Source organism: Panthera pardus, unplaced genomic scaffold (assembly GCF_024362965.1).
Source record: "Panthera pardus isolate Hobbes unplaced genomic scaffold, ASM2436296v1 HiC_scaffold_1, whole genome shotgun sequence".
NCBI lineage: Eukaryota > Metazoa > Chordata > Mammalia > Carnivora > Felidae > Panthera > Panthera pardus.
This window is the reverse complement of record NW_026526654.1, coordinates 50,562,868-50,634,956: the sequence shown is the minus strand read 5'-3', so window position 1 is coordinate 50,634,956 and position 72,089 is coordinate 50,562,868. Positions and strand designations below refer to the sequence as shown.

The window sequence follows — 72,089 nt, the reverse complement described above, 5'->3', positions numbered from 1 at the left end:
TTACAGAAGAAGAATTAAGCCTAAAGAGGCTAAGTAACATGTCCAGAGACACACATATTGAACATGGTAAAAAAAGGGGTATGACTTCATATATCTTACATGATTCCAAAGCTAACAGGCTTCACTTCTACATGGTTCCATTCTTGTTGGTGAATAATACTGGGTTTTTTTCTAATCATTTTTTGAGATAACTTGTGATGTTGATTCAAAATGTTAATGGAGGCAAAAAAAAAAAAGTATAGCCACGTGCCTCATGAAGAAGAAAACAATTGGACAAAGTTGCATTGATAGCTACCAAGATTTATATGATCTAAAGTAATAAAGTCAGAGTGGTACTGGACACAATAAAGACAAATAGACACTGGGACACACAAAAAGCAGTATTACAGATCACTGTAAAAGGATGGGCTATCTAGCTGGTATTGAAACAACTGTCCACAGGAGAAGAGATTGGATACCTGCTCCATACCATTTACAAATTTTTTCTTAAATTTTTTAAAATTACATTTCTTTATTTTTGAGACACAGTGAGACAGAGAACAAACAGGGGAGGGACAGAGAGAGGGGGAGACACAGAATCCAAAGCAGGCTCCAGGCTCTGAGCTGTCAGCACAGAGCCCAACACGGGGCTCAAACCCATGAACTGTGAGATCATGACCTGAGCCGAAGTTGGACACTTAACCGACTGAGCCACCCAGGCGCCCCTACAAAATTTAATTCCAAAGATAATATAGAGGAAGGAGCACCTGTGTAGCTCTGTCGGTTAAGCCTCCAACTCTTGATTTTGGCTCAGGTCATGATCTCAAGGTTTTTTAGTTCAAGCCCCTGGACAGGCTCTGTGCTGACAGTGCAGAGCCTGCTTGGGATTCTCTCTCTCTCCCTCTGTCTCTCTGTTCCTCCCCCACTTATGCACGCTTTCTCTCTCCCTCTCTCAAAATGAATAAATAAACTTAAAAAGGTATTAAGAAAATATGAAATTAAAAAAATTATTCTCTTCTAATAGTTTCTAAAACTAAAATCTTATAATGAAATCCTACATCTGCTTTTCCCAAACTATGTTGGTCAATTGCTTTCCCTAAACAAGAATTCTTAAAGAAATCACTCTTTTGATGAAGCCTAATCAACCAGAGGCCATCAATATCAAGCCTGTAGTTTAATAGGATCATATTAATTACTTGCTACAAGTGGCATATTTCAAATATACAGTACAATGTTGTTAAATATAGTCACCACTGTATAGTACATCTTCAGAACTTATTTATTTTAACTAATTTAATTTTAAATTCATAAATTAATTCAACAAATATATTTTGAGTATCTAGTAGGTTATATTGAGAGGTTTTCAAATAATGGATAATGTTGTTGACACACAAAAAAACCTTTATCTCTTTATTCCAGTTCAGTTCTTTTTTCAATTAGCTAAGCTACTTACTCTAACGATATGATTGCTTAAAGTACAGTAGGTCAAATTATATGTACCAATTTAGAAAATCCTAAAACTCAAGGAAATTTGGTAGAATTACTTCTAAACATGCATAGCAGATGTGATGTAAATATGGATGTAATCATTCTCAAGTACTAGAACCTTTTTCACAGTCTTTGACTACAAAGTAGAAAACTATCACATACCATATGGTCTGTGTTATATCTATATGGCAGCTTCTCTAATGTAAATTGTTCAAGGTCAGTCTTTCTGAAGCTCCCTAATGTAAAAAATCTAATATAGGCTGAACATTACCATATAAAAGCAGTTAGCATTGTTTGTATAAGACAACTGCAAAACAAAGTTCTAAATTCCAAGTGTGATTTCCATAACATATTCATCATTAGTATTAAAATGAATATTTACAAAAAATTTAAAAATTTCTGAACAGTGAAATTTAATCAAGAATCAGTTTCTGAATGACACTGGATTGGTAATTATAATTTCTTCTATATCTATATTTAAAGCAAACAGATCATTTCTCTTCTGTGCAGCATACTTATGCCAAAGTTGTGGTTAAACAATTCTCTTTTGTGTTTTGGAGATAAGCCTTATACGAAGGAAGGTTTTTACATCAACCTTGACCAGATGTGTTTCATTTCTACTTAGGACTTTAAAGTATATATACACTTGTATTTGGAGATGATTTAAATGTAATATGAGTGAAATTTGAAGTTTACCTTTTTAAAATTTTCCTTGAATCATTGGCCATCTCTTATATTAAATGTGTCTATGGTACAGTAAACAACTGAAAATTTCTATAAAATTATTGATAATATAGAAGTTACTTCTAAGTAAATAAGTAAGCAATCTGCTTAATGTCATGAAGAGAAAATGATGGGTTGACTTAAATGCTCATTTAAGATAAGTAATTGTCTTGTTCTGTTATTGAAATACTACCTTATTTAAATCAGCATATAAAAAGAAAGAAAATGAGTTAAATATTTGTAGTAAAACAGCAATGATGCTGGTGGAATAAGTTATGGGGTAAGAACCAGCATCAAACTTACCAGCACCCCTGGTTGTTAGAAGACAACAAAGTAATGCTTTAAATTTCTGCAGGAAAGGGCTTTTAAACTAGTGTTAACATTCAACTGTTTATCAACCTTGGAATCATAAGAAATCACAAACTTCACCTCTTACAAATATTTTAGGAAATTCTTTAGGCTGTACTTCATCAAAATGAGATACTAAATCAAAGCAGTATAAGATATAGAATCCAAAATATATAATGTTTTTCCCAGTAAAGACAGGAAGTCACATATTGACATCTCTGCAGGGGGAAAGAAGAACATTTGTTTCCAACTGGACTCGGGAAGGGACCCCAATAGATATATAACTCTGATGGGAAAAGAGTTGATATGAAACACTATCCCCTAAATTAGGAACAAATGATTAAGATGACAAGAAGGAAAAAAAAAAAAAACAAAAAGGAAAGCAATCATGGCTAAAGATTACAAACATTTTGGCCAAAATATGAGTTTAAGAAACAAGGTGAACCAAGAGATAAATCAAATTAGAGAATTCAAAAACTTGTAAGTTGTGGGAAAATTTCAGATAATAAATAGTGCTTTTAAAAGCAATTAAGTGTTAAATTTGGGATGAAGGGATTAACAGGTCTTTTCTCCAGGCTCAGGGATGCCTGAGGACTTGCTTTTTATTCTAATCTTCCTTTAATCCTAACTTGGGATATTTATACCAGCATCGAGGGTACTACTCAGATTGCTATACATTGACTTCACACGGTACCTTACTGTGAACATTTTTTTTGCCTAATCTATAACCAATTAATAAATGGTAATTGATGACATGTAGCAGCACCAGAGAATAGGAATCTTTCATATACAGTTTTGGGTCCTACTTGACTAGGAAACTTTTTCAACTGAAGAGATCTCATAGTTGATGGTGTTTCTGTTTTAAGTTAATCATAATTCACCTGCCATTGTGCCAGTGATCACATGTGTCCCGAAAGCTGTGCAATCTGAGAACATCAGCAGCTACATCTGGAATCCATGAGGCTTTTGCTCTACTCTTGCTGTACAGGCAGTATCACTTCTGTCTATTATTTGTTCTCAAAGCCAAGTAAACTTTAAACTCTGTTGGGGGAAACCTGAGGTATCAGTTCTCTTTTTCAAGAAGTAGATGCCCGGGAATGTAAATTGGTACAAACAGTATGGAAAACTATATGACGTTTCCTCAAAAAATTAGAAAAAGAACTGCCATATGATCCAGAAATTTCCACTTTTTGGTATTTATTTGAAGAAAACAAAAACACTAATTTGAAAAGATGTATACTCCCATACTTACTGTGGCATTATTTACAATAGCCAGATATAAAAACAATCTAACTGTCCATCAATGGATGAATGAATAAAGAAGGCATGATAGATAGATAGATAGATAGATAGATGATAGATAGATAGATATACAGATTCAGAGAACAAATTGCTATTTGCTGGAGGCAGGGGATGGGGATCACATACAATGGGTGAAGGGGGTTAAAGGTAAAACCTTTAGTAATAAAAAAAATAAGTCATGGGGATGAACTGTACAGCAGTGTAACCATAGATAATACTATATTGCATATTTGAAAGTTGCTAAGAGAGTAAATCTTAAAAGTCCTCATCACAAGAAGAAATATTTTTGTAACTATGTATGGTGATAGATGTTAAATAGACTTACTGTGGTCACCATTTTGCAATATATACAAATATCACATCATTATTTTGTACATCTGAAGCTAATTTAATGTTATATGTCAATCATACCTCCATAGGAAAAAAAAAAAAGCAAAGTGGCAGGTCAGATGCCAACATGAGATTACACATGCAAGAGATGCACTGGATGAACAAAACAGAAGAGTAATCTAGAGTCAGCCAGGAGCGTCTTCCAATTTCCAACTGTCTGGATCCAGTGGAGAGAATGAAGTAAAAAGGATCAGGTAGAAAGATTCTCAGACTACAACCATGTCTCCTAAGAAAGTTTCAGCCAGGTCATTGGGAGCATCCTAGGGCTAAAATTGCCTATTTAAAGAATTCTGCATCTTGTAGGAATGGTCCTGCATGGTACCACCACTTTGCTCATCATAGTACTTCCTTGTTCAGTGTTTGGTTAGGAGGAACCCATGGAAATGTGGCCTCAGCACAAATGTGGGGATGGATACAGAATAGGAGTATATCAGCCATCCACTACTATGCTTTCTGTAGGAGCTATGAGAGTCTTATTTTCATCATCTTAACAGTCTACCACTTGTTGAGTAGGAGTGGTTGTAGTGACGTACACTACGGTTTCCAGGAGCAGTTCCTCCACGGGTTCCTTGGGCCTCTCCTCCTGAGAGGAAGCTTAGAAAAAGCAGGTCAGGGGAACAAACTATTTTGTTGCTGTTGATGTTAGGGCCATAACTAGTAGTCATCCTCTCCTTTGATTATCCATCTCAAATTTCCTTCACCTTCCTCTATTTCCTTGCATGTGTTGGTATATTACCCACTGATGTGACCCAGATGTATTCCTGTGCAATATTCGTCCTTGGAAATCACGCCTTTTCCAAGTTGAATTACTGTAAGGGTCCACTCAACAATCATGAGGCAAGGAATACTGGAGGTACCCAGTGGATTGCCTGAGTTCCACATATAGATTACCCTGACCTCTTCAGGCAAAAGCAATCCTACCTCCTCCTGCTGATTGTAGTCAATTACACTTAACTGTAATGTTGCCATTTCTACTAGTCTGATGGTCTCTGGACATAAGGAGTTCAAAATGCTCAGGTGGCAGTTGGATTTCAATGGAACGTGTACTGTGTACTGCGTCCTGTGGCAAGAATGGGCCATATTAGGGAAAACACCTTCAACCCTGCAGAGCTCAGAGTTTCAGGAATGGGAAGCACAAAATACTCTTGTGCATCGCTGAGAATAATGTCAAATGGGGCCACTCCTACTTCTATCACTTGGTTTCCAGACCTATTTGGGACACAGAGACTTGTTTTTGAGAGAGAGAGAGAGAGAGAGAGAGAGAGAGAGAGAGAGAGAGAGAGAGAAGGCATATGAGTGGGGAAGGGTCAGAGAGAGAGAGAGAGGGAGAGAGGGTGAGAGAGTATCCAAAGTGGAATCTGTGCTGACAGCAGACAGCCCTATGTGGGGCTTGAATTCACTAACCATGAGATCATGACCTGGGCTGAAGCTGGATGCCTAACCGACTGAGCCACCCAGGCGCCCCTGCGATGCAGAGACTTCTGAGTTAAAGCATATTCTGCATCCTGAAGCATGGCAATTTATCCTTTTAAAGGACTGCCTCTAAGCTAGTGTTTCATCTTTGCTTTTTGAAGGGTGTTCCAGTCCTCTGTGAGACCAGCTATTTCTAAGTAGTACACTGGTGATACAGCAAGTAGATTCCCTGGTTATGCCTCCACACTCACACTTTTGCAATGAAGTGAGTCTCCTAGTTGCATGCATTATTGCCTGGAATCCTGTGGTAAGGATAGTTCTAGAGTGGTCCCCAAGATTCCCATCCCTTGATACGTATACACTGTATAACCCACTATATATCATTCTCTTTTTATGGCTGCCTATAAGCACTGCTGAACTTATAACTTGATAGGTCTGGAAGACTATAGCTCACAATGAGAAATTTCAGATACTTGGTCACTTGTTGTTCTGTGGTCGAGTGTTCTACCTCTACCAAAGCTCAGTGACATACCATGAACTGTTTCTGAAAAGACATATTAATCTCTGCTGGAGATTTTTTGTTCTTACTGGGAATGAGGATGGTTTCAGAGTTTAATTTGGCTTTACCCATTATGAGAGCTCTTTCTCCACAGGCCAAGGAATCAATGTAAGAGTTACTCCAACTGGCAAGTATATCCTCCCCTTTAGTGTGGGTGGCCCTACCTAATCAGATGAGCCTTTTAAAAAGAGGATCCAGAGATTAGAGACAGAATAAATCAGAGATATTTGAAGCTACAGAAGATTCTCTTCTATTGGCCTTACAAAAGAAAATGTCATGTCATTAAGAGGCATGTGGCAAGAAATGGTAAGCAGCCAGTCAGAGCTGAGAGTTGTCCTCTGCTGACAGCCGGAGATCTCCATCCCACAACTACAAGGAACTGAATTGTACCAATGACCACATAGGCTTGACAAAGACCATTAAGTGCTCCACGAAAGAATACAACCAACTTCTTAATTTTTAAGATTCTGAGCAGAGAATCTAGCTAACCTGTAGCTGGATTTCTGATCCACAGAAACTGAGAAATAATAAATGTATTTTGTTTTAATCCACCAAGTTTGTGATAATTTGTAGTGAAGCAATATAAAACCTGTATAGATTCCATACATGTGGGATAGAAATCTGTAAGCCCTCATGCAGTAGTGTTGGCTAAGGCTCTGTAGGTGGGAAAGCCAACCCTATACCTGGAATATGTTTCAGTATAAATTCTGGCTCTTCAAGAAAAGTGAGATTTGGCACCAAGTTGCTTATACTTGAGGAATAGTGTAGTATTGCGGTCTCAGAATAGGTCTGTCTGGCAGGTTGGGCATTGCAAAGAGGTGGTAGCTAGATTAGCCTTGATAAGTACAAGTCCATGTCTCTGAGTCAATTCATAGCCTCAATTTCTGCCACTCACTGCACTAGCAGTCAATGTTAAGCAGGGTTTGATTGCTGAAATAGAGTCACGAAATCCAAGATGAAATACTTACAAATCTAGTTTATCACCACAAACAGACATAATATATCAATGACAGCATTAAAGTAAGCAAATGCATTACAGCCAAAGTCTGTCTCACAGCCAGGGGTCCAGAGACATCAGGTGCAGGCTCCTATTGTAATCCATTTCTAAGGGCCATGGATGGATGCACTTTTTTTTCCTGGATCACGAACCACCAGTGTGTGCATGGAACACCTTGGAATTAGGGAGCTCAAAAAGGGATCTTGGCTGGAGATTTTTATTTTTTATTTTTTGCTGGCCATGTAACATATTTCTGCTACATAACCAGCTTTAACGGCAGAGTCCTCCAGGGTCTCACAGAGACCAGGTGTGAATCATCAATCTCATTGTTATCAATAAACAGTGCTGACGAGCTGGAACAAATGGGCTGGAAACTCTTTAGACCCATGGTTATAAAGCAACACTATTAATCAGAATGTTTCATGCCTAGACTAAGGGTCATTGCCGTGCACAAACTTCAGCAAGACAGTTCAAGCTAATTCCAAGCTTGCTATAATTAACCTTCACAACATAACCATTATTCCATTTGTGTCCCTATCATGGCACTCCCAAAATGGCACATGAAGTTTGGCTAACATCAGATGTCCCAGTCATTTTATCTGCTTGGTTATCCCATACTATTTTCATGGTGGATGCTTTATGATGGGCATCAGCGTGTGACACAAATATCTTCACACTTGGTGTCCACTTCCATGTGCCATCCATCCGTGTGCTGGTTCTGCTACCACACAAAGTAGGTGGCCAGTTTCACTGTCAGCAGCTCTACCCTTTGGGAAATATTTTCTTTCCACTTTCATTTGTAGCCACTCTGAACATGACTGTAATGCTGATGGCACCCATTTTCAGCTTGCACCCACATAGTGAGCCAACTCAATTATAAATGAAGCCTGAGGATTATTCTTTCTCCTTCAATTGAACATACAGGAACACGCATATAAACAAAAATGTGAGCTGTGAAAAGTTTGTGTAACTTAGTGCTGACATGAAAGTCTAGGCTACCCACTCATGCAAGCTTCTCAGTGTCCTCTTAGGCTCCTTAAGCTCAATCTAGGGTACACATTCCCAAATTATGACCACCTATGGGACTCTGTAAAATTATAATGTGGTGGGTTCAGCAAAACACAGCGCATAATGGGAAGTTCCAGATGCATTGTTACTTGTTGCTCCATGGTTAGGTGTTCTGTCTCTATTAGGGTTCAGTGACATGCCAGGAGCTATTTCTCAAAAGGTGTATAAATCTCTGCTTCAGATGTTATGTTTTTTAAGGAGTGGGTAGTTTCAGGGTTTCATTTGGCTTTCCCAATGTGATAGCTCTCACTTCACCAAGGAATCAACATAGAAGTTACTCCAATTGGCCACTGTAGTAGTAGTTGGTGAGTAGAGAAATGGACAATAGGTGGGGCTATGGGCTCATTGAGCCCACCACGAGCTAGCCTAGCCAGGGCCCCAGCCCCATTTACTATCTGTTCTTCCTAAGTCCCCATGCTAGCAAGGTATCTATAACACAATTTGTGTCTCTGAGTAGCAGTGTCAACCAGAACTCATCCCCAATAGTCCTCAAAATACCTATTTTGTGCCTAGTGTAGAATCTACTGAGTAAACGACTATAGCTACTTTTGGTGAGACTGGGAAAATCATTATGGTGTATAATTGCTATGTTGATAGGATTTTTCCTTTTAGGGAGCTAACATCTTCTTATGCCAATGAGTTCTCGATTCAAAATTGGCTCAGATGTGAGTACTGACTAAAGGACTGAATCTTGTCTTCAATTCTTGCCTTCCTACCTTTTACAGTTGGGTAGGTTAAGTAGCACTCCTTTTGCTGCCTATCAGTTTTTGTCTATAGGGACATTATGCTCTATTTAATGTCTTTATAACTTCTTGCCATTCAATATGTTTCAGCATCACTCAGTGTCCCTTTAGCACTGGTCGTGAAATTTGAGCACTGGTAAGTGGGCACTGAACATGAAGTTGAATGATTTAGTCACATAATTTTTCCTTTCTCATATAAAAATACATGGCTGAATCACAATGAACCACTTCTGAACTGGATGGAGATGATTAAGCATCACCCATAGACAGTGGGATGAGAGGAATACTGTAACAAAATGAGACTTGAGTTGAGCTTGCATAAGAGATGGAGATTTTGTTCTTCTGTGTGAAGAAGTATATAGGTTTGGTGACCAGAGTGAGAGACTGACCCACGGTTTGCTCCATTTTCTATATTGTACAGTTACTGCCTAGAAGTGCCTTGCAAGACAGACACGCCATTTCTGAGACTTCCTTGCATCTCACAATGGAAACTTTTTTGCCTGTGTTATGTGAATAACATCGGCAAATATTATTACTTCAGAGCCTGGATATAAGGAATGATTGTGCTTTCTCTATGTTCTCCGATCTCCCCCAGCTGTATGTAAACAGAGACAACACCTCAGGACAGGGATTCTCAAAAGTGTGCAGCAGCATCAGAAGTATCTGGAAACATAGGTGAATCAAGTTCCCAGGCTTACTTCTGACTTTGTAAATAAGAAATACAGGGATAAAAAGGGTCTGAGCAGTCAAAGCAATCTTTGTTTTAGTGTGTCCTCCAGGCAATTCTGGGGTGCAGTACAATTTTATAACACGTTGGATAGATGCAAAGGTTGGAAGGAGACTAGATCCCTAAATTACCATGTAGAACAAAGCCCTTGTTATACGAAAGTACTGCTATGAACTGTGAGTTACAAAAGTTGCCCTTTTATATATGTTAGAAGTTTTCAGTCTGTTTGTTGCTGTGGTTTAACATTATCATAACTAATACAGGTACAAAATAAAAGAATTGGTGATAATGAATTTCAAGTGCACTGTGAAGAATACAACTCAAGAATAAAAGAGGTGGGATGATAATGGAAGTGAGCAGAGATGCAACAAAAGAAGTGCTTTAGTTAGGAGAAATTTTAAAATTTGTATAACCTCACAGGAAAAGAATATCTGTATTTTTAGTTTGACAATTATCTGGTGAAATAAAGGTGGTTTTGAAAGCACTCACCTTTCATGACATGGATAAAACTCTGTCATGGATCTACAGTAAGTCTGTTAATTTTTTTTTTAACTTAGCAGTATGTCTTCAAGATCATTTATGACCATATATGAACAACTAATTTGTTGCTTCCGATAAATAATATTTTATGGTATGCATACATTCTATTTTACTTGTCTCTCTTCCCAGTAAAGGAATACAGATGGGCTACAAGATCCAAACATTGAAATACAGCAGAAATGAGAGGAAATATAATAATATGTGAGAAAGGTGATAGTTATAGGAAGGGAGAAGTACAAGTTTTAATCCTTTAACACTACAGATTTTGTGGGGGTGCCTGGGTGGCTCACTTGGTTAATCAGCCGACTCCTGATTTCAGCTCAGGTCATGGTCTGTAGGTTTGTGATTTCGAGCTCCACATTGGGCTCTGTGCTGACAGCATGGAGCCTGCTTGGGATTGTCTGTCTCCCTCTCTCTACCCCTCTCCCTGCTTGTGCTCTCTCTCTCTCTCAAAATAAATAAGTATTAAAATTTTTTTAATATAAATAAACAAAACTATAGATTTTGTTTTGTTGCATTTGATCTGCATAATTGATTGAACTATAAAATTTTATAAACCTATTGTATAGTAGATAACATATAAACCATAGCATCATCATTTCACTTTGTAACTGGAGACCACATTATTATTTTGTGGGTGAACACTATTTCTAAGGTTTGGACCAATTCTAATTGAAAGCCAGAAATGTTTATCTAAATACCAGCTGACCAGTTCATGGTATTCTCTTATTTGCCTATAAAATAAATTTTTCTTTTTCTTTCTTTCCTATCAGCTAATACTTAAAATTTGGAAGGTTGCATGTGCAAGTTAGGTAGCATTTATTTTATTTCATGGAAAATATTTTAAAAGATTTATACCACTATATATACATATTATATGACAAAAATGTAGGATTTCCCCTAAAATCCTAGGTAAAATGGGGAATTCTGAGATAAAGTTCATGCTTGTTGAAAGTGCCTTTAGGCTATAGGCCAAGAGTGAAGCAAACTTTTCGTCAGATTTAGAGATACTACCTTGATAAAATTTAAGATGCTCTGCCCTAGAGCATTCTGTCCTGCTATCCCCAGACTCTTCCTTCAAAGAAAACAGCTAACTGTAGTCTAATCCTTCTGGCAACAGATGGTGAAGTGGTTTTAAGTATACCATTCATTTTTATTAAAAATGTGAATTCTAAATATTGTGAATAAGAAAACAAAGCAAAATATATTTTACATGGTGTTTTTGATGAATTATTAATGTCAACTATTGTCTTTCAGAATTCTGCTATTGTGTTTAAAAGCACATCACAGGGAATTTATATTTCTGAAGAAACTCTTTATCTAGGGCTCACACTAATAGAAAACTGTATCTACCTCTCTTCTTCAGTTGTTTAGCAACTGACATTTATATTCATTCAGAGATTTTTTTGTGTATTAGATATCAAGTGGAAGAGTTTTCAAACATATTGTGGGCTTTAATGTATTTTGTCCTCCATTTGAAAATTTTCATGGTATTTTTTACCAAATTAGAAGTAAAAAATTACTTTGTTATTTTGCTTGCTATTTCATTAAAATAATACATTAATTTGTGTGGTATTGGCATTAATGTTACACTAGGTAATTGCCTCTAATTTCATGGGAAATCTCTCATGTCTTTTTTTTTAATTGATAGATTTCAGTGTGTGTGTGTGTGTGTGTGCATGTAATTTTAGGATATTAACATCGTATAATTATTCCCAATTTATTTCTAAATTTTGAGTAATTTAGATTACACTATGCTTGAAGAAATGATTTTTTTCTATATTTTGTATTTTGATTTTTTTTGGTAAATATGTCACTCACACAAAACAGTGACCATGCCTATTTGTCTATTTTAGATAATAATAATTCACTCCCAAATACAAATACCCACATTTAATCAAATAGAACAATACTTTGAATCATCTTATTTTCTTTCTGTCTCAACCATGCATTTGAATAAAAGGCTTTCCAACAGTATTAAGTAGTTATCATTTTAGTTAACCATGTTAGGTAGTTTTTTTCTGAACATACAATCTGTTATATAGCTAAAAATAAAATACATTTTCAAACATAGTTATTGCAGAGAAGCATATTTAAATTTAATCATATTCAGCATGTATCTTAATAAAGTGTCTTATCATCTCTAATGGCTTTGCAGTTGATTGTCTTTGATATTTTTGGTAGAAAGTCCTATTCATTTGCAAATAATTATCATTGTGTCACCAAATTTATATTATTTCCTATTTTAATATCCTATTTTATTGTTTTACTTTTCTAAGAGCAATGTTAAAATATTGATGACAGGTATCTTACTGCCTCTTTATATTATGAATAATGTTAAAAACGAGTGTAAGGGATAAAAGATGGAGAAAGAAAGCAAAAGAGACAGAGAGAGAAGTGTTTGTGAAACAGACTTTTCAACACATATCAAAATATATGTTCTCTTTTTTTATTTAGCATAGTGAAATGTATGAACAACAGTCTTAGTGTTAACAAATCTATTATCCATGAGTGAACCCACTTCTTAATAGAATGGCCATAACTCCTTTAGCATGCGATAGCCTCTATGAGGTAATATGCGTAGAACTTTTGCATCAATATGTAAAATGAAATTAATGTGTGTAATACCACTGTGTGCTATCTCCATTTTGTTACTGTTTCAGGTAACGCTAACTCAGTAAGTGCCATTGGCAAGTTTCCTTCTCCTTATTACTTTGGAAAAGTTAAAATGGCATAGGTACTACCTATCCCTGAAAGTATTTTTGGAAGCTTTCTTAATGTTTATAGTTATTAGTGTTCTTGGATACTTACAGTTTGTTCTTGAATTATTTCTCTATTTATATTTTCTCAAATAACTAAGATAATTAGAATGAAACCTTCAAATTTTTTGAAGTGAATTATTTTGAAGTAAATTATCTCTTGAAGTTATTAAATTAATCTTATAAATGTGGTTATATGTCTTTTTCATTTTAATTTTTTGTCTATTTGTGGATATTTTCTTCATTAAATTTTTATATATTTTATCATTACAAGCCAATAACTTTTAAAAGGACTTTTTTTAATGTTTATTTATTATTGAGAGAGAATGACAGAGCATGTTGGGGGAGGGGCAGAGAGAGAGGGAGACACAGAATCCAAAGAAGGCTCCAAGCTCCAAGCTGTCAGCACAGAGCCTGATGCGGGGCTTGAGCTCACGAACCGTGAGATCATGACCTGAGCCAAAGTTGGACGCTTAACTGACTGAGCCACCCAGGTGCCCCACAAACCAATAACTTTTAAATTATTTTGTCAAAATAACAGTTTTCTAGTTAATCATTTTTGTGTTTATATTTAATAATTCCCTATTCCTATGATATTTGGTTTCCATTAGAGTTATTTTTACTACTTAAATTTAAGTTTAATTCATTTTTATTATATTGGTGCTACAAATTAATTAAAACAGTTGATTATTATATCTTTTATTATAAGCATATCTGAACTTATCCAAGTGTTTATGATGTGCTTTGCTTTCTATAATAAAACAATTCCAGTTTTATTGAGATATAATTGACATGTAACACTTATTGTTTGAAGGTGTATAACAATGATTTGATATATATATGTCTATTACACAATGATCACCACAATGAATTTAGTTTATCTATCACCTCATATAGTTATAATATTTTTGTGTGTAATGAGAACTTTCAGATCCACTCTCTTCACAGTTTTTCAGTATACAATACAGCATTGTCACCATGCTATACATTACATCCAAAGAATTTATTTGTCTTTTAACTAGAGTTTATACCTTTTGATCATCTTCACCCATTTTCCTCACCTTCTGCTTCTGATAACCATCAATTGTTCTGTTTCTATGAGTTTGTTCTTCTTTGATTCTACATATGAGATCACATGGCATTTGTCTTTCTCTGTCTGACTTATTTCACTTAACATAATGCCCTCAAGGTCCATCCATGAATGTAGAATAACCAAAGATTTTGCTTACCTACCACAATTTACACAGGCAAATTTTATTTATTGCATTTTATTCATGGGTATAGTTCTTTATTAAATTTCCTATAATCAGCTATTATGAGAAGTAATAATAAATACATATTTAACTGTATTGTGAATTATGTATTTCTTCTTAAACAGTCAAATGTTTCTGAAATATTGTGGGAAATGTTATTTTGCAAAGATGTACACAATAACATTAGCCATCCCATAGGCTCTAATTTTACTGCGTGGTCTTGTCATTCTCCTATTAAGAAATGAAGTCTAATTCTCTTAATCCTCTTAAGTGTTGGTTGGCCTTTGTAACTTACTCCTAACCAAGAGAATAGAACTTAACATGTAAATTCTGAACCTAAGTCAGAAAAGTCCATGCATTGTTCCATCACAACCCTTGGTATTTGGTTGCTGCCTCTTGGGATGTTCTATCTGGACTCTAGTACTATGCTTAGAGAAGTACAAACCAAATATAAAACCTGCATATAGAATGCCTTTTGAAAGAGCTATTTGATTCTAGCCTTGGAGTCATCACAACTGGTACCATGCAAAGGAGAGTAAAGATGCCTCCAGTCTAATGCATCCCCTAGCTTCTTTTTAATTTATTTTTTTATTTTCAAGTTTTTATTTAAATTCTGGTGAGTTAACATGTATGGTAAAATTGATTTCAAGTGTAAAATTTAGTGATTCGTTGCTTATATGTAACATCCAGTGCTCATTACAAGTACCCTCCTTAATACCCAGCACCCATTTAACACTTCTCCCATCCACCTGCCTCTATCAACCCTCAATTTATTCGCTGTAGTTAAGAGTCTCTTATGGTTTGCTTCCCTCTCTCTTTTTTTTTCCTTCCTCTATGTTCATCTGTTTTTGTCTCTTAATTTCCACATATGAGTGAAATCATATAGTATTTGTCTCTGACTTATTTCACTTAGCATAATACACTCTAGCTCTATTCATGTTACAAATGACAAGGTTCCATTCTTTTTGATAGCTGAGTAGTATTCTATTGTGTATATATATGCCACCTCTTCCTTATCCATTCATCAGTTGATGGACATTTGGGCTCTTTCCAAGTTTTGCTAGTGTTGATAATGCTGCTATATACATTGGGGTGTATGTACCCCTTCAAATCTGTATTTTTGTATCCTTTGGGTAAATACCTAGTGGTGCAATTGCTGCCTGTAGGGTAGTTCTATTTTTAACTTTTTGAGAACCTCCATACTGCTCTCTAGCATGGTTGCATCAGTTTGTACTCCCATCAACTGTATAAGAGACTTCCCCTTTCTCCATCCCCTAGCTTCTTGAAGTACCTCCTGTCATTCAAGTCTTATCAGCTGAAGCTCCAGATATCATGGAGCAGAGAAGACATCACCAATATGCCTTATCAAAATTCTTCATGCACGGAATCTTGGAGCATAATGAAATTTGCATTTTGATTTTTTATGCCACTAAAATGCAGGTTATTGGTGACACAGCAGTATTTGTATTTAAGACAGTTCTTCTTGACAGTTATTTTTACCTGTAACTAGGCAACAAAATCCAGCCATGAAACTTTTTAACATATAAAGACATTTATGTTCTTCTTTGAGCTATTTTTGATTGGTAGTTGCATAGTGTTTCTTTGTTGAAAAGACCCCCAAATAAACCTCCTGAACAGCTAGGAGTAAGATCATTGTGTTAACATCAAACAATGCATATTAGCTCCAGCAGCATAGCAGTATAGGAGATATTTTCAGGATACCTTTTACCAAAAACATATTTTCTGATTTTTTTATGAGACTACCAGTGAAAGGTAACTACTATCAGTTTATGTTTCCTAGAATTTTAATATTATTGATAGTATTGAGTCCATCAAAACACTTATAAATAATGATAAGATCCTTGATAGAATTTGGAAGTAGATACTGTTTCGCTTTGTTACTTAAGTACCCCTTTTTGTGTTATCCTTGTAGTTTATATAAAATTGAACTTTTTTACTCCAGATAGCAAATACCTTTCTTCTACCTCTTAGACTCAACCATTTAACATTGCTTTTACTTCAATCTGTATATTTTAACCCTAATTTATTGAGAAATAGTATCATTATTATTGATCAGAAATAAAGAAAAAAGTGCTACATACTTACTACATAAAGACTACTTGTTTTTATTAACTCAATTCTTCTTTATTGAGTATGAGTATAAAATAAAATTAATAAATCATATAAGGATAATCAAAAGAAATAAATTTTGGGTAAAGATGTTATTATCATACAAAAACACACTACAGCTCCATTTCTTTAGGGAAAGAAAGGAAAGGAGGAAGGAAGGATGGAAGGAAGGAAGGGAGAAAGGGAGAAAGGGAGGAAGGGAGGAAAGAAATCAAAGAATGACAAAAATAAACTTATAGAAAGTGAACACTGGGTAAATGAGGGAATGAAGGAGTAGAATAGCATTCATAAATAATAAATGTATATACTGGAATTTGAGAAGTCATTTAGTCCTTCCAACACACACATGCACACATTTCACATAAGAACCAAATATCATGAAACAACACCACTATCTGAGAATAACAAAACTATTTATGATTAAAAATTTTGCCATTAAGATGGCAATAGGATGTAAGTTGTAGGGCTGGAAAGTTAAGCTGAGGCAATAACCACCAAAAAGGAAAAGAGAAAGAGAGAGAGAAGTAGAGACAAAGACAGAGAGACAGAGAGATAGGGCAGGGAGAGAAAAGGGAGAGGAGAAGGAAGAAGAAGAAAGAGGAGGAGAAGGAAGAGGAAGAGTAAAAGAAGGAGGAAGGAAGGAAGGAAGCAAGGAAGGAAGGAAGGAAAAAAATAGAAAAGGGGTATAATGACTTTGGAAAATAGTCTGTTTCTTAAAAAGTTAACATATCTACTTTAGTTATTTTCTCAAGACTAAATAAATCATGTCTGTATGAAAACATATGCATGAATATTCAGAAAAGCTGTATCTGTAATTGTTAAAACTGGAAACAACCCAGATGGAAATTGACAGCTATATATATGAACAATTTGTGGAATCTTATTCAGTGGGATGATATTAGCAAAAAAGTCAAATGACTACTGATTGCAGGACTACATGAATGAAAGTCAAAATAATTATGTTGAGGAAAGTAGCCAGACAATAAAAGAACATATACAATGTAACTAATTATATAATAATATAGAAAAGGGAAACTAGTTTATAATGACAGAAAGGAGAATTTTGTAGGTCATAGATATATTCATTACTTTGCGGTGATATTCCATGGACACACACAGAAACATACATGTTGTACAACTTGTACAACCTGTGTGAATTTGGGTGAATTTGGGTGTCAATTGCACCTCAGTAAAATGTCAAAAATTAATGTCAGAGAAGTTAATGTTAATAATAGTTTTGAAAGAAAAAGAGTTGACTAAACAGTGGGAAAAGCAATTTTGAATTGATAACAGTAGATAACACTCTAGCATTGCAATTAGGCATAAGTGTCCGAACGAAAATAGCTCATAGAATGTCAAGCTGCTTATATTTAAAAGGCCCATAGAAAAGCATATTCTCATGGAGATTTCAAAACTATAAGAATAAAATTATAAGCTTTAAAGATTTGTAGAAGAATATATTTAACCACACAAAATGCAAATCAGATTGTCTACACGTTTTTCTATAACTAAATGGAGAAATGCCTCAACTTTCTAATACAGAATGATTTAGAATTTTTATTTTTTTATTTTATTATTTTTTAAGATTTTATTTTTAACTAAACTCCACACTTAATGTGGGACTTGAACTCACAACCCCTAGATCAAGAGTCACATGCTCTACCAACTGATCCAGCGGGTGTCCCTGATTTGGAAATTTTAATTCAACACAACTAAAATAGGAATCAATTGTGAAGGCAAATAAAGCAAAATGTGAAGACAATCAAGAAAATTAAGGCATACGATGCATATATAAATCAAATACTGACCTATGACTGAAGTGCAATGAATAAACTCCCAGGATTTAGCTGTAACACAGTCCTAGAAAGCAGCTGTAGCAGAGAAAAGCAGGAGGGTAAAAGTCTCTGGTGATTATAGTTTAATATAGAAGAATGCCAGTGTGTTTAGGATAAAGACATTTGTTCATTGTATATGCAAAAACAAAAGAAAGAATACTAGTAATATCAAATGAGAATATTTAAAAGGAGTATGGCCCATTTATGAAGCAAATTGGGACCTGATTTTGAATAAGGGAAAATTTAAAAATAATGTATTTAAAATTATGATTTTAGATGTTTTGTCTTCAACTCAGCAGGAATGAAGGCAATGAAGCCATGATGAAGATAATGTAATTCTAACTCCCAATTTTGTTTGTGTATTCAACATTGTTAGCATAGCCATAATACTGTAAACATAATATTTTCAAAGGTTTTCAGTTTTGAGGGTCAATTTATCTGGAAAGCATGGAGGATCTAATTATGTCTATAGAAATAAATATTAAATTACTATACTTTGATAATTGAAAAAGTTATTTTATCCTTGAATGTAACTGGAAACCATCTTGTCTGACACAGAGATTAGGTGGAAAAGGCAAAAGATGTTAGCAATGGCTTATCATACTGTCTAACATATATGTAACAAAAGGTGGGAATGTACCTATCATGGAAATATTTGTATACTTCTATAGGTTTAATGGCAAAATGATTACAATGTTAGATAATTTTATTACGTAGTTAAAAGTGCCAGGTGTTATTCTAACTAATTTATATGCATTCTCTCACATAATCACATAACTGCCTCCAATATGGCCAGTTGTCTTGACATTATAGATTATAAAGCTAAGAAACATAAAAGTCATGTAACTTTCTCAAAATGAATATATGCTAATATATGTATATATTTTTTGAGAGAGTTTTAGTCAGGATTTGAAACCAGGCAATATAAAAGTATGCTAATTTAAACTAACTAACTGACTTGAATTAGTTTCTACCTAAATAAAGTTAATAATATGAATATAGAAAGTGAGCCATAAGGGCGCCTGGGTGGTTCAGTTGGTTAAGTGTCCAACCCTTGATTTTCTCTCAGGAAATGATCTCACAGTTCTTGGGTTCAAGCCCCACATCAGGCTCTGTGCTGACAGTGCAGAACCTGCTTGAGATTCTCTCTGTCCCTCTCTCTCTGTATCTTTCCCTTGCTCTCTTCTCTCTCTCTCTCTCTTCTCTCAAAAATGAATAAAAAATAAACATTAAAAAGAAAGTGAGCAATAGTAAAATGAGCATGAGTGAGTTAAACTTTTAATTTCCAAAATGGAAAGACATTAGAGAGTAAAAAAAACATTTATATGAAAAGTAGATATAAATTCATATAATGTATATTATGGAGTGATCACTTAAAGAAGTGAATACTCCAATCAGAAAAGAGTTTTCCTTTAGGAAGAGATCTAGGAGTCACAGGATCATTTCAGAGACTTGTTTTTTATTTTGGTAGAGTACCATTTTATATTTTTTTACGTTTGTATATATTTTTCCATAATAGGTAAAAAAGTGTCTGAATTCTTATTATGCCCAAGCATATAACAAGGTTTCCTTGCAAATTTGGTCTTAATAACAGGTCTCTGTGCAGATACTTAACAGACAAATATGTGCACTCTTGGAGTATCTACCTACAATACGAGCAAACTTTGTTTTTACGTCCTCTAAAGTGCCTCTCATTCTATGAAAATTAGCATATATTCAAAGAAATATTTCAGTCGGGAAATTTTTGAGCTGCCAGAATATTACAGAAAAGGTAGATTTAGTACAATTGCCTTGCTCGCTAGCCTGGTTTTGGCTCCTCCATTTTAACTTTTCATAGTTATGTGGTGCTTATGTATTCATTAGGCCATCTGCAGAAATAGAGGCTGAGTTGAGAAGAAGCAAAACAGTAAATATTCTAAGCTCAGAAATAGAGAGAAGAAGAGAAAGCAAGTAAGGAGAAGATAAAACTGTCTTTAGGTTGAAATTTCTTAAGTGGCTCCACAAATTTACCGGCAGTAAGTCTTTTAAGATATGGAAATTTATTAACATTAGTGCTTTTACCACAAATTACTTTGAGCTGCTTATACAAATACACAAAACTGTTAATGGTTTGCAGAGTTCCTACCATAAATACAAGTCCTTTTTACACCAGATTTAGGTTTGACACTGTTATGAGAATTTGCTAAGTGACAGACATATGCCTGTACTTTCATCCCTCTCCTTGATCAGGGCTATGGAGATACTTCATTGCATTTACTCTAAATTCAAAACACCTTTAAAAAGATGTTAAAAATGACTTTTCCTTTTGCATTTTTGCAAAGATAAGATTTTAAAAAGACATTTATCCTTGCAAGGAACGTCCAGTTTCAAAGATGCATACTTTATGTTCCCAACATAATATTGTCATAGAAAGTCCTATACCTTTCCGTCTATTAAGAACAAATAAAGGCATATATAAGAGTTTTCTAGTTAGATCTAGCTAATTAGCTGGATTAATCTATGTAAATAAAACACAAATATAAGACAGATGCTTTGATTTCAAGATGTAGATCTTTTATGGGCACAGATACAGATTCTAATGGGCAGGTCTCCAGATTTTATAGTATATAGGAATGTTCTCTAAACCATTAGTCCTCTTCAAATTTCTCCCATCTGTGACAAAGGAAAATAAAATCTCTCCAACATTCTCTTATGCATTAGGTCTCTCAGGTTTAACTCTTTTCTTCTTGTCAGTCACTCTTTGCTGACATACAGTTTTATACCTGCAAAATTTGAAAGGAGAGTCATTAAAAAAACATTTCAAGGATGTTTTGAATTAAGAGTAAATACATGTAGTATTATTATATCATTGATGAAGAATGAGATAAAATTATAATTGTATCTCTGTCACGTAAATTCTCACAGTAATGTTAAAACTATCATTTTTGTTTACATCCTCATTATCAAGTACTTATCACACTGACATCTTTAGCTTCAAGTGGAGAAAGCATGTCTTGCCTACCTTGGTCACCATACGCCTTCCCTACACAGCCAGGGACCATGGGAACAGGCCCCTAAGGAAAAACATTATATACCTGGGACACTTCCTCTTGGCTGTTTTTGCTGAACCGCTTCTCTTACCAAGCAAAACCAGGATGTGGCCAATATATAAGCAAGACTTACAAACAACAGCCACAGCCATATTTTGTTCATGGAAGAAACAGAGGCTCCACAAACCTCAAAGACCTTAGCTTTAAAAAACAATGAGCTCCCTGAGTTCACCTGCCAATATCAACCAATCAGAACAAGTCACTTTTCTGTGCCTTATTAGCATTGTGCTAGGGTGGAAACTGAGTGGGGACTTCCTCTATATAAGCAGGACCTCTTCTTTGTTTGGGGAGGCCTGCTTTCTGTTGGTGTTGTGTCTCCCTTCAGCTAGTGCTGTTGCCCCAATAAAGCCTTGACTGTGCTTTGACGTTCAGGTCTGGCCTTGGTTCTGTCGTGGTTGGGCCCAAAAATCTGACTCCCAAAAACCTGACCTCAGTAACATACCTAAAACTCAGAGAGGCTTCTGCATCTGTACTCTGAAAAAGAGGACATTACATGTGGCATAGCAATGCTCAGACTTGCCTCTAGCAGTAACACAAACTCCAACTTCCCTGAAATGAAGCAACTCAAGCCTAATAATTATCACATCCATATCCAGGTCTACAATTTCTAAGTGTGGTGTAGACTTTATCATCCATATCCAGGTCTACAATTTCTAAGTGTGGTGTAGACTTTATCATTTTGGATGTAGCATTTTGTGGTCTGGTGACCTATAATCTAACAAAAAAAATATCTTAACAATTCACAGCCAGTATCCATTGGTGCTGTATGAGCAGCATAAAAGCCTATATATATATACATATATATATATGTATATATATATATAGGCTTTTAAATTAGTGTTTTGTTTTCTTTAGGTAAATACCCAGTAGTGGAATTATTGGATAAATACCATATGAATTTACTCATATGTGGAATCTAAGAAACAAAACAAATGAATAAACAGCAAAACAAAAGCATAATCAGACCTGTCAGCACAGAGAACAAATGGTCGCCAGAGGGGTGGGGGATGGGGAGATGGTCAAGATAAGTAAAGGCAAGTAGGAGATACAGGCTTCCAGTTAAGGAATGAATTAGTCTTGGGGATAAAAAGCACAACATAAGGAATATAGTCAATGTATTGCAATAGCATTGTACGGTGACAGATGGTAGCTACACTTGTGGTGAGCATAGCATCATGTTTAAACTTGTCAAATCACTATGTTGTACACCCAAAATTAATGTAGCATTGTGTGTCAACTACACTACAATAAAAAAAAAAAAGAAGAAGAAGAAGAAGAAAAGAAAACAAAAGAATCAGAGATTCCAGGCAGTCCCTGATCCACAGGAGTTATAAAATATTGTTAAGCAAGAATTTTGAAAAATGCCTATGTTGGCAGTGTTGTAAATTACTTGTAGAAACACTAGTTTTACTCTCTGGGTTGACTCCTGTCTCATTGTGTTCTGTAGACTCTGGCTCTGCTCACTGGGAATAGTCTCCCTGCTCAATGTCTACTGTGACTGTATGGCTTTCACGGCCAGCTTCCATCTGGTACAGGTTTGAAGCCCAGAGTTTGCCTTAGGAATCAAACAGCCACTGTGCTTTTCAGGCCAGGCTTGTGGTATCTTTGGCAATATAAATCACTAGAAACTGATTTGGCTTTGGATCTGTTTTCTTTCAGTAAGTTATACGGGCAAGGGAACACATGGAAAACCTTGTCTAGACAAAGCACTGAATCTGACTTTGTCTATTATCAATGCCTTTTTGCTGAGCCCTTTCCTCTCTCTTAGATTTATGGTAGCAAACTTGAGGGCATCAAAATTACAGGCTGTGGTGGAAAGGTAGCATCTGATATCTGATAGTTGGCTGTTTGATTTGGCAGGCTTCTACTGAGTCTCTTGGGAAAATTTTTTCAGTCTTACTTCCTGCTAAGGCTGCGTCTTCACAACCACCTGTTCTAATGAGTCTCAGTTCTTACAATAATTTGGTAAAAGTCAAAAGCAGCATCCAACACACAGTTACATTTTGAGATTTACGGGATGGTTCTAGTAATGCTCAGGTTCTTGGCAACATGAGCCGCCACTGAGAATAACACAGGTTACAGTTTTGTGAAATATTTTGCCACAGATTAACAAATAACTAGAGTTCTTTGCCTTCTGCCGCTGACAACTAGTCAGTTCCATACATTTTAACTCACTTTTGATATCATCTACTGTATGAGTTCTAAATTCAGAACAATAAATGCAACTAATTTTAGTTGTTGTAAATTAGAATATATTTAGTTATAAAATATTGTGTATTTACAATGTTGTTGAAAAGGATAGAGGATCAGGCTCTGTTTAGGGACGCCACAGTGAATGGTATAAAACATAAGTACCCATCAAGGAAGATGCCACCTGTCAGGCCAACATAAGAACTATTGCTTAAAGAAAATTATCGAGGGGTGCCTGGGTGGCTCGGTCAGTTAAGCGTCCAACTTCAGCTGGAGTCATGATCTGGTGGTTGATGGGTTCGAGCCCCACATGGGGTTCTGTGTTGACAGCTCAGAGCCTGCAGCCTGCTTTAGATTCTGTGTCTCTCCCTCTCTCTGCTCCTCCCCACTCACTCACTCTCTGTTGCTCTCTCACTCTCAAAAATAAACATTGTTAAAAAGTAAAAAAAAAATTATCTGACCCCTTAATCTTGTTTTCTCATATGCATTGTTTTATTTTTGTTATCTCCTGTTTTACTAGAGGTAACCTATACTTAAGTATCCTCAACCTTATTCAATATTGCCCACAGTTTTAAATTTTCAGCATTCACACAGCCATCACTGGACCAGGCCGGGTCCATGAATGACTAAAAGAAGGAACCTAGGGTCAGTGACAGAAACACAGCCTCTGCTGAGTCTGTCATATCTGCAGTGAGATGCCCTTCTATCTTAATAACCTACACTTCATGTTTTCTAGCACATTCACATAAAGAGTTGACTCCTATAGCTTTTTCCTAAAGCAGAAATTAGTTGAGGACTGGGCTACTGTCTTTCCAGGTACTAAATATAGGGGAGAAGAAGAATAGATGGAAAACAAATTAATTGCCTTGGACTTTTCCTATAACGGTGGGGGCAGCAGGATCAGACATAAGACACATTATCCTACCCATCGTATTTCTATTATTAATTGTATCGGTATGTTTACTGGATCTGTTAAAACTTATTAAATCGTACAACTGTGCTCCTGAAGAAAAACTCTTTTTGCAGTGAGAGAAATAAAGACTTGATGCCATGTAATATACCTGTCTTATCATAACGCTGTATCAGCCAGAAAATATAGCCTTCTATTTTATTGAAATGCTAGAAGACTACAGTTCAGAAGAGTAAAGGTGCTATTCCTTAGGATATTGTATACTTTTTGACCTAATAAACTAGATTACTGTTCTTCCCATTTTCAAATTTCATAGATTTGAGACCAAATATTAGAAGTGGGGTTGACACTAATATACACTAATATTTGCTAGGTAATTTTTACCATTTTCCCCTGTGATTATGAAATCTGATATCATGCTATGAGAACTCCAAAGAGAAGTACTTTCATTATGAATCACAATATCCTTTCATTATGAATGAAGTGCTCTCATTATGAATCAACATGCTTCCACTATTGTTGGAAGGTCAGCCTGCCTCCTGTGTATTTGAAGATCCTCGTGCCTGAGTCCTACGCAAGATATGCAGTTACCTGACTCTCTGAGATGACTAATTCTGGTGGTGAGAGAGGAGTTACAATTTCTGTCATGCACTGAGCTTGTGGAGACAGAAGAATGGACGATAGGGATTCCTGAGGTTCTACTCGTATCACATTAAGTGATAAAAGGTGGGGCAATTCTTGGTATTTGGGGTAGCTTTCCAAGTTTCATAATGTTAGTGTGATGCTTTGTTGCATCATACCTGTAGGATCATGAGAGGACTTTTTCTTCTCATCAGCCACTAATAGTTAAGGTATAAGCGTCAGAAGAAGCATCAGTCAAATACATTGTTTTTCCTAAAGCACTGAAGCTGGGGAGACAGAGACAGAGACAGAGATTGAGAGAGAGATTGAAGGTGAGATGACAGAGAAGCTGGAACTCCCTGTTCATGTCTGCCCTCAGCAAGGGCAGCACCCAGTAGTGGTAACAGTAGTTTCCTGACCAAATTATCTCTGCAGTGTAAGCTGTGAAATGTCTTCATTTATTTTTTTAATTTCTGAACCTACTCATCTATACTGATATTAGTTATATGATCCACTTGTAACAGCTCTCCAATCAATCCCCTATTTGTTTAAGAAAGCCAGTGTTAGCCTCTATAGCTTGCAAAAAATAACTCGAAATTGATACTGTCTTTTTGTGTCCAGAGTTGCTTTTGAAAATTTTGATGCCAACTGGACTCTTTTTTCCTTTGTGGATAACTATTTTCCTCTTCCTATAAACATTTCTATACTTGTTGCTGTTTTCGATTTTTATTTTAATTGATTTATTTTCTTCTGCTTTGGAACATTTTCAGTTACAATTTTATTTTATTTTTATAGCATCTCAGGTATCTCATTTTTCTCTGTGAAATGCCTGTAAAGAAGGATAAGAGAAATTTTGAATCATCAAGCATTTTACGTTTTCATTAACACTTTCCGTTTTGGCTCATATCACCTGCATTTTGGAAGAATATTCAGTTTCTGTCCTCAGATTCAAATTTCTATTGTTATCTATGTTCATAGTATTACTCAGTCCATTAGTTGAATTTTTCTTCCAAATTTAGAAAAATATATTAAAATTTCACAAATCTGTTTATTCCTACCACATAATGTCTTTTTTCTTATTTTATGGATATTAGAGACACTATAATTTTTTAAGTGTTTAATTTCTCAGTTGAGACTATTAATTTTTCTATTTAGTTTTTGTACCAAATTCTATTTAGTATTTTGGTTTTTCAAAACGCCTAATTTCCTGTTCTCTCATTCTCTCTCTCTCTCTTCTCTCCTTCTCTTTTTGCATTTGAAAATTTGTGTTTTCTTATTCTGAAATGTAAGATTTTATTGCAGTAGTATATTTAATAGTATATTTATATGCTAGTTATGGTATACATAGTAAAGTATTTAGGATCCCAATTTACAAATTAATTTTGGGTCCTAGACCTCCAAATCAAATGCTATTCGACAGTGAGATTTTCTCTTTGGTCAGTTGTTAGTTGGAACCTGAAGATTTTAAAGTAAAAATATGGTAGTACAACTTATTTGTAATGTGCTACATGTATATACCTGGGTATAAATTCTGTGTTTGAAAACTAAGAGTGTATTTGGTTTAATTAACTTATTTTAATAGGATTGGTAAATTGTTTTTACAATGAGTAATCTAGCTCCTAATTCCACAGATTTCTACAACAGTTCTTTTCAAATTTTGATGTATCTACAGACTGTCTCTGAATATGCTTAAAATGCAGTTGCTGATTCAATAGTTCTGTAAAGGGATCATTATTTCTAAAAAATCCCCAGGTGATACCAATGCTGGGACCGTAGATCACACTTTGAATCCAAAGTATGTACCTGGAAATTATGACAACTACAGTTACTTGGACCTTTAAGAACGTCAGCTTATATATGTGCATTAACTTGGTGGGGGGAATCCTTTGACACTATATATGTCAAACCATCACATTCTACACTTTAAATATCTTACAGTTTTGTCAATTATACCTCAAGGAACTTGAAAACAAAACAATAAAATATACTGCTTTAAACAGAAAAAATAACATCACCATATATATTTCTGAAGCAGTTTGAACTGACATTTAGTATCTCTAGTAAGTGAAGTTGTTGTTACACCTGCATGTTTGGGAATCCCATTGTAGAGTTGTAATACCCCCCTCACTAGAAGATGTCAACTCAAGTCCTCTGGGACCTACAGGATCCACACCTGGTCACCATCTCCTGCTCAACACCTTGCCTGGAGTATTGGAAGTATCTCCCTTTATTGTCTCTTGATCTGATGGACCTTGAATCCTTCTTTAATTGTGTCAAGGGTAGCTGGAAAGGATTTTTAATTCTTGGTATTGTTTTACTTCTATTGTTAGCTTGTTTAAATGCTATGAAAAATAAATCTTCACTTGATTTCATCTTTGGAGAAACATGGTCCACCTAAGACTAGGAGAAGTAGTCTTCCTCTGCTGACTATGGAGGGTGAATGGATGCATGGCAGTTGGTCTGTATCTCCACTTTTCTGGATCTCAAAGCCTTTAGATTCCAAGTTCCTATTAGACGTTATCGTTCAACTAGTGTCATTGTCATGAATCTTGTCCCAGATACGCTATTTCTTCTCTCATAGTTCCAATTTCTGTGACCTATACTTAGGAATTTATCCTGAGGCTTACACTGGAGTTGATGCTTTCCATTTACAATTTTGTCTTCCTCTGGTCTCCTGGGGTTATCTGGAGATACTTCAGGATCTATTCTGCAGCACCTGGATCCTGGTAAGAGAACTATCCAGACAGCAGCTTTATACTTTTCCAACCTGTTGGAAATTATCATTGTTACTTCTTCTCAGCATAGGAAGTCCAGTGGGCAGCTGGTTGTATTGCATTAATAAAATTTCCTTTTATCTTGCTCCAGACTTTGTTATTGCTATTTTTTATTGGTTGAATGTAAGCTTTAGGATTCCTGGCATTGATCTTATTCTGTATTTGTTTTCTCCAAAGCTTAATTTGAATAGTGACTCTTTGTTCTATTTTCTCTGCCAGCCTATTTTTTTCTTTTTTTAGCCATTCATCTATTTATTCACTGCTTTTAATTTCTTATCTATGAAATATTACAAACATGCAAGACTAGAGAGAAGGTTATGAACTTCTAAAGACTCATCACCCAAACTGATCAACTCATATCAGTAATTTGGTGCTTTAGAACCAAATTTAGCTACTTTTTTTTTTTTTTTGGTGTTTGTTAGCTTTTTTGCTGCTGAAATATTTTAGAGCAAATCTCCTGCATGTCATTGCCCTTCTATATTAGTTGACATCTCTTAAAAAATGGCCATTACATAGCACCAGTGATATCACCATAACAAAATTAAAAATAACTCCTTAGCATCATTTGATATTTACTTTATGTAAATTTCCCAATGGTTACAAAATACAAAATGGTTACAAATGTCATATTTTGATTTGTTTGTGTGAGAATTTCAATTGTTTATCTGACACTTTGAGGTGTTAACTTGCAATTCTATTCACCCTATCCACCTGAGTAAGAATTAAAAGTTACTTCTAATTGTTGAATTAAATTTTGGTTCAAATGTTGTTGCTAAGAACACTTTAGAAGTTGTGGCATGTACTGATATTTTGTCATATCCCAGATAATAATAGATTATTTCACTTTTAGTGATGTTGTTTGATTATTGGAATTATAAAGTTTTTATAAGCATTTTATAAAATAGTTGCACATTAAGAAAACTTGGTTGAATTAGTTTTTCATTAGGGATTCCAAAATTATGATTTTCTATTTCTTTCCACAATTATTAGGTGGACTTCTGTAGAAAGGAATTTCTCTCATCAGAGAGGGCTATGTTGTTACCAGTAATAATTATTTCAGAAAATACAAGATTAACTTTTAATTATTTCCCTTTGCTTGGCATTTTAAATGATATTGGTGACCTAGTTGCTGACCCTGGTAGAACTGGATTTTTACATATTCAATCAGTTTGAATCAATGTTAGTCATTTTTTTTAATGCCCCAATTACCTCTTCTTTGGCCAAGTGAACACTTCAATCTGTCTTTGAAAGCTTATTTGCTTTTGTGGCATAAGACATTACAGTTTCATTTCATACATCTCGACAAGACCCAGGGTTTGTTATTTCATTAAGAAGCCTTGTGTCCTTTAAGTGGAGAATATATGTAGACACTAGGTCTAGGCATTAGTCACGCTTGTTTCTGCCGAACTATTACTGGTATTTGGTCTTTACATGGGCAAAAGTAAACATTTATTTTTTAAAAGAAAATGAGTCTCTAATGATATTTAAAGTTTTAAATGTAAGGGATTTAGTGAAATTATGGTTTTATACTTTAGTTTTTTCTTCTGTTACACTCATTTCTTGGTTCTGAAGAGCATTAATAAAATTATTAATTTGCTTTATCTGTATATACATTTAAATATATGAAGGATATATATTTTTAAATACAAATACAACTTTTAACAATAAAACTATGGACTGAGGTTCACACTTTTCTTGCCTTATCTGCTTGGTAATTGTATTTCCTATTATGTAACTAAATTCTGTTATTATTTACAGTAATTTCCTCATGTACTTTTTGCATTTCCCCAAAGTTCAATTTATTCATTGCCACCAAGCTTTATAACTTTTCCGTTCTGATTATTATCTCTCCAATTGCCTTGTCTACTTGCACTGGCTAAAACTCCCAGTACCATTTCAAATAGTAGTTGCAAAAGCATTTATATAGTGCAGCAGCTGCTGTAGATTTCATGGGTATCAGTAGCAGCCAAATCCTTGTATTGCCTCTTTTCTTTTTTGTAAATTATCCAGCCTACTTTCAACTCCTTTATCTTTTAAACTTAAAAACGGGTTTATATACAACTCAAATGTTCACACAGTCTCTTCAACACACAGTCAGTCTCTGTGTGTTTTGCCTTTTAGTATGCCTTGTAATTCTGTTGTTGTTGTTGTTGTTGAAAGTGGGACAGAATGTACTGGGCTAAACACTTAGATAAAAAGGTTTTAGTGTGCGGTTTTACATTTATCTGGCTCAGAGTTATGCTGTGTTTATTGTTTGCTGCAACTGTGGTATAAGAGGGTAAAATTTGCTCTTGCGGTTTCTGTCTCTCTTGTTATCTTTGGGTGTCCCTAGAGAACTCATGTTTTGTTTTGCTTTCTTTTTTTTTTCTTTTTAATTTTGGGTTGATATTTATTTTTTATAAATAATTTAGATTTAGAGAAGAGCTGGAAATATAACTGAGTTCTTGTATACTCTCTACCTAGCTACCACTAATGTTAACATTTTAAATAACCATGTACATTTATCAAAACTAAGAAATCAACATTGGTATAATATGGTTAAATAAGCTAAAGACTATATTAGGATTGCATCAGTTTCCGCACAGTAGATTTTAAAATTTTTTTCCAGTTTTATTGAAATATAATTGACATATAACATTGTGTAATGTTAAGGTATATAATGTGATGATTTTATACACATATATAATGCAAAATGCTTAGCGCAATATAGTTCATCAACACATCCTTCACCTAACATAATTACAATTTTGTTGTTGTTATGGTGAGAAAATTAAAGCTCTATTCTCATCCTTTCACGTATACAATACAGTATTGTCAGCAATACTCACTATGCTGCACTTTAGAACCATGGAACTTATTTATCTTATGACTGAATGTTTATACCCTTTGACCAACATTTCCTCATTTCCTTCACCCATCAGCCCCTAGGAGCTATCATTTTACTTTTCGTTTCTATGAGTTTGATGTTTGTAGATCCACATGTAATTGAGATCAGGCAGTATTTGTGTTTCCCTGTTTAACTTATTTCACTTAGCATAATGCCTTTGAGATGTATCCGTGTTGTCACAAATGGCAATTTATTCCCCATTTTAATGGCATCATATCCCACTATATATATTCACCACATTGACAACTGCTCAATCCTTTGTGACTTCTTTGGGAGACCCACAGTGGCTTCAAGGGCTGTTGGGGTGTTCAGTGGCATCTTTAGGATGAGGCGCTAGGGATAAGGACAGGCAGTGGTGGTGGCAGGAGCTGGTGGTGTGCATATATTCAGCTGTGAGAGGCCAGCTGCAGGTGCCTGTGTAGTGTTAGAGACTGTTTGCAGACACACACAAAGTGGTGAAGGCCAGGGCCGGCAGTGGAGCTAGGATCAGTTATGGGTGTGCTGGCAGCTGCGGGGTCCCTTGCTGTGTTTGTGCACTTTTGTGGCTGCAGGGTCTCCCCATGAACACACATATGGCAGTGGAGGCCAGTGAAAGGGGTCAGGCTGGTGATGTACAGATGCATATTTGGAGGGGCTAATTGGGAGGAAGCCTAATGATGCAGGCCAGTGAGAGGAGATAGGGCTGTCTCTGAGCCCACAGGCAGCTGTGGAAACCCTGGATGTCTGTACATTCCTGTGGCAGCATAGTCTTCCCATAGGAACATTGTAGTGTGTATGTAAGTGATGGGGGTCTGACTGTGCTGGATGCACAGCTGGGAGACGAGCTGGAGGGGAGCTTAGTGGTACAGCAGTCACAAGGGCCAAGGCCAGATCCAGGCCACAATCAGATTGGGGGCCCTAGCAGTCAGTGTGTACTCTTGTGGCTGCAGGGTCTCCCCTTGGGTTTGTGTTCAGCAGTAGAGGCTGGTGTTGGGAGCTGGGCTGGACTGTGCAAGATGCACAGCTAAAGGGCTAGCTGTAGGTTAGCCCAGTGGTGCAGGCCAGTAAATGGACATAGGACTGAATCTGAACCCGTACACAGCTGTAGGGGCTTAGACTGCAGGTTCACACTTCAGTGGCTGCAGTATCTCACATGGTCATGCCCATGGTAGTAGAAGCTAGTGATAGGAGCCATGCCAGTAATATTCAAGTACACAGCTAGAAGAGTTAACCTCAAGCACGTACATGGCAGTGGGGTCAGCCCTGGGGGTTTATGGGCTGGTGTCTTCCATTTGAGCAGCCACAGGGGCCTGGGCTGGCTGCCAGTACAAATGCCTCTTTAAAACTGGGACTTTTAGGAGACTTTGATTCTCAAACGTGTCCACACTGAGCCTCTAGCAATTCACCAATTATAGTTTAGGTGTTCTTTCCCTGGTCCTAGTTCCCATGAAACAGAAAACCTCCATAAGGAAGCCTCTTCTTTCTTTTTGTCTGTCTCTTCAACTCTGGGGACAGAAGTTTTCCCTGATCTCAATTCTCTTACAGATCAAAGAAGAGTTGCATATTTTCAGTTTGTTCATCCCTTTTTTTCTTGTTGTGTGCATGGATGACAACTACTAAGCACCTCATATGTTGGACCCCAAACCACAAGTGCCCCTCCAATTCTGTATACTTAATTCCCTCCTTGAAATATCTAGAGTGATATCTGTTTTCCAATCAGGACTAAATCATACATCACAAAAATTGATAGAGGTTAACCATATTACCTAAAATTATGGTAATACCCATCTGACAAATATTAATATAAATAGTTGAATGTTTTATTTCCATTGTGTCCAAGTATTATGTTTCCAAATTTAAGGAAGGTCACTCAAGAAAGAAATAAATGGAGAGAAGGAAGAGAATGAGATAATGAAGAAGAGGGAGAGGAGGAACAAGAAAGGAAAGAGAATGGAAAGAAGAAATAAAAAAATGGATAGAAACTTTTGATGCTGGTTATTAAGAGGTTAATAGTAGCTTTCAAAAGAGATTTCACATTCAACCTAGAAGACCATTTCAATACAAGACATCAAGAAATAAGAGTGATAAACATATATAGTGTATACTTCAACTACATGTTCATTTCCTTTTTGGAACGGTAGGAAGAAGTAATGCTATATATAAAGGCTAACTGGATCAAAGGGAAGTTTTAGTAGTTATTTTGTTTAGAATGGAACATTGTTTGTTTAAAATGGGATCAAAGGCCGAGGGTCAGAAGAGTGATTGATGGCAGGAGAGAGAGATTAGACATTTGATAATGTATTCTCCTGGAGGATATGGAGAAGGTTGGATTTGAAAGCTCCAGTATTTTAAAAAATGATGCTATTAAAGTGTTTCCCCTCCTGGGAAAAGTTTAGGTGTCTGTTATAAAAGGACACCTTTTCCTTTGGGCAAAATAACTAAAGCAAAGCTAAGAGATAGGATTGCTATACCAGGCATCTGAAGGTATGGGGGATGGTCCCTGCACCATTTTTATACATATAACCTTGGAAAAGTCCTTTAGTGCTCTCTGTGTTACTTACCTCATCAGTAATATAAATATAATAGGGATTTGGGGGAAGCTTAGTGAGATAATGTCTCTAATGTGGATTTAGAAATAAATTTTAAAAATTAGTTTCTTGCGTGTACAGCCACTGGCAAGAGTGATAAAGTGAACATTTGCGGCAGGTGCTATGTTAGAGGATCCTTCAGGAAAAGACATTCACACCTTTAAACTTGTGAATAAGCCAACATAAAACACTGCTTACGGCTTTTAAATGAACTCTAAATTGCTGTTTAGACATTGTTAGCACACTCAAAATACCTACTTGGAAATAATCTGGGATTAATTTATATTTATTAATACAAATCTCAAGTTCCATCTTTAAACCAGGCCAAATAATGAGAGCTTTTGCAGTTTCCATACTTATCATTCTGAAATCACATTTAATTTGGAAATACGTGATTCAAAAGGAGTTTTTAAAAAGAGAATAGTGTTTTAAAGTAAAAATCTTTATCGTAGGAAACATTCTGGCACAAGATAACTTGTGTTTTACAACTCAAAAAATCCTTGTCCGAGAATAAATTTCTCCATAGTCTCTTTTGTAATCCTTTCACTTTGAAATGTCTTTTAATTAGAACTGTATATGTTCAATGATGTATATGTAAAATGTATATTTTATTTTGTCTTAATCAGGAAAGTCTCCCACCTATGACATCAGTATTCAAATCTAATTTTTTTGTGTGTTTCCATTTCCCTTAGTTTCCCTCAAAGCCTCAGCACAACCCATTCGTATGGCAAAGCATGTCCCTTGTAAGAGAACATTTTTAGACAGAAGGGAGAATCAGAAAATAAAGGATTTGATAACAATAGCTTTGATGGGTAGTAGAGAAAAATATGGTGAAACCAGGTAACAGCTGTATAGAAGAGACAATGCTGTGTTCAGTAAACTATTTCATTTTTCTCCCAGGGCTCAAAGGAGGATATATATCCCTGGTACTTGGTGTCTATGTGGGGTCATGAGATAACTTCCAGCCAATGGAAATTGAGTGATAGTGTTGAGCCACTTCCAGGCCAGATGCATGCAGAAAACATCTCCAATTTATGAATCTCCTTTTTCTTCCTCTTCCATGGCTAATTTGATGGTTTTTTGTTGAGAATAGTAAGCCCAAGATTCAGGGAGACTGTGTCTATGAGAATTTGAATATAGTAGAGTAAATTTAAACTGTAGTCCTCTTGTCCCACTAAGTTGGACTCTGATGTTATTGAGCATTGAATTTTGATCTCAGTTACTTGTTACCATAGTACTTGTTTAGTTACTTGGTACAAACATCATTTTCCATGTATAGCTTACCTAGACTTTTGACTTTGAGTCCCCTATTTAAATCTAATTTTTCAAAACTTTTTATTTGGTCACTTTTAGAAAAGGAATCATTTAACTCCACAGAAGCCATACTTGAAGATCCCATTTTATTTATTTATTTATTTATTTATTTATTTATTTATTTATTCATTCAAGAGAGAGCTTGAGTTGGGGAGGAGAGGGGCAGGGGCAGAGAGAGAGAGATTGACAATCTTAATCAGGCTCCAAGCTCTGCACAGAGCCTGACATGGAGCTTGATCCCATGACCCTAGGATCATGACCCGAGCCAAAATCAAGAGTCAGACACTTAACCAGCTAAGCCACCCAGGCCACCCTTCACTGCCCATACTTTTTGTTAAAATGTTACAGATTTACCTTATGTATAATCACGGAAAAGGAAGGGGCACAAATTTAAATTTGGTCGTTTTTAGGACAAGATTCTCTAAGGCTACATGGTGATGAGAGTAGCAATTATGATGGGAGTTTTAAGGAAGTGAATCTCACAAGGTACAGGACCCAGTCAGTTCTTCTAAAAAAAAAAAAAAAAATACTACCTCTCACTTCAATCTAGAAAACCAGAATCTGAATTTATGTATTTTATTAACATGTAATATGTGGCCCCTTAGTATTTGATAAGACATGTCTAATAATAATTTAGCATTTTTAAAAATTTTTTTTAAAGTTTATTTATTTTTGAGACAGAGAGAGACAGAGCATGAACAGGGGAGGGGCAGAGAGAGAGGGAGTCACAGAATCTGAAACAGGCTTCAGGTTCTGAGTGGTCAGCACAGAGCCCGACGTGGGGCTCGAACTCACGGACCATGAGATCGTGACCTGAGCTGAAGTCGGACCCTTAACCGACTGAGCCACCCAGGCGCCCCAATAATTTAGCATTTTGAAGACCATGTAATCAGAGTGTTTAGATCCCAAGAATAAAGTACCTGGTATTGTTCTTACTGTGTTGCAGATGAAAGCAAACTTCAAAATTCTAATTTTCAAAGAATGCTAAACAGTTATGGATACAAAAATGCTCCACTGTTTTCCTACTCACAAGCAGTAGAGTTAAGACTGAAACTGCATGAGTGTTAGGTATATGTCAGTGTAAGTGATTTACTATATAGAGAATATATAATGAGAAAAACTCCAGTCTGTATTTATAAGAGGGGGCACATTGTAATTATGTAGAAGTCTAAGAGTGACTTCAACATACAAAATTTAGTGTATATAGAAACAAAAATTTAGATTCTGAGTTGTACACATATAGAAGATATAATTATATGGAGTTAATGTGATGTCAATGAATAGTAAAAACAAGGAAAGAAAAGGAAAGAAAAAGAGCTTGTTGAAATATAAGTTTGAGGGGCGCCGGGGTGGCTTGGTCGGTTAAGCGTCCGACTTTGGCTCAGGTCATGATCTCACGGTCTGTGAGTTCGAGCCCCGCGTCGGGCTCTGTGTTGACAGCTCAGAGCCTGGAGCCTGTTTCAGATTCTGTGTCTCCCTCTCTCTCTGCTCCTCCCCTGTTCGTGCTCTGTCTCTCTCTCAAAAATAAATAAACGTTAAAAGAAAAAAAAGAAATATAAGTTTGAAAATGTTTTGGAAGAAAATTATCATTAGTTAACATTGTAAACTCATTGTATTTGGAATACTACCTTACCTTACAAGAGTTTTTGACCTTCCATAATACTCAAAATTATTGGATGATAATTGATTGCAAAATACTCCCTGAAAACATTCCAGTGGGACTGCCAAGTGGCAAACCAAGACCTATATAGGTGTTAATATTACCAAATGATTGTTGAATGAAAAACCAAAAATGTTATTCTTAAAAGGTGTATTCAGCATCCTATGAAACTATAAAATATACAATACAAAATTTGGAAACAGTTCTGAAAAAGAAAACTGATATATTTAAAATGTGTTGAAAGACATTATTTCCTGTATGAGCACAGTTACTCAATTAAAAGTTAGGTTAGGAAAGGTGAAGTCTTAGAGAATGTGTAATATGAGAAGACCATATAATCATTAATATTTATATAATCATGAAAGATATGTATGAAAAAGGTATTTTAACATATTCTCTTCTCATTTTCCATACCTCTGTCAAGAGTCATAATGAGTAAAATCCTTAGGAGCTATAGCTGGCTACCCCAACCCATTATCTCTTTTTAACTGATATACAATTTGTAACTACTATATCAATGCTTCAGGTAATCACTTATTTTAAAGTTGAAGGGGAAGGAAATTAAATATGGTAATGAAACATCTGGTCACCTTCTAAAATATTATTAGTAACATGGCCCTTTTCTTTCTTGGGTTATGTCATACACTTGCTTCAGGTAACTGTGAGTTACAACTTTACGGTTCATACAATTTTATAGTCATTTATTTGTCTTTTTTTTTGGCTAAAATAATCCATCAGGCAAATGGAATCTAATTTTATTTTTAAAATATGAGAAACAGAAACAAGCATTTACAATATGGAATAAGATAGGATAGATTATTTGCAATAAATATATTGTAGAATGATATAAAATATCTTCACATGTTTTATTGGATAATACATACTGAAATAGAAAGAAACTAGGTAATGTCTTAAATAGTTTTAGCCAAAGTTGTGGGTGTGTATGCACATACATACTACCAATTCAAATATATGTCAAACATATATCGAATACATATATACATATATTTTAAATACATATGTAAGGTATATACATATAATATATATGTAATGCATATATTACATATATGTACACATATATGTGTGTGTTGTATATATATGTATATATCTCAAAACTAAATTGGTAGTTTTGAAAAACACTACTGTTAGATTTAAACAATCAGCGTATCTTAACAATACTGAGTTGGTTGCTCAAGGTTGCTTAAGAATGACTGAGAATAATTCCTCATGTTTAACATGTGGAAAATAAAACACATTTGGGCATTCTATATGGTATTAATATGTATTTTCTTTTCTCTCCTGAGACTTTCTTATGAGTGAGGCAATTTTTTTGCAACTTTCAAAAAATGAAAGAAGTTATGTAAATATGTTGCTATGGAGAAATCCTTGCCTACATAATCTTTTCTAAGTGACCTGATCAATATGCCTTGTTGCCCAAAGGAGTGTTTAAAGTTTTATATAAGCACACATATACATATATATACATGTTTTCAGTACATAATTTCAGTGTACACGCAAATATACGTGTGTATATATATATATATTTGTGTATACACACACACACACACATATATATAATCATCTATATTCGTACATATTGTATGTCCTCAATGTTCTGTTACTGCTACCATAGTTTCTACTCAGAGTGAGGTCCTTGCCTTCTGGACTTGAATATTTACTGCTAATTTCTGGCTTCTGATACTCTGACCCCCAAATCTTATTACATAAACCTTCTAGATTGTTCGGGCACTTCATACCAGTTCTGCTTGTTTTGTCTGTTTGTAAGTATTTGCACATAGTTTGAAATAAGCCAGATTTCTCAGACATTTTCATATGTGATACATTTAATTCAGTTTTGATGCTGTTTTCTCTCCCATATGATTTCCAAGACTTATAGCAAAATAATTTAGACTAAGTTCCCACCATACCTGTACTAAATTATGCAGGGTGAATGACTGATAGAGCAAATAGAGGGAATGGAACCTGAGAAGATTAGGATCTAGAATATTCAAGCCCTTAAAACTATTCCTACATAGTCATATCTATTGTAATGGTTCTGCGTATTCCAAGGTATACGTTCATGTGTTTAAAGATAATTTCCTTAAAATAGAGGTATACCTGGTGAGTCTGTGAGAGTAGGGAGAGATAAAACTGGAGAAAACAAGTCATGAGAAAGCAGAATTAAGGAAAAGTAGGGGAACTCAAAGATAGAAAAGTGAATCATGATTATTATGAAATGGCTAAATACTAGTGGTTAATAGATATTTAACTTATTCAAGTTCACTTCTATTTGGTAGGTATCATTATCTTCTTTTTTACCTATGAGAATTAGAAAGGTTAAGTAACATTTCCAAGTTCATTGGGCTACAAATTGAACTACAAGCCCAAGTTCATTGGGCTACAAATTCAAACATAGTTGACTCAGGAGCCGAAGCTCTTACTTCTGGGTGACAATGTAATGTGGGAAACCAGGCACTCTTAACTTGGGAGGAGGGGGTCAGAAGCAGACTGCTAATGCTGCTGTCATAGGGTCTTCACAGGGACTCCAAGGTGACTGGATCTACTGAAGTACCTTGAACAGTTTTCCAATTACTGTAAGTGTGGTGGTGCTACTAATACCCTTGTTCTTCACACTGCCGTATATATTCTTAAAATAAAGTTTTGTTAACACAATAAACCTGAATGAGTTTCTATTTCTTATGACCTGAGATTCTAACTAAAAATATATAGCAGTAGTCTTTAAAATAGCATCTTAAAATGCAGGTACTTATCTTTGTTAAAGTACAAATTCCTTATATTAAGGTCCACTCTCATTTTCTGAGTCTAGTTTTGTTTTGTTTTCTTTTACTCTGGGAGTGGCTCCTTTGCCTAATTTAAAATCCTAGTTAGGGGCACCTGGGTGGCTGAGTCTGCTATGCATCCAACTTCGGCTAAGATCATGATCTCGTGGTTCCTGAGTTTGAGCCCTGCATTGGGCTCTGTGCTGACAGCTGGGAGCCTGGAGCCTGCTTCAGAGTCTGTGTCTCCCTCTCTCTCAGCCCTTCCCTCGCTCATGCTCTGTCTCTCTCAAAAATAAAGAAACATTAGGAAAAAAATTAAAATCCTAGTTAAATGAACCAAATCTTCATTAGGTATAACTATTTAAAATAATTCCATTTTAACACTTTTTTTGATTTTAATTTTTTTTTGTTTTTAAATCCTTTTAGTCAAAAAATTTTTGATGAGAAATGTCTTTCACTTATTTTTATTTTCTACTATCTGCATATTTATAAATATCCATTCTTTTAAATTTTTTTCTTTTGATTTGAGTGTAGTTGACAATGTTACATTAGTTTCAGGTGTACAACATAGTGATTCAACTTCCTTACACACGATGCTGTGTTCACTCATTAAGAAGAGCTGACCTCAGTAATAGGTATACTATATGAGCATTCTCATCTTATTCTGAATTTCAGATCATTTTTCTCTCTCTGGCCTCTTGTTTCAGTTATGTGAAATGCTTGAAATATGTGTATTAAAAACATGTTTCCCTCACTATCTATCTTGTTGTGCATTCATGTGATGTAAATGTTTAATGAGAGATTCATCTTCCGGTTAGAATGTAAAATGTCTCTGTTCAGTCACTCAGTCTATCAATAACACAGATCATCATATCTATTTTTAAAGTATCATCATAAACTCTACTCCTGCTTAAAGAGCTACATGCCTCAGATACTTGCCATTTTCCAGAACTGAATTAAGAAAATGATTCAGCAAACTTACCCACTTCTAGTATACAATGATCTTAAATAAATGTCATATATTTATATACACATACATATGTATATATATATATGACTATAGATATGTATTTTCCTATAGAGAGAGATATATAGAGATATATAGTGTATCTATAGTGTATCTATCTATCTATCTATCTATCTATCTATATGTATGTATAGGGTACTTTTTCTATAAGAATTTTAGCCCACTGCATGCCTCATATTTAATATACTCTATATATGTCTTTTAACCCTGCTGAAGCTTTGTGAATATTGATTACAGAAAGACTGAAAAAAATCTTTCCAAAATTCGTGGAGATATAAAAAAAGCAAACCCTGGAGTTTAAAGCTAGAAATGGAAGCTAGACTTTCTTTTGTGTATCTCCAGTGTCTATCTAGCTGAAGATCTAGGTATCCATTTCATATCCCACCAGTATTCTCAGAGGTCTACACAAAAGACTCAATGTATCTTCTGGACAAAAATTGACATGATTGGCACCCTCTGGTATCTGAACTAAGGCAGCAGGGATGAAAATATCCTGATCCGCATAGGTGGTTCCTCAAGCTCAGGCCTGAGGCATTGTTTCAGAATGGAGTAGATAATGCTACAGTTATTATGTATAAAAATAGAAGACTTCTCAACTTGGCATTTTCCATGAATGCTGAATTCATTTTTTAAATGGGGAGAACTATATAGAGTGGACAGATAAATAACTCTAGAAGATTATTTTCTATATGCTCAATGCTCATGATAGGCTTGGAAATTTTTCTTTTCACATGTTCCGTGTTTAGTCACACAGCAAATGACTATTTACTTTCCCAGTTAAGTTTGTGCTCAAGCTATTTGTGCAGCTCAAAGGATGCAAGACACAAGAGAGATTTGAGTTTAGTCAAAGGACAAAAAACAAGATATGTAAGAAAGGATGATTTGTCTCTAATTCCTAGCACTGGAGTTGTTCCAAGGCTACAAGACAAACAAAAGTGAATTTAGGACAGCTGGAACAGAGAACCCCCTTAAGGTCCCCTGCCTTAGTCTAAGTTTTCCAATTCTGGTAAAAAATTCTAGAAACACATTGTAGAGAAGCAAATGCTTGCCATAAACTTTGCATCTCCATAGTGGTCCATTTATTGTTAAGTATATTGGAGTATGTGAAGAATTGAAAATGATATCTTAATAAAGCTGTTTCTAAATGATACAGAAAGAACAGAATCTAAAACCAGCCATCCCAACTGCATTCTGACCCCATTGAATGGTTCGGATCACAACCTTTTGAGCAACAAGCTCAGAATCAGTGAAAAACTCATGTTAGATTCTGCTTTTGACTTTGCTTTCCCACCACTGTGGCAGATGGTACGTTTACAGGTGTATTTTTATAGCTGTCACTTACTTAAAATTCTGCATATAAGAAGCCAATTTTCTAATTTGCTCTTTTTAAAAGTTGATAGAGTATTTGAAGTAATTATAAGTAATTATTCCAACATTTATCAAAATAAATACATCAATTATAAGAGACAATTAATTAACAACCCCATAATTCATTCCTTTTTTATGAGTGTAGCACATTATTCAAAGGAAGGGTATCAGGAACAAATGACAGAAAGATTTTCATTAATTTATTAAACCTCAAATGTTTACCATGTTTTATCAAAATGTGACTCAGAAAAAATTTATAGTATAGAGGTTAAATTCTAACAGAGCCTGGTGGGTGAAATATACTAACAACAGAATGAGTACTAAAGCAGGAATAGGATTTTCAAGAACCAGTTGACAACTTCACCACAGTTATATAAAAACACTTTATAATGTAAAATCACTGTGATGTCGTCTCTAAAGCCATGTAAAGTACACTATATGCTGAGGTTGTTGCAAATGTATTTTATTATGTTATGGAATGTGACCCATGCTTGAACAAAAACATTCAGCATCTTAAGTAATCAACATTAAGAGTATTTATCTTGAATGTTTCCACTCTTTTATGTACTCTGACCTTGCACTTTGATACAATTGCTGGTTTTATATTTCTCTACATGGCATTTATAGATGAAATGGAATCATTAATCACTCTAAACACTTTCTTACATGGTCTTTGCAACAAACTTACTTTGAGTTTACACAACATAGCTTTTTAAATGCAAATAAAGCTTCCTAGTTTCCTAAAATGTCTTTTCTCTCAATGGAGGGGATTAGATATTGGTATTCTCAGCTGCAGACTCCTGACAAACCCATTATATTACCACTCTGTCCTTGCAACAGTCACAGCCTGTTAAAGGAAGAGGTTGTAAATTCTAGCCACTCATTTTCCCATTTCACTATCCATAGGAGCTAGTGAAAAGATGGAACTCTTCAGTTCTACCCTTTTATGTCAGTTAAAATAATAGCCAAATTCATTTCTCCCCCACAGAATATAATTGAGATATAGGCAATGATTCCAAGCAACACAGAGCATTTTTGTAGAAGAGTCAAATCAGTCTCTCGCTCTGCACAACTGCCAAATAAAAGGCTTTATGATTTTGTTACTTGCATGGGAAATGTTCAGAGAGCACTGCCAAGTGCAAGGGTGCTCTTCTGTTTCCCACTAGTCCTCTGTCACAATCTATCCATGTGCTACAGTGTTACCATGACAGCTTCCTTTATCATACTTTATTCAAGGACACATAAACTGAAAGGAAAAAGATCAAACACATAACATTTTTCTCAAAGATGTTTATCATAATATGTACATAAAAAGCAAAATATATGTAAAAGCAGAGCTTTCAAATACAAGTAAAAAAAATACGTCAAGTGTCTTCACTTTTAGTATTTCAACTATTGAAGACATTTTATTTCTTCTGTGACTGAACAGAATACCAGCCCCCATATTTGAGAGACTTAACATAATGTTTGAATTGAACACGGCACTTTAATTAAGATATATGTGGTGAAGACAGTATGTACTTATAAAAATATCAGAGATGATTGTGCTAAGCACTTTTTAAAACTTTTTTAGTTTTTGTATATTTAAAGTTTTACGTTGTTATAAAGGATATGATTCCTATTTCCTAGAGGAAAACAAATAAGAAGGCGGGTTTCTGGGACACATTTACTGGTTGCGTATCATTTAGGAACCCATAAATACCAAATAAGCAGAAAGTCAGATTTCACTAAGGGAAGCATTCAGTATTCTTTACTGTATTCTCTTGGGTCTACAAAGACATTCCTACAATTAACACTTAACAAAACAAATTTATTCAGAAAACTGAAGCTCCCCAGGAAACATTTGGTCATCAACAGATTATACTGACTATAATAATGTTTAGGGAGAGATAAATATAGCCTGCGAAGAGGAACATGAGCATTGCCTAAACCCACTGGGAGTAGATCTTGAGATTTTTCACAGTGGTAGGTGTTTATCATTCTCAGTTAAGTTTAATATGAAATTTGAAAGGACTACATGAATTTTCAGAATTTTTGATTCAAAAATCACATTACTTAATTAGATCACATTAATGTGTATCATATTTGCAGAAGTTGTTGAAAAGTGTAATGGAGAAAATTAGCTAAATATTTTTAAGGAAAAATCATCCAATACATATCCCGTTTCAGTTTAAAAGGAATAATTGGTTTTTTGTTTTTTTGTTTTTTTGTTTTTTTTAATTTAGAATCTAGGCTCATGTGTAATAACATTAGACAAACTCAACAGGCATTTGGTCTACCTTTGTATCTCATCAGGAATCTTTGTTTTTTACAATATTTCATACATTAAGTTGTATAATCTTGCACTTCAAACTTCTGGTAAAAGATAGCCAAATTATTTTATAACCTGTTACTTCTTTTTTTAATATGAAATCTTACTGGCTGACTTAACATTAGTTTGATATATCCACTAATATCTAATGTTTGATATAAACATTAAATTTATATATCCACTCAGTTTTTTACTAAAAATTATATCGCTGTAAATAATCAATATGAATTTATAATCTGGGGGTGCCTGGGTGGCTTCAGTGGTTAAGTGTCTGCCTCTTGATTTCAGCTCAGGTCATGATCTCAGCTTGTGGGATCGAGCTCCATGCCAGGCTCTGTGCTCACAGTGCAGAGCCTGCTTGGGATTCTCTCTCCCTCTTTCTCCGCCTGTCCCCCACTCTCGCACGCTCTCTTACTCAAAATAAATAAACTTTTAAAATAAAATAAGATAAAATAAGATAAAATAAAATAAAATAAAATAAAATAAAATAATAAAATAAACTTATACTCTGGATCCCACATCTTCTCTTCTCAAATCAAATATCAAATATTCTTCCCACAGCATACCAATTCAATTATTTCATAATTCTGTTTGTCTCCTCTTATATTTGTCTAGCTTATAAATTTTACTCTTCAAGTATTCTCCTTAAAAAAATGGCAGAATGCAGTAGAAATTTTACTACTTTTGCTATAAAAAATAGTAGTTGAGTGTTTCTCAAAAACTGTTCCACAGGGTTATGTTCCACAAGTGATATTTAGATATGTTTATGAGACATCAGTTCTGTTATAAAATATATATGAGAGGTACTGTGTTAACAGGTTTCTAGAAAACAGAACTTATAAAATGTTAATTACCGACGGAGTATCTAAGTAGTCAATATCATACAAACAGAAGGCAGAATAGTGGTTACCAAGAGAAGAGAAAATGAGAGTTGTCATTTCATGGGTACAGAGTTTCAGTTTGCAGGATGAAAAAGTTCTGGAGATCTGTGTCACAACAATGTAAATATACTTAACACTACTGAGCTATACACTTAAAAATGGTAAATTTTATATTAAATTTCTGTACCACAATAAAAAATTGTTAATATTCTATTGTTGTATCTTACAAATCTCTATATATGGCTTGAATTGTTGCTCAAACCAATTTGATCATACCTATTTTTTAGTTTTGTTTGGTTTTGTTTTGTTTTTGAGGTACATATATTAACACCTTAGAGAAATATATATGCAGTATATTTTGATGAACTATTGGAGCTTTGTTATTGAAGATTCAGATTATAAGACTTTAGATTTATCCTTATGAGAGCCAAATTTCTATTTTTCTAACCTATCACTTCCTCATGGAAAGATGATTTTTAACTTAATTATTTACCTAAGAACCCATTTAGGTTGGTGCTGTCTGGAAGATATGAGAACTTGTCTACTGTATCTTCATCCAAATATTTAATAATATATGCTTTATAGGATCTAGATAAAAACAGAATTCTGTGCATCTTGCTTAAGACTTCCTCCTTGACTGCTTTTGTTTTATAAAATAACATTATGTTATTTTCCTTATTCAAAAAGATACTTAAGTCCACTTTCATTCAGATAATATTAGTCCATATATAGTTTCAGGTCATGAAAATGACTATGTCAATGACACCTGGGTGGTTCAGTCGATTAAGCATCCAGCTTCAGCTCAGGGCATAATCTCACAGTTGGTGAGTTCAAGCCCCCCATCAGGCTCTGTGCTGACAGCTCAGAGCCTGGAGCCTGCTTTGGATTCTGTGTCTCCCTCTCTCTCTGCCCCTCCCCTGCTCACACTCTTGTCTGTCTCTCAAAAATAAATAAACATTAAAAAAATTTTTTTAAATATGACTATGTCAAATAGAACGTTAAAATCACAGCGTGCCATATCCAAGCTACCTTTTGCTCTATTGGCCAATTATAAAATATTTATAATTCACTTTGTCGGTATTTTCCTAATAATCTCGGTTCAAGCCTAAATGTGTCCATGGGGCGCCTGGGTAGCTCAGTTGTTTAAGTGTCCTACTTAGGCTCAGGTCATGATCTCACCATTCCTGAATTTGAGGCCCACATCGGGCTCTGGGCTGACAGCACAGAGCCTGCTTCAGACCCTCTTCTCTCTCTCTCTCTCTCTCTCTCTCTCTCTGCCCCTTCCTGGTTCTCTCTCTCTCAAAAATAAATAAACATTATTTTTTTTAAATCCTAATTATGTCCAAATCTTTGTGAATTCTTTAAAAATGAAGAAACAATTCAATAATTTTATTATAATGTTTATAAATAAAACCTCAATTTCTTGGGGAGGAAAATTATAAAAAAAAAATAAATACAAATGAATGGAAAATAAATACATATATCTAATTGAATATCACAAAACAAGATTGACATATTCAGTAAATTTAATTACATACAAAGCCATAGCATTACTATGGAAGGTAGAGAAAATTTTTTTATCATTTTGTCAACATAAGCTGGAGGTCCATTATTAACCCCTGAAACAGAAACAGATTTAAATCTATTACCTTATTACAAACCTCCCTATGTTTCATGCATTTCCTGTCCCCAAATGTAATTTAAATATTATGCCAACACAATAAGATTAAAAACATTACACAGAACCAATTTATTCAGAAAATATTTTGAAGTTTTACTTTTAATGTAAATACTTTACCATTTATTTCACCTGCATGAACATTGAGTTCACATTGTCTTTGTAGACCTAAACCACCCTGTATTTAAATAGACTTATGAATGCTAGGAAATACATCAATTCATGATCTTTCAAAGGCATTAAAATCTATAAAAGGGTCTCATTTATGTATAAAATCCTATCTTTTATTTTTTGCTTTTTTATGTATTGTGATAAAAAATTAAATTCCATTTTGGTCTTGTTTTTTTTTTTCCTCTAAGAACAGAGAGTTGTTAAAAAGTCTATTAGAATCCATTACAATAGTGTTTATTTACTTGTACAGACTTTTCTCTCCATAGTTTCTCCTTAGAATATACCCAGCTTCTATAATTCTGATTTGGTTATTTCTGGTTTTTAGTGAAGGGCACAATGCTCTATTTATAGGGAAGATTGTATTTGTATCTGTCCTAATGAAAAATGTTATTTTCCTCATTATATTAGCTTCCAATTGGAATAGGGAAAATTGTAAACTTATCTGGGCTGATTTCTTATTATGACTCCTGCTAGTTTTTAAATGTTGTGTTTATTCTTACGAACCTCAACAAACAGAACAATCACAATAAGTAAATAAGACTGTATCTGCAATCTTGTGGTCCATTCAATTTATGAGACATAGAAACATCAATATTTGAAAAGTGAAGAAAACTGTCATTTTGCAAATGTCCATTTAAAAATAGGCCCAGCTCATGTAGGCAAGTGAATGTGGAAGTCTGTTATAAAACAGCAAACCAATGTTTCTCTCTCCTCTTACAAAAGTTTGAAATGGAATACTATAAAAAGTACAATTATATAATACTTTCTGTAAATATTAATTATATATTCAGAGTCATGCAATGTGGTAGGAAATAGTGAATTTAAAACATCTTAATTAATCATTTTGACATGTAAGGGACAAGATTTTCAGCTGTTGTGCTTTGCTGATAGAAATGATATTGTCTCCCTCTTACTGTTCACCTGTAATGACAGAGATTTCATAAACCAAATACCTCCCACTTCCACCCACCAAAGCTTGACACCATTCCCCAATTTTTCTTAGTTTCTTTTATTAAATAAGGCTGGAGTTCCTTTCTGTTTTTGCTCCATGTGTTTGAAGTATTGCTGACCTTCACTTTTATAGATTGTAAGAAGCAACTGCATTAAGATACCTATAAAAATCAATCCATCAATCTGAATGATTATTCTGCTTTTAGAACTCTGCTTGAAATATAATTTAAAAAACGCTGCTGTACCAGTCATTATCAGGAATAATCATTATGTACAAGACACAGTTAAGCACTTTTTGTTACCAATGAGCATGTCCCAAAACATAACACAGAAAATTGTTGTTTGCATTTTTTGAGATCTTTGCAAAAAAACAAAAAAAAACCCCAAAAAACCCAACACCTAGTTTTTCCTTCACCCAACACCTAAATTGAAATTAATAATTGTAGCAAGATAGAGTTAAGGTGATTAACTGTTTAACTGAATAAAGTAAAATCAGAGGTTAAATGAGAATTAAATCCAGGTAGATTCTATTATATATACACTATTAATAATTGAGCATAGAACAGGGCAATGTTTAGGATTGTTATGGTTATTTACTGTGGTGAAACAAATCAACTAATCTTCATTGGCTTAAAAAATACTTATTTTTCTCATGAATCTGCAATTTGGATAGGACTCATCTGTGTCAGCTAAAACAGCTCAACTGGGGCTAAAGAATGCACTTCCAAGATGGTTCACTCACATGGGTAGCAAGTTGTTGGATGGTTGTTTCTTTTCACATGGGCTTGTCTATGGGGTCACTTGTTCTTCCTCATTGCTGGGGTTCAGGAGCAAGAATCCTAAGGGACAGAACATGGACGATGTCAGTTCCTTAAGGTCTGAACTCATAATCTGGCCTAAAGTCACAAATACTTTATTCTATTGGTCAAGCAGTTACAAAGACCAGATACAAGGGGAGGGAACATAAATCTCATTCTGGCTGAATGGGTATGGGGGAAAAAATGGGGCCATGCTAAAACTTTCCTTTAATTTCATTATCAACAAACACTCTGGACAGCCTCGTTTAAATTCTAGTATAGTGGTGTTAATCGTTTATCAGCTGATGGGGTTTTGGGAGTGATGGTGGGGGTTCAGAGCTGATGGCCAAGAAATTTTTCAGGAATTCTTGAAGATGTCTTTGGTGCAAAAAGGTGATTTTATTAATGCTCAGGGACAGGACCCATGGGCAGAGAGAGCTGACCTGGGTTTGTGACACGTAACACATTATATACCTTCAGGTTAGGAGGAGGTTAGGGATAGATTAAGTCCCCAAGGTATTTTGGAAGCAAGCTCTCTAGGATCTTGAGGGGCTAGCTGCTGTTAGGAAAATGTCATTTATTACTGTTTAGTAAAACCTCAATCATGAGACCCTTAAGATGTATATCAGGGGGCCATAAACTTGGAGTATGATTGCCAGCATATACCTTGGGGGAGTTAAGATAAAGCAAGTTTTCAAAAAATTTTACATGTTAAAGTAGACTTACAGGATCCTGAAGGGTCAAGATAATGTTAAGTCAAGATTCCCTTTTGCCCCTAGCAAAGAGTCAACTTTGAGGCAGCTGGACTCCTTAGAAGGCCTGTTTCAAAGACTTGTCAATGGGCTGTAGACATTAAGGAAATTTAATTTTTCATTTGCCTTAGTTTTCCACATCACCATGGCAAGCACTTAAACCCCTTTCCTTTGTTCTTGGATAGCCAGGAGTGTCAGAGGAGTATCACACTTATCCCACCCTGGGGGTGAGGAGATGCTGTTAGCCTGTACTTTGCCCTCTGCTTGCCCAACGCTCCCTCATCATCAACAAATGTAAAATATATTGCTGAGACATTCTGTAATCCAATAGGGATAGATTTCCCCAATAATTAGGTTGCTAACACTTGGTTTTATTTATTTGGCCGGCTCTGTGGATGAATACTGACCCAAAATAAGTTCATCAGATTCTCTCCTCTTGGAGTTTGAAATTGGGTCTGAGATATAGTCAATCATCTTTGAAAGTGGATTGAAAGTTTATATAAACTCAGGAATTTTGCAGACTATTTCAGGCTATGTGCACACAGAGGAAGTGAAGGCTATGTGCACACAGAGGAAGTGAAATCAACTTAAAGAGAAAGAAAGCTGAGAATCCAATAGGATGTAAGAAAGAAAGAGTAAATGAGAAACAGAAGTTGTCTAGATACTTGATTCCTGACTTTCCAGATTCTCTTCCCTCGGTCATTTATGCATTAATTCATATTTACTTAATGTGTCTATTGGGCCTGGTCTTGAGGATATCATGATAAACAAAAAAGACAGTGGCCCTGCCTCCAGGGAATCTGCCTGACTATGAGGGAGACAGTAAACAGACAACAAGATGCATATATAAGGAAACAAGATACTTGCAGATCAGTACAAGCCTTTGGGTAGAAGGTGGGTTTTTCTTAGGTAGTGTGCTCAGGAATGGTCATTAATTTCATGGTTAGCAACATACTCTGCATGGATGTCCTGTTCGCTAAATAATTGTGATTTTTGTTATAAGTTCTAGATACAATTGGCCATAATTCTGTGCAATGCAGATCCGAAGTAATTACTTATTCAGTTATAATTTTCAAACAAAGAACTGGTAAGATTGTAATGGGGCTTTAATCCCAAAGATCTTTTACTATGTATGTTATAGGAATGTAATTTTTCCTTTTCTCTTTCTTTTCATTAACAAAATATTGTCACAGCAAAAAAATCAGTTTTTAAGAGCTAAGGCTTGTGGTTCAAAGGCCTTCTGTGTTTGCTAATTGGCTTTACCCAAAAGTAAAGCAACCTTTCTCATAACTTGTTGACAGAATATAGTTTCACAATTTGGAGAAAGGTGACTGAAATCCAGCTCCTACTCTCCTACAGATACTGCAAGAAAAAGGCGCTGTCTTCCTTGATGATTACATTTCAAAGCTGTGCCTCCCAGGTCCCTGAGAAAAACATTTCTGCCTGGTAAAACTGGCAAGAAGCTTTTAAAAAGATTTACATCTCAAAGGAAAGAGAAAGAATTTGCAGTTACAAGTTTTCTGAAGTAAATGATGCTTAAAGCAAAGGGAGGTCAGAGGCCTTTGTGTTTAGGGGTAGATTCTGTAAAGGTGAAGGATTGGAGAAAGGTCAGAGGCTTACTGGCAGAAAGAAGCTTATCTAAAGTTTGATCAAGCTGAGGGAAATGTTAAGGCCATTTTGGTCAATACTTTATCATAAAATTATAATAGGGCTTCATAAATGGGATAGATAGATAAATAGATATAGTTAATAGTATGGATATTTATTATAGATACTATACACATGTAATATATTTTTATACATAGAACAAATAGTATGTAGAATGTAGTATCACCTATGTAATCTAATACATACATGAGCATAGTTGACTGGATATACTTATATATATAATAATATTAAAACGGGCTTTTATTCCAAAGAGCCCTTAATGTGTATAACATAGGAATATAATTTTTAACAGGTGTATATACATATTCATAATACTAATCAAAGCTTCACTTTTGAAGTGTTCACACCCTTTACCAGCTATTGTTTTAAGTATTTTAAAGAGCTTAATTATTTTAATACCCTAACATCACAAAATAAATATTATTACATTCATTTTAAAAAGAAAAAACTGAAGTGTCTGGCTGGTTCAGTAGGTGGAGCATGGGACTCTTGATCTTGGGGTTGTGAGTTCAAGCCCTGCATTGGGTATAGAGATTACTTAAAAAAATAAATAAAATCTTTAAATAAATAAATGAATAAATAAATAAATAATAAATACATAGAAAAAAATTGTGGAATAGAGTCGTTAATGTAATATCTGTGGATAGGTAACAAAAATGATAAAAACAGATTTTTGTTAACAGAATTATTTTACTCTGAAGTGGGTGAACATAAACAGGTATCACAACAAATGAATTTTACTCATATTAAATATAGGAATAGAAGAACAACTTCAGATAATTGAAAATAAAAATCTAAGAATTGCACTTATTTGAAAAAATAATCTAATTTAAATATAGCTAACAGAGCTTTATTACAGTACGTTTGCTGACTAAATCCTAAATTTGTGTGTGATAGTGATGAGGAGTACATGCTTGTCTGTGAGAAAATCACCTGTGTTGACAGAAAAATAAATTACAAAAAAAATTTCATTCATAAAAGTGCTTCAATAAAAACAGTAAAAATAAAATCTATTAAAAAAACTTTATCTATTAAGCTGTTCCAGTTTTAAACTAATAAATGGCAAATACCTTAAAACTTGAAAGGATTATCACGCAGTTATGAGTTAGATGTTTTTGCTTTTATTTCATTAAAGGCAGCACTTCACCCCATTAGAGAATCACTGATGGCAGTGTTCATACAATATGCTCTTCGTGTTAAACAAAGAAAAGAAAAGAACAACTAGATGTAATTTGACAAAGTCATATGGTTTTGAAATATAATTAGAAATAGTATAGATTAATACAACTTAAAGAAAGCAGTTCTTTACAGAACCACTGATGTCACTAATTTACTTAATCCAAAAGGTTGCCGTTTGCTGCATCTCTTGAAAACATCATTAAAATACACTGCATTGAATCAGTAAGGAAGTATTTTCATCCTTATAATTCACAGTGAATATATTCTATATAATCTATATCTATATCTATAATTCACATTGAATATATTCTATATTGTAGTCACACTAACTGCTTCATAGACAAAATTTTACTTAATCCTTACAACAACTTTCAGTGATTTCTGTGAAGCTTTGGGGTGATGGGGGGGGGGGGGTTGGAGCCGACGGCCAAGAAAGAATTCTTGAAGATGTCTTGGGTGCAAAAAGGCGATTTTATTAAAGCACGGGGACAGGGCCCGTGGGCAGAAAGAGCTGCACTGAGGTTGTGACGGGTAACTTATTATATACCTTCAGGTTGGGAGAGGGTCAGAGATAGAGTAAGTCTCTAAGAAATTTTGAAAGCAAGGTTTCCAGGACCTTGAGGGGCTAGCTGTTGCTAGGGAAATGCCATTTATTAGCGTTTAATAAAACTCCAGTCATAAGACCCTTCAGATGTATATCGCGGAGCCATAAGCTTGGAGTCTGATTGCCAGCATATATCTTGGGGCAGTTGAGATAAAGGAAGTAGACTTACAGGATAACGTTGGGATAATGTTAAGCTGAGATTCTCTTTTGCCCTAGCAAAGTGTCATCATCCAGGCAGCTAAGGTCCTCGAGGGAGGTCACATTGCCTGTCTCAAGGACTCGTCAATGGGCTATAGGCAGTAAGAGAATATAATTTTTTATTGCCTCATTTGCCCACATCACCATGGCAAGCACTTAAACCCCTTTTCTTTGTTTTTGGGTAGCCAGGAGTGTCCGAGGAATATCACACATATTCCATCTGGGTGTGGGGGTGTGCCAGCCCTCAGTTTGCCCCATGCTCCCTCATCAATTTCTATATGAGGAACCAGTTCCCTGAAAATGGTTAAATGACTATCCCAGAGTAGTAAGTGGTAAGCTAGAGTTTAAAAGAAGGTCTAATTTTATTTTCTTTATCTTATTTTCCTTATTATTTTTTTTGAGTTTATTATTGATTTTGAGAGAGACAGAGAGAGCATTAGCAGGGGAGGGGCAGATGGAGGAAAGACAGAATCCCAAGCAGGCTCCATCGAACTCACAAACCATGAGATCATGACCTCATGTGCCCAGATCAACGGTCAGATGCTCAACCGACTGAGCCACCTAGGTGCCTCCAAAAGAAGGTCTTATTTTAAAACACATATTGTGTTTGGGACAAGAAAGCACATTGTGGAATAGTGATTGTTTATTAATACAAATGACGATTGCTAGAACTGCTTATTAAAACAAGTAGAGTTAATGTGGATAAAGCAGATTAAGATATTTTTATTACCTATGTTTGTTGAATACCTGATTATTCACCATGACCTTTTGATGTTGTAGTCCTTTCAATACTGTTGTATATGTATCAACTAGATTAATTACTACCTATGTGAAAATATTGTGTCTCAACTATTGTTGTATAACAAATCACACCAAAATTTAGTATCTCAAATTATGATTTTATTTTGCCCCACGCTTCCCTAATGACTCAACTGGGCAATGGTAACTTGAAGTATTTTACACAGTTGCAGTCAGATGTTGATTGGGACGGCAGGCATCCAAAAATGGCTCACTCACTTGTCTGGGGGTTAATAGTGACTGTCTGCTGAGAGCTCATTTGGGGCTGTCGATGTGAGTGCCAAAATATGGCCTTCCCAGCTTGACAATCTCAAGGTGGCCAGACTTCTTACATAATGGCTGCTGCCTCCAGAGTAAGCATCCTAAGGGACATGTTCAGAAGTCACAGATTGTAACTTCTGCTGCTTTCTACTAGGTACAAGGAAGTCACTAAATTCAAAAAGAAGGGGTACAGACTTCATTTCTTAATGAATGTTATATCAAGGAATTTACAAATATGTTTTAGCACTTCCACTATTATGTTGGAGATATGCAGATAACATGAAATGGGTATTTCCAAATACAATGGGAAAGATCTATAGCTAAAGTATATAATTTATTTTATAACATATAAATGATTTTTCTTATATTTCATTTTGCTTATTTTCCTGTTTGAATGTAAGATATGCTTATTTGCCAACATTTGAAAAATATTTGGAAGAATAATGAGTCTTTAAAGGATCTAAAGTTTGTCCTTGCTTCGGCAGCACATATAGTAAAGGTATCTAAAGTCTCCGATCCAAAATAGCTATGTTTTTTTATGTTTCTTTCTAATTCTAATACGAAAAAAAGTCTTACTGAGATTAAATTATATAAAATATCATTTAATATGTTTCTCATTTTATGAGTATGCTGCTCAGTTTTTTTTTTTCTTTTATTCTCAGTGGCCCCCAGGTATCCAGAGTATGCTGGGCCTCATCTGCACCCCAAGTCAGGCTGCATGGAAACCAATTCCTCAGGAATCCCCTCAGAAAGTGGGAGCATTGAATACATGCTCTGCTCATGTCTTTCTCCCTCATGGGAGGGCTTATGGGCTGTATCAGTGTCTGTGTGCAGCATTATGGTGCCCACCTCTTTTTTGTTCTCGGTCTCCATGTATCTAGGGAATTCCTGATCTCCTGGTACTTTTGATGAGGGAGCATAAGGCAAGCTAACAACACCCCTCTCCCCCCCAACACACACACACACACACACACACACACACACACACACACACACACACCCCAGGTGGGATATGTGACATTTCTCAGGTGCTCCTGGCTGCCCAAGAACAAAGGAAAGGGGAATAACCAATGGCTAACCAATGGAGATCATAGTCATGTAGGATGTGAGTCTCTATCAGTTTACAAATGTCTTAGTAAATTACAGGAAAAAAGCAATCTTATCAATAGCCTAACCTCCAGAAACCCATAGACTCAATTTCCTGGAGCCCTAACATCACCTTCCCCTCCATGGTGATGTGGGAAACAAAGGCAAGACAAAATATATATAAAATCAAAATTTTTTTATAACCTGTGGCCCATCGGCAACTATTTGAGACAGGCAGAGTACAACAATCCTTCAGTAAACTGCCAACTGTCTTGTCTTAATGCCTTACTAGAGAGAAAACAACCTTAGCCTCATAAGAGCAAGGCCTCTGGTATCTTATGAGTCCTCTTTAGCATATGAAAGTCCTTTTGGAAACTTTCCTTTTGCCTTTATCTCCCCCAACTCCACAGTATGTAATCAGTCAACCATCACAACCCCAGTGCAGCTCTTTCTGGTTATGGGCCCTGTCCCCATGCTTTAATAGAATCACCAAAGACATCTTTGCACCAAGACATATTAAGAATTCTTTCTTGGCCATCAGCGCCAGACCCCTCTGTCTCACTCCAAAACCACATCACTGTGAGCCATGAGACAAGCTAGTGCTTCAGATAGCCCCCTAAAAATGTCAGAACATTGGATATACAGTCCAAACTTCTCTTTTCCTCCCCAGGAAGAAGACAGAGTTGTTTTTCTCTTCATCACATGGCACTGTGCCAGAGGGAGGGACTATGGTGAGAGTGTGCCACAGATTTTCCTACCAGATTCAGTATAACTGGTTTCAAATTCATCCCAGATGCAAGAACCTTTTAACTCTATTCTAGATTTCTCACAAAAGAAATAGGTCTCTCTGTTATTGAATTGGTATCTCCATGGTAGGGAAGAGGGTTTGTGACTTCTTTTTCCACCATCTTGCTGATGTCACTCTCTCATTCTTCAGACTTTAAATTAACCATTCAAAAGATTTTACTGATGATTTTTTGAATTTTTATTCATTTTTAACATGACTGATGTGTTATTTGAGGTGTTTATATTATATTGGATATATTTATTACAAAACTATTCACTCAATATCTCCTCTTAATTGATCTATAGTTCTTTATTTAATGTAATTCTTGAAAGTGATATGAACTATTATTGTGTTTTTAAGTCTGTTTCATCATTTGATCTTTTCTTATGCTAGTACCTCTAGCATTTTGTAGTGGTATAATACATCTAATATTAGGTAGAGGTAGTGCTAATCTCTTGTCTTATTTATTTTCCATTACATTTTCTTTTTTTTATCTGCCTTTCTACATGAACTGACCTGAGATAACCAAATATTCAACTGTTTTCTTTTACATTTTTTCACAAAATCTCGGTGCTGCTAATTCACAAACACAAATGCTTCTCAGATTAGTATAGCTTTATCTTATCTGAGTTTGAAGTTATCTGTGGGAATCAGCCAAGAACACCTCTTACTTCTTTCCCAGTCAGATTATCTCTATTGAAGCAGAAAGTTTCCATTCATGGAAGGTATTTCTTTATCCAGATCCCTTAGTATTTTATTTAAGAGACTATTCCTCTGAAGTTTTAGTATATGATAGATTTTGTGTGTGTGTGCGTGTGCTTGAATTCTAGTGATATAGTTCCTTTTTCTCTTTGTGTCTGTGTGTATATACATATATGTGAAGTGTTGAAGATTTTTTTTAAAACTTTGTTTGAGTAAGTATAAAAATGATTAGAAGTTGAAGCATAGAGCAGTTGAAAAATAAATGCAAATAAGATATGATCTCTTCTCTCAGAGGACTCATTCTCTACTGACAGTCCTGACCGTGCAAGGAAACAAAGTATTATTGGCTGATAGAACTGAATATACAAAGTTTATATAAATGGCTAATGTTAGATAGTCATTTTGGTATTTTGGACTAAGTCGGTTGTACCGCTGACCCAGTAATGTTGCAATTAGAACACACCACAAATTATGAAGCCAGAAAAGCTGAGTACAAGAGTAAGATGTCTAGAGGTCCTAGGGTGGTGACAACTGATGAAAATCCCTGAATATAGTGACATGACTGCCCATTTAAGTGTAAGCTATATTTAAGGTAGTTTTGCAATGACACAAAAATGAAAGAACATTTTTGTAAAGAATAGAATTTACAAAACAAAATGGAAAATTAAAAATTCACTCTTCCCAGGCTAAAGGAGTTACAAATAAGAGCAGTTTTGTTATCACTTTTTAAAAGATCTTTTACTGTTGTAACACAGTGTTTAAAAAACAATTTGACTTGTAAGTTTTGTGACTTAATTGCCCTTGCCTTAAAAAATATCCTGGAAATTATCCTGGCACACAGTAATTACATACAAGCAAGATAAATCAGCTAGAAATCAGATGGCCATCTCTAAGTGCAATGATTATAGAAAGATTATTATTCTGATGTAGGAAAATTAAAATATCATATTTAGGGAAGACAAGCAAATGGGAAAGCTTTATTTTGAGTATAATTTGAAATGGTGAGCCAAAAATTTTTTTTTATTTAAAACATCTTTTTAATGCTTATTTATTTTTGAAAGAGAGACAGAGCGTGAGTGGGAGAGGAGCAGAGAGAGGGAGACACAGACTCCAAAGCAGGCTCCAGGCTCCCAGCTGTGAGCACAGAGCCTGAGGCAGGGATCGATCTCAAGAACTATGAGATCATGACCTGAGCTGAAGTCTGAGGCTTAACCAAGTGAGCCACCCAGGCACCCCAATGAGCCAAAAAATATTTTTAATGGTGCCTATAATTTAACTGAGTGCTATCTAAGTACAGTTAAGTGGATATTGTTATATGTGTAAGCTATCTGAGGAGTCTGTATAGGGTTGTCATGGGCAAAAATACAGTGGTGACTTATTATTTCATATGCTTTCTAAGCATATAAAGCCAAGATATTCTAGTAGGGAAGAGAATAATCTTTAAAGCTAAAATATGTAGGTTTGACATATAGCCTCTAATACTGTCTACCTACATGACTTAGTTCCCTCTTCTATAAAATAAGGGAAATAGGCACCTAATATATACAGTTATCTTGAGTGTTTAGCCTTATAAATAAAATGCTATTAATATTAACTACAATTAATGTTAAAACTGGACAATCTCCTTCTAACCAAGCTTTTAATTACTTAGTTTCTTTTATTTTTTCATTTTAGTTTACTTTAAGAGTTGTGGGCACTATCTAAATGGAGTCCAGAATTCATGGACCATAGGACACTTGGTGACTCACCTGTTTTGGAGAACTCCAAAGACAACCTTTAGTTTCCATTGCCAAATGCAAAGTATGAAAATCATTTGATATACACACATGTGTCTGTGTTCAAATTGATTATTTAAATGGGTTTATACTAATTTTTATGATACAAATGTATATAAATGCATACACAAAAGATGTTTTTAGAACAAACAAGGTACTAGATAGAGTTTTAGTTTGGTAAATCAACTTATTGGGGAAATTTTTATATGTGCCATATGGTCAAAATGGAGAGAGAAATCTTGCTAACAATAAATAATTCAAACTCCAAACTCATATAATATGGAATAAAAATCAGGAGTTTTCTAGCTAGCTCTGTTATTTTTCTTATAGAAAACCATCAGAGAGTCTATGGATTTTTCAAATTTTTAGACCAAAAGTTACCACCTGGGTAATCTAAACCAATGCTGTTCTCATAGAACAAAAAAAATAAAAAAATAAATTAAAATTAAAAAAAAAAGCCTGGCTGATAAAAGCAAATTAAATAAGGGCCTAACATGTCCCTGGCCCTAGACATAAAAATGCTGAAATCCCATTCCTATAAGTTCAAGACCAAGAACTTCATAAAATTCATTAACTGCACCCTTCACCACATGCATTAGTTGACTTCTTGATTCTTAATTTCATATGACTATTATTTAACTAGAACCCATCTTGTTAAACATATTATATATTTAAAAATTGGAACAAACTTTACTTACTGCTGTTCAATTTACAAACATGTGTCAGTCCATAACTTTGGTAAGATGTTTCAAACAATAATTTTTTTAAATGCAAACCAAATAAAATTTTGTTGAGGTAATTTACCTTAAGTAAAACTTAAAAAAAATTATATTAAGCAAAGACAAAGTTCAGGGATTAACAGATATTCTACTGCCTAGTAATAAAAGAAGTATTTCACCTCCTCTCACCAAAATGGAAGAACAAAACAGGGCATACAAAATGCCTATAACGAACACAGTAGTAGAATAATTGCTGCATTTAAGGTCAGTGCATTCTACAACCAAATATTGAAATTCAGTAAACATCATTGTTGAAAAAAAGATGGTGCTTTTCTCTTCACCTGCTTTATCTATTTTATTTTCTTGATTGTTTCCAACAGCTTTTGCACTGCATGAACTATTGTAATGTCACCAACCACACATTTTCGATTTTCCTTAGGCTGTCATTTTATTGGAATGTTTCCTCAAATAGGAGAATGACCCCTACAATGATAACTTACATTGACATGTTGCTATTCATTCTGCAAAATGTGGCACAGTGCTAGTGAATTGTGGGTCCTCAGTTAGTGTTTGTATTACTTAAATAGATGGGGACTAATATTAAGTTATATTCATATAGTAATAATGATATGCACAAGCCAGATATAACCACGCATATTATGTACTATATGAAGAACTGCATCTCATTAATTCCAAGATAGATTTTTTTTCACACATCTTAAAACCTTAACTTTAAATCTCACAGTTGATATGATTAGGAGGTATTGGGTAGTATTTTAATTGACATATTTTTGATTGGAAGCTTTTTAACATGATATAAAATAAGGGTGCATTTTACAATTCATGCCATCTTTCATTTCTGGCAGGTTCTCCTTTATTAGATAATAAAACATTGTTTATATTTCAGATGTGTGTTTACTTTATAGTGGCAGTAATAAACAGGAATATGGGTGCTTCATGAGAGCAAAGCCAGCTAGACTCCCTCTGTCTGAGTGCACAAAGAGAGTGACAGGTGGTTGCTGGGACCATATTGTGCCTGCAAGGTCCACGTTGATATCAATCATGGAATGTTTCATAGAATATGGAGGAAGGAACTCTGGATGCCAGTGACTCTAATTTTTGTCATTTTTTACTGTCCTAGATGAAATTCTGTTCTTTTTCAGAATTGTCCTGAAATGAAAGATCAAAGTGAGCAAAGATCTCTGTTAATTGGGTAAATATTTTAAAGGTAATAATTATAATCATGAGATGATAATGATTATGAAATCTATTTCTTCATCAATCTATCTAACATGTGATTAATGGAAAGAAGACACTATGCCTCTTTGCTTATGAAGGTGTCTTGGTCTATCTAAGTAAAGAAATCTTTCCCTATGCAGAGAATATTAGGAAGGAAGCTGTCATCTCCTTCCTCTCTTATCTTCACCTCTATAAAGGAATGAAAGGTCTAGAGTCTGATTCCACTGATTTATTAGAGGATCCGCATTTTTAGACATCAATTAGCATTAAAACACAACACTTCTTTCCTCTCCTTCATTCTTTTTGCTCTTTTCGCTTCATGAATTAATAAAAATCAGGATCTTTCCTTTACAAGACAGAGTCATACCTCTCTGTTCATTCTTCTCTCAAAAGAGAATAGGCACAGACTGTTTCCCCAGTCATAATCTAGGTAAGCAAGGCCAGACAGGAGCTAAGTATTTGGGATCAATCATTTATCTCCATCTGTACCAAACCTGAGTGAGAGAGTCAAGTATCTCCATCAGGCCAAACCTCAGTGAGAGAGTCAAGCCCACAGACTCATTCTAGGTCCATGTGAACAGGCTTGGAATTTGTTCTGAAGACCCAGTTATCTTGCTCTGTTTTTCTGTATACACATCAGAGATTGCAGATCCCATGCCTGAGATTTGCATGGCATCATGAAAATACATTTTTAGCCTTGGTCCTAAATCATATTCTCCACTATAGTTGGCTACTTATAGTTTTCTGTGTACTCAGAAGTGAAAGAAAAGTGAAGGGGTGAGCACACCACAAAAATATTAGCAGATGTCCTTACAAAGTACTTATTATTCATTCCTGCATTATAATAAGCCCCTTAGATACACTGTCTTATGTAATCCACCCAGCATTACTATAAATTAGCCTCTATGTTTACCCTCACTTATGGGAGAAGATCACGGAGCTTCAACATGGCTAAGTAATTCACTAAGATCTGACAGGTGGCAAATGACACAGTCAGACTTCAAACCACCATCGTTCTGATTCTGGAGCTTAAGTTCTCACACTGTATTGAACCCAGGCCAGTGCTTTTGGCTCAGTGACTCCAAGAAAGCAGCTGCTAAGTGAAGAGTGTAGAAGTTTCTCACTATGATTCAAAAGACACAACTGCTGTTCCTGCTGTTGTTTCCTTGCTTTGCATGTGGTGCCCCAGACATCAGCACAGATCTGAAAAAGTTGGCTTTTGATTATGACCATCATCTCCATGGGTGGATTGTAGGTAGGCAGTGAGGTGGTCTATAACAAACATGACAAGGGGCACAGTTGTGTTTCCAGATGGGTCAGGAGGCATCACAGGCACAAAGAAGCCTCCACTAAAAGAGATGGATAGCAGATTGCTTCCTTACATCCCAGACAGCAGGGCTCCTCCTGTCTTAACGTTAGGACCTGGCAACCCAGACTGGTTTCCCTGGATACAGGAGCTTCCCTGCTTTGAGGGTCTGAATCATCAAGTGTGTCTGAATCTTTTCAGACAAACTCAAAAGGACAAATGCTTTCCTGAAAAATACAAGAGGTCTTATTTTTTTAAGAAGGGGAGCACAAATATATTGGTTTTTAAAACATTATAAATTTTGTCTGGTTTTAGTGATTTTATGATGATCTTAAACTTGATCTTTGGAAGATTATAGAAGTACGTGTCATAGTAACACTCCTTGTGGCTATTAAAAAGGGGTATTTGAAACAGATCTTATTTCACAAATTATTTTCCAATATTACTTACTATATATCAAACGTCAACTAAAAATATCAATACTTTCTATTTTTGTTTCTCTTTCAATGAATGAATGCAAATATGGAATTCAGAGTGTTACAGTTGTTATTTTCAGGGTATCAAAATGGCAATCATGTCCTTTCATTCTTTCTATCACTCACAGCACCTAAAACAGTGTCTTGCATATACGTATATATGCATTTATATGTGCATATAATTTTTTTGTGTATAAATTTTTCAGTATTCCTTGAGATGAAGTTGTCTTCCGTACTTCTAAGTAAGCAATGTAAAGAGTGGACTGGATATCTTTTTTACTATTCTAACTAAAGTATACCTCCTCGGTAATTCTATTGTCTTTGGTTAATAGCGACTGGTATATATATCAAAAGTATTTCTAATTTTAGAAACATAGATCGTTTATTAAGACTACATTAAGTTGGGAATTCCTAGCAGGATTGGTTCAACGTGGGGAAATAATAGAGAAACTGTAAGGGCCAGAAAAATGATCATGGCCATAAATCTGGCCCCCAAGGGAAGAGATTGAAACAGCAGAGCAGTGTATAAAATGTCATGGAAGCAGAAGGTTGGTCTGGTTTGCTGCGGTGAGTTTTTAGGAAATCTGATTTGGGAAGAGGCTAGGGGAAGGGGTAATATCAACAGAAACTTCCAGGAAAAGGCAATATTTAGGTGGTCGATAACAGTGTGTTTCTTGCTAGTTCTTTGTTAAGAACAGTTCGACAGACTACAACTTGGTGAGAAGAGTACTTTGGAGCCAACATCCACTATGTGGGAAAAGGGGGTGAAATAGAGCAGTTTATGTTATTATGATTCCAGGCACTAGTTTGGCTCAGGAAGTGTCTGAGACTCAGTGAGAGAAATGGAAGACAATTTAAAAAATTGTAGGAATTGATGTTAGGATAGTTCAACTGGGTGAACACCAAAGACACTTATTCCCAATTCAGACACACTCAAATATAGGGTATATGTGATCCTTCCTCTGTGAGTGGACCTTGAAAATGTCACATAAACTAGTTGAACATCTGAGGTATAATGTGGAGATGTTTCAAAATCTAAATTATCCCTGTCATATAAAATGACCAGTCTACTTGACATAGAGAATGTAAAAATTAGGGAAAGTATGTGTCTAATGTGGAAAAAAAAAAGTACCTAGAGAACCACCTCACATATCCCAATATCTCCTGCTTTGCCTCTGCCTTTTGACTAGATCTAGATCTAGATATATGTCCTTGTATTTACAAGTAAAGCTTAATAGTCTGCAAAGATGTCTGATTTCTGAGAGTTTGACCTGACAATTCAATGTTTTCTATTAGCTCAATATAACTACCATACTGTGAATCATTCATATCCTCACGCTATTCAATAGTCTTTATACATATATTACATTCTTATTTGGAAAGTGAATATAAAAATCTGATTTTAATATAGGACAGAGTGAAATATAAGTCTAAATTCTGTGATTTTGTATTGTCCAGTTTCAATACTATTTAATCTTGGGTAAAGTTTGATAAAATCATTTTGTAAAAATGTGATTCCTCTAAAACCATTCCCAAACCCCAAACATCATGTATATTCAAATATATGTATAATATTTGACCAATTTTGACCTATAAAAATATAATTTATAGGTGTGTATGCATTTATATCCACATGAACTTTTTAAATGAAAATAACCTTTCAAGAATGGGAACACAAATCATATAAAAAAAACTTGTTAGTGTCCATTTTAAAATGTAGCAACCAACATATTTCTCATAGACTTCGGTAAATAAACAATGACTGAGAATATTAAAGATTATTACGCACCATGAATGTCAAATTCTATGATAAGCTCTATAGTAAATATCAGTCATATGTTTCAAAAATGCTGATCAAAATCTCATGATCATTTTGTAATTTATATTTGTGTGAAGGCAGCTTCTGTTCGAATTTCTGCCTCCGTTAGGAAACATAAAATGAAAGATAAAATGTGTAGTTATGCTCAAGTTTTCTTCCAAATGACAGCAGCTGCTTTTGAAGTGTACTCTTGTCAGGAAGAAAACCCTGAGTTACATTGTTTGGGACACTTAAATCTAAATTGGGACTATGCTGGAAAGGAAAATTAAATTTCAATTATTTATGAGTGAACCTGCATAGATAGCCTTGATAAACAAAAGCATGCCCTGAAAATGTTCAGTGTAAGCTCCTTAAATATCCATGCAAAGTTCTTAGCAGATGTTTTCATGAATCTCTTTTTTCTATGGTAGATTTTACTTCCTTCATTATCTGACACTTTTACAGAACTTTCTCATAAAACTTATAAAGAAATTAGGACTTGAAGGTGTTCATTTAAAAACAACATATCTGTGCATCTTCAAAGTCCATAAACATACAGTTTGCAACTGTTATGGATATATTTAACAAATTTCAGCAAAGTATTGTGATTTTTCCTAATGAGATAAGCTCTAAAGGAGAAATTATAATCATAGTCCCAAAAGAGGAAAAATTGCAAATAGAATTTATTGAAATTCTTGCTACAAATTCATTCCCTCTCATCATTATCATTTGTGAATATATTTATTAGCATATGAATGCCGATGTAAGTTTCACATTTAGTATGTGGATTCATGAGAAACAGGTGTCCATGGTGATGATGATGATGATGATGATGATAATGAAGATTATGATAACAATGTAAAAGTAAATTTTGCCTTACATTATTCTTGTTACTTTGGAAAAAATAAAGGTATAAAGTAAATTAAAGGAAAGGTAGAGGTATTGTGTAAATTCATTGTTGTCACCTGTGACCATAACATTTTAAGATTGGAAATTTTAAATTCTTAGAATTCAGGTTTGTCACATGTTGATGAAATAACTCATACAGCCTAGAGCAGTTAAGTGACATGCTTATGTTCATACACATACTTGTTAATGCTTACATGTCACTTAGAATAGCATTCAGGGCAGACATAGATTTAATGGCTTCATAAAGCATAGGATGTTAATTCAAGTCCTGATATCTCAAAGTCATTGAGAACATTAAATACATTTATAGCATTCTACTCTTTCTTTCTAGTGCCTGTTGACAACTTAATAGAACTGAAAAAGAGCATATTCAGGTGGCCACTGGGCCCTCACTTATTGCTAAGGGCCTAGGAGTGAATGAAATATATGTTGGTCATTAATAATGTGGGCTCTGGAATCAGACTGCTTGTCTTCCAATCTCAGCTTTCCTACTTTCCAGTATGAGAGTATATATGTGGTTACAATCTTGGATGCCAGAGCTGGACTGCCTGGATGTGAATACCAGCTTCCCAATTTATTATCTATGTAGCCTTAAGCAAGTTACAGAATTCTCTGCACTTTAGTTTTCTCCTTTGACAAAACAGAAAATATAGTAGTGCCCATGTACACGTTAGTGGTACATGTACATAGGCATGTAGTACATGTAAGGCACTTAATACAGCGTCTGGCAGATATTAAATGCTCATTAAATATTAGCTATTGCTATTTCATTTAGTAAAAAGAAGTGAGTGCCTATCACATGTCAAGAAACCTGTATATAATTAAGATACATTAGTAAAGCAAATATTCCTGCTTCCCTGCTAAACTCTATTAGAAAAAATAGAAATGACACTAAAAGCATAATTTAAAAGCAAATAAGTAAGTTAGAGCTATAGGGGAAAAATATAGAGAAGACTGAGGGTGCTGAGAGGGCCAGGGATGGTACAGGTTGCAATTTAAAATTTATTTTTAAGTTTCTTTATTTTGAGAAAAAGAGAGAGAGGCAGGGAGGGGCAGAGAGAGAAGGAAGAGAGACAAAAAATCCCAAGCAGGCTCCACACTGTCAGCCCAGAGCTTGAGGTGGGGCTTGGATCCCCTAACTGTGAGATCATGACCTGAGCCAAAATCAAGAGTCTGGATGTTTAACCGGCTGAGTCACCCAGGCACCCCTGGTTTGCAATTTTAAATACGCTAGTCAAAGGAGGGTTAGTGACATGGCAGTTTGTGTGTAAAGACCCAAATGTGTGCCATGCAGATATCCAGGGGAAAAGGATTTGAGGTAGAACACTCAATCTGTGAGAAAGCTTTGTGGCAGAAGATGCCTGCTATATTCAAGTCCTGGAAAGAAGGCTTGTGTGAATGAATTAGAGAGAGAAGGATAGGAACGACCTTGGATTTAAAAATATAACTGAGGGAGATCACATGGGGCCTTATAGATTCCTGTAGGTTTTGCTTTTGTGAAATGGGAATCACTGAATAGTTTTGAGCAGAGTAGTGAGATGATGTGAATTACATTTTAAATGAACCTTCTGACTGCTGTATTAAGAAGAGATTCCCGGGTGTTAAGATAGAAGTAGGAAGGAAGATCTGTTAGGAGACGATTGCAGTAAATCAGGCTAGAGATGCACGTTGCACTAACCAGGGACATGTTGGAATAGGGGAGTTGGAAAGAACTAGTGATTCTGGGTGTATTTTGAAGATAGAGACCACAGGTTCTCTAAAAGATTTAATATAGGGAAATAAAGAATGTCAAGAATGGTTCTGTGATTTTCCTTTTTCTTTTTACTCTAGCAAGCTGTATTGGCAGAGTTGTCATTGGTTGAGAAAGGACGCACTGTGAGGAGAGTAGGTTTGGTGGGGGGGGGGGGGAGCAAAAATGCAATTTTAAACTGTTTGAAACAACTAAAATCTCTATTATGCATACATCCAAGTGGAAATGTCAAGCAGGCAGCATAATATACCTATGAATATGGAGTTCAGTAGAATGTTCTGAGCTAGAAGGGTTAGCAGGTAATAAAAGGTAGGTGTGTAGACAAGATTGGAAAATATTACAGCTACTGAAAAGAAGTCTGAGCCCCGGGACACTTTAAACTGAGGAGATTAGGGAGAAAAGAAAGAACGGTAAGGAAAGATTGAGAATGAGTGGTCAATAAGCAGGAGGGAAACTGAGTGTTTGGTGTCATAAAAGCAGAGGGAAGAAAGTGCACTGAGGAGGAAAAGGGGGTTAACTGTATAAAATCCTGCTGATAAAAGCTGAGCATGATTGAGTTGAGCACTAGAAATTGAAAATATGTTTACCAATATGGTAGACATAAGGTGACTTTAAAAACATATCGAGTGGACTGTTTTTAAAAAGATTACAGACAGTGAATAAAGACGACTCCTTTGAGATGGTTTGTTAGAAAGGACAGTGAAGAAGTGGGGTCGTAGCTGAATGGAGGAAGAAAGGTAAAAAAAAAAAAAGTAGCTGATGGAGGAAGAATGGTAACAAAAAGTAGCTGATCGAGGAAGAACTGTAAAAGAAATGGGGAAAATAATAGGCTATTTTTATGCTGAGGGGAATGATAGAGTATGGAAGGCATGATGTAGGAAAGAGAGGGAAGAATTATTCACAGAATTCACAGTTAATCATTAGATAGGTGGGAGGAGATAGCATCTTGTGTATAAATGGAAAATCGGCTTAAGGAAATGATGGAAAGAGAGATCTTATGGATGAAGATTTCAGGTGAGTGAATACAATGTTGGTAATTTCTAGAATTTTTCTTCAGATTACCTCAATGTTCTCAGTTAATTGGTCAGTAATACCATCATCAGAGAACGCAGATCAGGTGAGGAAGTATTGGAGGTTTCAGGAAATAGGAAAGCATGTAAAATAGTCATCTGGAGATGTGAGGAATAAAGGGTGTAGAGCATGACTGCCTGACAGCAGCAAAGCCCTGTTCCTCATTCAGCTGAATGAGTGCAGTGCAAAGGGGGTAGCACTGACTAGTGCTGTGATTTTACAACAGAGAGATGGGCAAGGGAAGTTAAAGTTTTCAGGCAGAGTGATTACAGTGATTGGCCATGAAATATAAAGTGTGCAAGAGCGGGATCTGGACTTGAAGAGGTTTAGAGGATGAAAACATAGTAGGATCGTGGTCTAGTTGGAATGGAAAGATTGCTGGGTTCAGGGTAGCTGAAGATTATAGCTAAAATGATAAATAAACTTTAAAAAAAGGCAGGGGGGTGCCTGCATGGTTCATTTGGTTAAGCTTTCAACTCTTGCTTTTGGCTCACATCATGGTTCCTGAGATTGAGCCCCCCGTTGGGCTCTGCGCTGACAGCAAGGAGCCTGCTCGGTGTTTCCCCTTCCCTTCTTGCTCTCTCTCTCTTAAAATAAAAAAATAAATAAACTTAAAAATAAAAATTAAAAAAATTAAATGATAAAATATAACTGGTCATAGAATGGAACACATTGACATTATAGCGTATGTATGGAATTATTGGTAATAGCAAGATCTTGGTAGTGACCATGGGAGTGAGAGGCTGAGTTATGGTGGAAAACAAGATCATAGGAGAAAACAGTTTCAAGGAGCTAAGAGAACAGAGAATTAGAATAATAATTTATATTTATTTGAAAACACCATGACTTTAAAAAGTAGAATTGAAGAAAGCCAGGAACTAAATTCTTAGCAGTATTATTCTTTACCAGCTCACAGTTTTTCTATGAAAATTTAAATCTGAAAAAGGTGACCATAATTTCTGATTTATAGTCCTATTCCCTCACACTAGTAATCTGATTTGAATAAAATAAAACTAAGACTGTGTATACTGAATATACACTGTGGATATTTTGTTGTTAATTAATTAATGGATATACTGGGGAAATTCTGAGCAGAGCAAAAAATCTCCTGAGGTCTGTGCTTGCTGAAAAACAACTCTAAAAAACATATTTTCATTTAAAGTTAAATTTATGATTATTAGCAATATTCTGTTCTTTGAAGTAATAAAATTTTCTAAGAGAAGAATTATCTCATTCTGTTTAAATGGACAATTGATGAATGAAAGTAGCTCAAATAAGGCTTGATACCTTTAGTTAAGATTCATTTCAAGCTACACTAAAGAATCGCATCATATACTGAAGCCACATATGAATGTACTGTAGCATAAATGGCCTCATTTTGTATAAAATTTGTAAGAGATTCACACTGATTTGAGTATAGAACGAACTGAATTCTCCCTGGATATTTCAGCATCAGATAATCATGATACTCTGCAGCATAAATTTCAAACACCTAGTGCATTTGGCACTTATGCATTGCATTTTTGAGACAAAAATATTTGTACCTCATGAAGTGGCAGTCTTGACAGAAATGCTTGGAATATGTATTTTTTTTGGTATATGTTTGAATTCTGTTAATGCTAGTACACTCTTTTAACCAAAAGCAGCTTAAAAGCCACTGTCCTTAATGAGTGCTTAATAAATGTTAACATATAAAATTCATTATATAGTTTTATCAGCATCACGAACAACAGAAAATTTCAACACTCTAAACAGATGCATAGATTTCAATGAAATGTCATCCTTTACTGTTAATTCCTGCCTCTTTTCCTGAGACCTAACATAGGATTGAACCTGTAGTGGGTGAACATTGAAAAAAGAGGGATGGTTCTCATTCATTAATTCTGACGGGCTTTCTCTAAGACCTAGATTTACCAGAAGCTTTAAAATGACCTGTAAGGCCTTGAAAGCTCTGTACCCCTATTACCTCTGATTTCAAGTACATCTCTGTTTCTCTCCCTCTGTCCCAGTGCACAGTCATCCCTTGTCTTTTATGATACCAAAACCTCAGTTTCCCTCCTGCTTTATTGACCACTCATTCTCGATTAAGAAATCCCTTGAACACACCATGATCTTCAAAATATTTGTTCGCATGTGAACTCTTGAATGAGATAATTGGCCACAATTACAAAATCTCTCTCCGACATTTCTTAATCTCTTACCCTGCTCTCTTTTTTGACCTAGTGCCTATATCACTAGCAGTTTACTACAAACCTAATCCCTCTTATTTATTTTCTTTCTCCTCCGCTGAGAAGTCAGTTCCATAAAACAATAAAGCGTTTGCCTTTATGAACATTAATTACCCAGATATTACAACAGTATCTATCACATAATAATGGTAAAAAATGTTAAGTTGTTGGATAAAATTCTGAAATCACTCTGAAGCTGAGTTTTCAGCATCATTCTTTTAAAAGATTTTTAAAGTTACTTAATACTATCTCTTTTTTTAATCTTAATTCCAGTATAATTAAAATATAGTGTTATATTCGTTTCAGGTTTACCATATAGTGATGCAGCAATTCTATACATTACTCAGTGCTCATCTTGATAAGTATACTCTTAATCCCCATCACCTATTTTACGCATCTCGTCACCCACCTCCTCTCTGGTAACCATCCGTTTGTTCTCTGTAGTTAAGAGTCTGTTTCTTGGTTTCTTTCTTTTTTTCTTTGTTGATTTGTTTTGTTTCTTAAATTCCACATTTGAAGAAGATCATATGATATTTGTCTTTCTCTAACTTATTTCATATATATGTATGTGTGTGTATGTATATATATATATAGACAGATACTTGGGCTGGTCCCATAATTTGGCTATTGTAAATAATGCTTCAGTGAACATAGGGGTGCATGTATCCCTTCAAATTAGTGTTTTTGTATTCTTTGGGTAAATACCTGATAGTGAAATTACCAAATCATGGAGCAGTTTTATTTTTAACTTTTAGAGAAAACTACATAGTGTTTTTCACAGTGGCTGCACCAGTCTGCACCAGTTTGTACTCCCACCTGCAGTGCATGAGAATTCTCCACATCCTCACCAACACATATTGTTTCTTGTGGTTTTGGTTTTAGCCATTCTGAGAGGTATGAGATGATATGCTTTTGATTTGCATTTCCCTAATGATGAGTGGATGTTGAGCATCTTTTCATGTGTCTTTTGGTCATCTGCAGTTCTTCTTTGGAGAAATGTCTATTCATGTCTTCTGTCCACTTTTTAATTGGATTATTTGGTTTTGAGTGTTGTATAAGTTTTTTATATACTTTGGACACTAACACTTTATTGAATATGTCATTTGAAAATCTCTTCTCCCATTCAGTAGGTTGTCTTTTAGTTTTGTTGATTGTTCCTTTTGCTGTACAGAAGCTTTTTATTTTGATGTAGTCCCAATAGTTTATTTTTGCTTTTGTTTCCCTTGCCTCAGGGGACATTATCTAGAAAAATGTTGCTATGGCCCATGTTAGAGAAATTATTGCTTTGCCCTCCTCTAGGATTTTTATAGCTTCAGGCCTCTTTCTTTCTTTCAGATCTCATATTTAGGTCCTTAACCCATTTTGAGTTAATTTTTGGGTATGGTATAAGAAAATGGTGCAGTTTCATTCTTTTGCATGTAGCTGTATAGTTTTTTCAACACCATTTGTTGAAGAGACTTTTTCCCATTGCATATTCTTGCCTCCTTCATCAAAGATTAATTGACCGTATATATAATTGTGAGTTTATCTCTGGGCTTTCTGTTCTGTTCCATCAATCTGTGTCTGTCTTTTTGTGCCTGTATCGTACTGTTTTGATTACTGTAGCTTTGTAGTATATCTTGAAATCTGGGATTGTGATACCTTCAGTTCTGTTCTTCTTTTTCAAGATTGCCTTGGCTGCTTAAGGTCTTTTGTGGTTCCATACAGTTTTTAGGATTATTTGTTTTGGTTCTGTGAAAATGCTATTGGTGTTTTGATAGAGATTGTATTAAATCTGTAGATTGCTTTATGTAGTATGGACATTTTCACAATTTTTTTCTTCTTTGAATCCATGAGCATAAAATATCTTTCCATTTCTTTGAGTTGCCTTCAATTTTTTTCGTCAATGTTTTATAGTTTTCAGAGCACAGGTCTTTCACATCTTTGGTTAAGTTCATTCCTAGGTATTTTATTATTTTTGGTGCAGTTGTAAATAGGATTATTTTCTTAATTTCTCTTTCTCCAACTTTGTTATTCGTGTATAGAAATGCAATGGATTTCTGTATGTTGACTATGTATCCTGCAAAATTACTGAATTTATCTACCAGTTCTAGTAGTTTTCTGGTGGTCTCTTTAGAGTTTTCTATATATTAGTCCCTGTCACCTGCAAATAGTGAAACCTTACCTCTTTCTTACCAGTTTGGATATCTGTCATTTTTTTGTGTCTGATTGCTGTGGCTAGGAATTCCAGTACTATATTGAAAAAAGTAGTGAAGGTAGATATCCTTGTCTTGTCCCTTACAAGGAATGATGTTAGCTGCAGGTTTTTCATATGTGGCCTTTATTATGTTGAAATACGTTCCCTCTAAATCTGCTTTGTGGAAGGTTTTTGTCATGAATGGATGTTGTACTATGTCAAGTTCTTTTCCTGAATCTATTGAAATGATCATATGTTTTTTTCTTTCTCTCGTCATGTACCACGTGATTGATTTGTGAATATTGAGCCACACTTGTATCCCAGGAATAAATCTCACTTGATGGTGGTGAATATTTTTTTAATGCATTGTTGGTTTG

At 35.1% G+C, this 72,089-nt stretch overlaps 1 long non-coding RNA gene across 1 annotated transcript; it reads right to left on the bottom strand.

The window, feature by feature from the left end:
* Nucleotides 1–20,785: 20,785 nt before the first annotated feature.
* LOC109247181 (uncharacterized) lies at nucleotides 20,786–48,268 on the bottom strand. The gene is made up of 2 exons (XR_002071622.1): nucleotides 48,176–48,268; nucleotides 20,786–21,016 (listed from the first exon to the last, which is right to left on the bottom strand). It is a non-coding gene; the product is annotated as an uncharacterized LOC109247181 (long non-coding RNA).
* Between the last annotated feature and the right edge of the window lie 23,821 nt (nucleotides 48,269–72,089).